At 36.6% G+C, this 72,089-nt stretch overlaps 1 pseudogene; it reads right to left on the bottom strand.

The window, feature by feature from the left end:
• Positions 1–56,216: 56,216 nt before the first annotated feature.
• LOC127183880 (protein SEC13 homolog) lies at positions 56,217–57,174 on the bottom strand (annotated as a pseudogene).
• Between the last annotated feature and the right edge of the window lie 14,915 nt (positions 57,175–72,089).

The following is a 72,089-nucleotide window of genomic DNA, read 5'->3' as shown; positions in this document are numbered from 1 at the left end:
CGGGAAATATTCCAAGGTTTCAAGATGTGAGAATAGTGAGTCATGGCTTTAGGGTCTTCCCTCTATGCCTACAGAACATCTGTCTTCTGCAACTCTAGCCACTGTATCTGCACCAGTTTTATGGCTTTAATCCTATCCAGCTATTATAGGTTTCTGTATGGCTCACATTCGTCCTACTAGGCTAAAAGGTTTCTATTCATAATGACTCTATAATTTGAGTCATTATTTATTTTTCTTTAAATGTGGAATATATTGGTATCCAGGGAGTTCTCTTAGTTCATTTTGCACAACCTCTTAAAAAGTTGTATCTTTCTCTTTTTATCAGGTCTTTGATCATTTTTCTTCAGACTGGTAGTAATTTTGCTGACCTGGGACTCTCAACCCATTTACAGCTCCTGTTTATTTCAGAGATGACACTGCATAAAGTCTCATCACATGGCAACCCTGAATCACTCATCTCTATCTTAGGCTTCTGATGAGATAGTTGAGTGAATCTACAAATCACACAGCATTCATTTCTGCCTTGGAGAGTTTCTAAGAATGTGCTTTTCAGTGGATAACTAAATTGTAGTGTGCTTTGCAAACTGGATAGTCAATACTGCCCAAACTATCTTTTGGAGTATTAGATTATATATATATACATATATATATATATATATATATATATGTATATATATATATGTATATATATATATACATATATATATATATATATATTCTTAATTTAAGTTTTTAAATTTCATCATTTCTTCCACATACTATAAATTAGGCTACATTTCAAATTCCAATACTTTGTATGATGTCTCAGCTGTATGTTTAAATTTACTGTTAGAAGCTCCATTTTACATAAAAGACCAAAAAACACTGGGTGCCTAGCTTTCTTCTGGACTGTAGCAAAGATAGCCTTTGCTATATTTTCCAATTACTTATTCTCCTTTAAAAGCCTCACAAGCAATATCTTTCAGATTTAATTGTGTGTGTGTGTGTGTGTATGTGTGTGGAGACACCTGTTGTTTTACATGAAAATCTCAAACACTCTATTTTACTAGATGCTGGGTTGAAAACTTGCTAGCTCAGAACTCACCCAGCTGACCTTTCTAATCAGCTCATGTCCAGATGGAGGAGTCCGAAGAAGCTCCCCAGCTCAGCTGACAGCCCAGTAGTAAAAGGCCAAAAAAAAAAAAAAAAAACCCAAGGCCAAAGCTTGCTAGCTCGAAAGCCAAAGGCCCAGGAGCTGAAGGAAATCAAGAAGCTCAAGAACCAATGAGACAAAGAGCTAAAAGCTAATGAGCTCCTTCTAGTTCAAGGAGCTGTTTTAAATACCATTCAACTGAAAGATCCCCCTACTCTTTAATCCCTGTCAGCTGGTTTCTTGACCTAGGGTTTACTTTAATAAATCCTAAGTACAGAAAGCTCTTGGATTAAAGGTGTGTGCTAGGGCTGGCTGAACCACACCATAATCACCCTTTTACCATAAACAGAAAGATTATGGATTAAAAGTGTATGTTAGGGCTCAATCATGTAAAACAACAGACAGATTTGTAAAAGTTCACAATCCCAGGGATCACAATGGGATCAAATATTCTACAACTGGTACCTGTAGTGGCCTGAGAAAATGTTGAATCTCCTGGAGCTGAAGTTATTAAGTTACAGGTGGCTTTAAACAACATCAGATGAGTTTTGGAAAGCTAATCTGTCTCTTTGTAAGAAAAACAGGCATTTTTAATTGCTGAGCCATCTCTCCAGCCCCACTAGCAGTTAATTGATTTATTTCTATGCTTATGTTTCTCTCTGTCTCTCTGTGTGTCTGTCTGCCTGTCTGTCTAATGACATGGTTTCTCCATGTAGCCCTGACTGTCTGGAATTTGTTAATATAGACGAGGCTGGTCTTAAACTTGGAGAGATACACCTGCCTCTGGATTCTGTGATTAAAGATGTACACCATCATGCCTTGATTTCTTTGTTGATTTTTAATTTGTTCATGTATGGCTATTCTCTAATTCCATGTTTTGACTAATATAAGCAATTTTCATTATTTCAGGCTTTTACCTTTGTCTTTATGTTTTCAAACTTTTTTTGTGTTTGCAAAAAAGCTTGGGTCACCATGCTCAGTAGCAAAATATTTAAAATGCATATTCCTATCAGTAGTTTAAGATCTCTTTCATTGTATACCTTAAGAATTCACATCACTCTATTCCAAAGTAATTTAAATGTTTGTACACAATTTGTTGCAACAGCATATCACACCCTGGTAATAAAAACCTATACTAGCTGCCAAAGGCTGCATTTGTCCACATTTGGTTACTTAAGACAATAGAAGATTATTCTGTGACCATACTGGAGGCCACGTACTTACTTTAGTTGTTAAAATTACTTAAACTTATCGAGCCAGTTAACCCTAAGCAGTTTTAAGTGTGCAAGAGTTAAGTGATAATGCCAGATTTACATTAGTATTTTTCCTTATTCTTTTACTCTTTACGAGTATTTTCCTCAAACATCACAAAGCTACTTGGAGTTTCCATGAAGCACACTCTGGGCACCTGGTAAGACCACACTGTTGATATTGGAAATGAGCTCTCCATGCCAACCGTATGACAGACTCATTGGTTTCTCTGATGCAGATGACCACAAATGTACCTTGGTTTGAATGGCACAAATATAGTCTCTGCCCACATGTACATGTACCCATGTCCACATATCTTGTATTATAAAAACATGACGAATACCTACCTTCATCCAGGATGGATTCATCTTCAAATGCCTCATTTATAAGTTGTTTTCCTTGAAATAATGTCATAGTCACATATTCCATTAAATAGATATGAGTTTTCCTTGGAGGAGATGACTGGATTCCCTTTTAAAAGTTCCATTTTGGTGATATATGGGCGACAATGGTCAGCTATTCTAAGTGTCATTCTGCATATTCAGTAGAAGCTTAATTATTTTGAAACTCAAAGACGTGTTTGTAATGTGCAATTAAAAATTTTCTGGAAGTTTAAAAATTGGTGCTAATTTTAAAGTTAGCAGATATATCAAGAAGCACCATGGTTTCCCGCGTTGTAACACATGTGTCTACTATTCACAAAGTAGTGGGTTGTTCTTATTTGTAAGGCTCTCTAATTGTGTGAAAAAATGAGTCTGCATATGATGTGAGATATTTGAACATAACAAAGAAATTGTTTCTCACTATTGGTGATCACAGATAAGCACTGCTTTATGAGTCTGGATTAGAATTAGCTCAATTCAACACCACTGTCAATTACATAGCCAAATATATTCTTGATGGGACTCGGGTAATGGGCCATTATTCTTTCAAGAACAAATTTGTTCCCTATTTCTGTGATTTGATAAAGAGTGATAAACATGTAATATATCAATTTACAAAGTCAATTACATAATCAACAAGAGTGCCAACAGCAAGAACCAAAATACTCTGTACTGTATTTACTTTCATATTCTCTACTTTCCCTAAGGCAACCGACTTGGCATTTTTCCTACTTTCTCAATTTTCTTTGCATAATTTTCCACTTGGTGGACTACCATTGTCAACAGCAAATACTCTTCAACTTCTGGAAGCTTGGTGAGAGCAGTTGAAGAGACAAGTACTGTGTTTAATTAAATACTGGTGGCTGAATGTAAATGCAAAAATGCTTAATTAGTCAACATTCCTGGTGATGGAAGTCACTGAAGAGGTTCCAGAAGAACTTGGTATCTCAAGATTTTAAAGAAATGATCCTGAAAAACAACAACAACAACACAACAAAAACAAAACAAAACAAAAATTTCTGCCTGACCTCCTTCAAACAAACAAACAAACAAACAAACAAACCAATGTTTTTAATGTCAGCCTAAGTATGTGCAGCTCATAGGCTACGTTGTGAGTGATTCTAGCTGCTGAAGATAAACACTGATCTTTTTTATGGTGTATTCTTACTAGGTGCCCAGGGAGTGCTTCATGAAAACTAAAGCTAGCTGTGTGATGTTTCAGAAAAATACTGGTAAGGAGTAAAAGACCAAAGAAGAATATTAATTTGAATCTGGTGATAGCACTTAAATACTACATACTTAAAAGTGCTTAGAATTAGTTGGTTCAATAAATTTAGGTGACTTTAACAACTGAACTAAGTGGTGAAGTGCTTTTCGATAAATACGAGTCAAAGCTGAATTCCAAAGATTTGCTATCAAGTTGTTTTCTAAAATTAACTGGTACAAATAAATCATTTTCAATAATATAAACCCTATGCCTTAAATATGTAGGTCAATATAGAAGAGATGGATCTAGACAAATTTCACATTTTACATGGACTTGGATATGAAGTCTTCAATTATTTGTATTGACAATATTTCTGGGAATATTTGGATAAGGTGAAATTTTCAGTTTTACTCTACAACAGCAAAGCAAAAATAAATTAAATTTTATACAGATGTGGCTATCCTCAGATGCAAACATAGGAAAAACTTAAGTTTTGTCTCTGGGTACTTATTTGCCATGTTAATCTACCAACACATTCTTATCTCTTATGTAAATAAGATGTAGAATTCCAGTAGGGTACCCCTGTTCCCCAGCAGATGGTATACTGAGATTCACCACACCATTACATTTAATGGGTTTGAATTCATTTGGATTTCTTGATGTTCTCTCTGTCCTTCTTGCAGCGGCAGTGCTGCCAGCATTCCTGGTTATATATGATTTGAGAGAGCGCTTGAAGAAGAAAAACTCCTTTATTGTAGAAATATGAGTGCTTTCTGTCAAAGTTTAAAGTGTGTATGTATTGCGTGTTGAGGATTTATGTGGTCTCGGAGGGAAGGATGGCTAATGAATATTCAGCAAACTCCTTGCCATCATTACATTCAAAGGTATTTTTATAAAATGTAAAGAGCCGATTAACTATTGCAGTGCTACTGGGAAGAACCCACCTGAAAGGCATTTAGAAAGTTTCCAGCTTAGACCATCGTGAAGGAGGCTAAACACCTACAGCAGCAAAGGGGCTCATGACTGTTTCACAAACTCACGTACTATTTGGCTTATTAATTTAACTCTAGACTCCTAAATCATATTTCTGAGAGTTTTACTGATAAAAGCTGTACCTCATAATAGCAGAGACTGACACTAAGTTACTCAAGTATTTTAAAAATCTAAATTTGTTTTACATAATTACTACTGTAGCTTTCGCATGTCAGTCAGATAGATGTTTGTGAGAAAACCTATGACCATATTTAAACATTTATTTTATTACTAAATATATAGCCTATATAATTTCTCTCAAAGAGTAGCACATATTTGGACTGTACCCCAGACTCATTTAATCTAAAATTCATAGGAATGATAAAGGGCTATCAAACAAATAAACATAAGCAAGCAAACCCAAATTCTATGTATTATTATGCAATGCTGATAATATGTATTTATATGTAGATAGATATGTTTGTGAGGATTTATTATATATGTTGTGTTTTATTCACACAAAATCACACACACATACACACACACACTAACACACTCACTTCATATCAACATTAACAGAAAATCAAAGAAGACTATGTTTAAATCATGTTCCTTTGCTCACTAGTTCTGTGAGCAAATGGTCATTATTTATTTTACCATGCTTCACTTTCTGTGATTGAAAATTAAGCTGACTCACTTACATTACATTTTTATAAGGATTAAACTGTAAATACTTGTAAGGCAACTAGGATCCACCATATATTAAACAGATAAAATAAAAGTTTGTGAGTGCAATTGTTTATTAGACTTGTAAGATTATGCTAGTATTCCTAGGAATCTCCTTAGAAAAGGAAAAACTCTCGAGAAAACACCCCAGCACCGAAGATAACACAAGGGAGTATTGCCATTTGAAAATGACTTCTAAAAGCCTGGTAGTTACCAGATCTTTCTTGCTTTCTTCATAATTGCAACTTTGAAATAAATAAAGTTAATGTCAGAATCAGCTGGGCCTACTTGCAAAGAAACGTCTTTTGTGTTCTCTCCTAGTCCTGCTGTATTCTGCCCCTGATGGCTTACATACTCTCAGGAATGGTAAGCACGTTTTTTCATTAGAATAAGATGAGGCTTAAATACAGTATCTTGGTGCATATATGTGTATGCTATTTCCAGTAAATCATTTCGGTAATGTCTCACAGCAGTCACCTTAGACAGAGACTGCAGGCGCGGTATGGGAAGCACTTTGCTTTCCGTTCATTTGTGGGACATCGGACTCATTTGGCAGCAGCACTGAAGCCACATTTGTTTGTGGGCGTATCAGAAGCATCCACTCAACATGCCTTAATTGCACCACTATGGCCTTCCGTTGCCGTGTGTTTATCAATTTTCAGTTCTTAAAAGCGTTTTCAATTATTATCTGTAAACTTCTAACATTTGTAGACATTTCTGAAATTAGAAAAAAAAAATGTTACATGCTAAGGAGAGCTGGGAGATCATAATTTTATCTGAATTGTCTAATATTTGGGCTTTTCTCAAATGAAATTAGTTCCAGAAATGAACTACCATATATAATGCACCGTGGTTCACCATCATATCACCCTTTGAATATCAAGAAACTTGAGTTTTTCCTTATTCCTCATCAGAATCAATTGACAAGGTCTTCAATATTGAAAACAGTATTTCCAGGCGTTTCATAATTGTGCTTGGAGCATCATTCACACAGGCTTCCAGTCAGTCTAATTACTGCTTCAAATTGGTCTGCAAAGCACTGAGACAGTCAGGCTTTCCATTGGCCCAGAAGTCATTTGATCTCTTTATGACTTCCCTGAGCGAACAGCAGCCATTTCAGATCGTCTCTGACTGTGAAACAGGCTACGGCACATCTGTTTTTTTGGTTTGTTTTCAATGGGAAAACACTTCTAAGAAGGCAAACTTCATATCCTTACTTATGCATGAGTTATGGGTAACCCTTTAAAAGATGCAAATGAATGTACATTGGGGGAAAGTCTATGAGTGTACCTTGAAACATAAGAAAACATTTACAGATAAACACTAATATAATAAGCCTTTTTAGTTTGGATCCACACACATATACATGTGTGTGGTGAAAATATATTTAATTATTAGTATTCAGACTGTCTTAAGCTACACAGAAATTTAATATTAATTTTAAAAGGTTCAATTCTGCTTTAAATAGTGATAAATTAAACTGAAATGTATGCTATTTAATATATGACTGTTACCTTTTCCAAGCTTACCAAGAAAATCCATATTATTTTCTTAATATTTAACTTATCAATACTATCTGTAGACATTCTTTAAAAAATAATTTATTACGTATTTTAATCAAAGACAAAATTAAAGGAACATGGGAATATCCTAATCTTTTTCAAAGTAAAAATAATCTGTGTTCACTCATTTCCAAGCTTTACTATTTTGGAAAAATGAGTATTTATAAAATTCACAGAAAAACTTTAGTAAAGTTATAGTTTTAGTCAGTTATATCTCTTCAGGATTTAGTTTAAAAATTTGGGCACCTTTTCAGTACTACATGCAACCAATGAATAATAACAATTCAATTTATTTATTAACTAAAACTACTCTAGTCTATGAAATTTACTGATAATATCAAAAATAAAAAATGCAGAAGACATTACATTATTTGTACATGGACTTGGAATTGTTTGTACATGTATGCCAAAACATTCACAGTACTAATAAAAACATAATAAATGACTACTCAATAACCATATACATATACACATGTGTGTATGTATGTGAAAGTTTTAAATTCCTTAATGTGCAAAGCTTATTACAATTCTCAAAATTCCTTATGCGAAACTATCACAACTCATTGAACTTATGTAAATTTACCTTAGGAATTATTTATTTAAAACTATGCATGACTAAAAACACCACAAAATATTTAATTTAATTTAATATATGACAGAGAAGCAACATTCACACCATACTCTATGCCTCTACTCACTGTGACATCACCACGGACTACTTATTATGAATCTATTTAAATCCAAATCACTCAATCTAATGGATTTAAACCTAAAACAATTATTTGTTTCACACCATATTGCGTATCCTTTAATAGTCACTTTGACTACAATTATAAAAAACAGTTACATACTTATGTTCAGAGGAATTAAAGAGTACATAGACACCATGGCAAGAAGTTATAAAAGTACTATTGTAATCTTGTAGTGTTCTGTGAAAATAAGTTACAAGCATTTTTTGTTACAAGCATTTATTACAAAGGGCCATTATGTGTTTCAAAATATGTTTTTCTCAAAAGCTTATATTTCAGATCAATTTTGAAAACTATGCTACACAGATCAGGAATGCTGTAAAAGCTAGTTTCAGCCTATAAAATCTCTTAGGGCAAAGATGATGTGATGTTAAGATGGCTTATCTCAGAAAATGAGGGTAAAAATAGCAGAAGATGGGAAGAGTTAACCACAAGTAACCTTAATATGGGACTGTAAAGAGTATCCAAGCAGCTATGTACAGAATCAGTCAAGGGGTGGGAAAAGAATATGCCAGAAGACTAGGTGGCATGCTATTGAAGAGCCTAGGCAGAAGATGAAGATGCTTATGAACGGCAAGGGAAGTGGGGAACTGGATAAAACTGAGATGTCCACTGAAAAATCATCAGAGCTATTCAGCAAGAGTTGCATATGAGGGATATAAACAAACCAGAATCTCAGAGTGATGCCAGCATTTCTGGATGCTTTGTTGAATGATGAGTGCTGCCCATCACTGGGGTATAGATTTCTAAGGTAGGCCCAGAACAGGAAGAGAAAAATCCATATATGTTACCAGCAAAGTGGATAAAAGGTTATTTGAAGTATGCAAGTAGCGGTGTCAAGGTACTAGAAAGGAGTACATTCGTAGCGTTCACAGCTGTATGAGTTTCAGTCCAGAGAAGAAAGAAAGGTCTATTGAAAAGAAGCTTACAGGGAACACGTAGGATGAATTTGCAAGAGTGACTGTTTACAGATAGCAACAGAAACCAAAGAACTCCAGGGGACATGGTCAAATGTGAGGCACCAGAGTATTGAGAAAGTCATATCCCACTCTCCACTCAACTGTGGAGAATGTTCTGACCATTGGCTAGATCTGGGTAGGGGCTTAGAGTTTACCGCCTGTATTGTCCTTGGCTGGTGCCTTAGTTTGAGCGGGACCCCTGGGCCCAAATCTGCCTATCATAATGTTCTACTTGTAGGTTTCTAGGAGGGGGAGACCTGGTGGCACTCAGAGGAAGGACAGCAGGTTGCCAAGAAGAGACTTGATACCCTATGAGCATATACAGGGGGAGGTAATCCCCCTTAGGAACAGTCATAAGGGAGGAGAATAATGGGAAAATGGAGGGAGGGAAGAATGGGAGGATACAAGGGATGGGATAACCATTGAGATGTAACAAGAATAAATTAATTTTAAAAAATTAAAAAAAAAAAAGAAACCAAAGAACTGAGTGGCGTTCCAATGAGTGTATTAGAAAAGGAAAATAATGAGCATTTTTAAAGTAATACATGAATATGAAGAAAAGAAATAAGGTAAATCAGCCATATTACTAAAATTTCTGTAGAATAATAAATACAATCGCTGAAACACTACTTAAGAGCAGTCTTTTTAGGTTATCATTATGTGAGTAATATTCAGTTTCTTCCAGGACATGAGAAGACATTAGAGTCTGCAATAATTCTAAAAACCTATTTTGATGGTTCCCTTACTACATGGAGTCCCTTCTATCATTGTACTATTTGAGTGTGTATAACTATTAAAAAAATCTCAATTTGTAAGCTACAGAGTTGCCTTATATGTAAGCGAATTCTTTGTTGTATTAGTCTGAGGGATGAAAGAAATAGTGGAATATTACAGAAAATAAAGAAATTCTTACTCCTTTTGTACTGAAGAGACATGCAAATAAGTATAAAAAGACACAAACACATGGAAGAATATTGAGGGGGAAAATTATGAACTTCCTTTTAGGGTTAGGACTTAGTGAAGAAAGTATATTTACAGGAAGAAGCTGAAAAATAAAAGAAGGTGAACTCAACGTCAAGTTTAATCTTCAGGGCCATTTCTGATGGGGACATTGTCCTTCTATCCAATTTTTACTTTTCCGGCCCTGACCTTGCAAGACCTTAGGCAGGAATGCCACAGACAGTTAATTGATATGCCAGTGAAGTTATTGGAAAGACGACCAAAAGCATTTTGTCTGTGTGTTATGCATGAAAGTTAGAGGCACTGCAGGCCCCTGAGTATTAAGGCACTCAGTAGAGTCAGAGTCAGGGAGGTCCAAGGGACAGGTGAGGCTGAACAAACCTCATGACCAGGTTTAGTGTGCTGATGTGTCAAGTGGTCACCATACTTGACAAGGTTTGGTGAAGTGTGAGAGAAGCCTGTGGTGCAAGATGTGGCAACATGGGAGGAGCCTGTGAATGCTGAAAGAAGGTGATACCAGACTACACAGTGCAGTGCTAAAGACAAAAATATCAATATTTGGAGAGCTCCCTTGTCAGGTTTACTGGGTAAATAGAGAATGTTATAGGCTTTGATCTTTTCTAAAACTTACTTTATTTGGGGTTCTTTTATGCCTCTACCTCCCTTCCAACCTACCTATTCTAGATAGGAGAGAAAGAAGATTAATAGATCAGGAGAAACAGACCTTTTTCACACTCAGTTCCTTGGGGAGATTCCACTCTTTGTATTCAGGACTCCAGAAGACCCATTAAACAGCAAAGAGTAAAAGTGACTGCAATCTCAGCAGCCAGAACTTGGACACATTCTCTGGAGCATTTCTGTCTAGGAGACACACAAAGTGGTGTGATGTCAAACAATGCAAAAAGCCGAAAGCCCAACCTCTGTTTTTTTTTTTTTGGCTCATATTTATCTCCTCTCTGAGTATCTACCAGGAGGTTTATCAACTGGAAAAGACCATGCCCCTGCAAGAGATAGTTCCCTTTCTAGTGGACAAACATCACACGCCCTCACACAAGTCTGTTTCACACCCTACAATTTTGATCAAAATAAAAACATATTTACATCCACTACAGGATGTAGAAAAGTGAGTAGTCACAGAGTCCATTTGTGAGCAACAGCGAAAGTCTTTCTTAACTGGTAAAAATTATCTCTCATATATTGTATACCATTATGAATAAGGAAACAAGGAGGTAAGTGAAAATTGAGCATTTTATTATGCCTTGATCTTTTTCTCTTTTTCTTTTCCTTTTTCTTTTCCTTTTAACTTCTGCCGTGACTTTGTTTTTTTTTATTTTTACTTTTTAAATACTTTATTCATATTACATGCCAATTGTTGCCCTCTCACTCATATCTTCCTGTTCCAAACCTCTCTCCCTCTTTTGCCCTACTCCCCTTCCCTAGTCCTCTTACAGGTGGGGTCCTCCTCTCCCACCATCTGACCACAGCCTATCAGGTCTCATCAGGATAGCCTGCATCCCCTTGGTCTGTGTGTGCGCCAGCAAGGCCGCCCTGCCAAGGGGGAAGTGATCAAGTTGCGGACACCAGAGTTCATGTCAGCGGCAGTGGATATTAGCCCAACATAGATGTCCTATAAGAGACTCCACTCAGTGTCAGGAAAGATGCTGGGACTCACTCTGGGTGGAGTGCTGAGAGTGGTATGAAAGAGTGGGGAAATGGAAGAACTTAGAGGGGTCAGGAGCTCTATAAGGATGCTATCATGACTGGCAGATCTGGACCCAAGGGGGCCTGACAAACTGATGTGACAGCCAGTAAAAATTCATGCAGAGACCCTAGATTCCCTGTTCAGATGTTGCTGATGGAGAGTTAATTCTCTGTGTGGGAGAGGGGTGGGAGGTGTGGGAATAAGTTGGTTTGCTTATGTGACTCTTCTCTCTTCTGAGTTTCATGTCACTCAAAAAGGTCAAACAACTTTAAGAAAAAATAAAGGTTTTTTTCTTTATACATTTGAGAAATGTCCAGCCTTAATATAAAATTTCTAAAAATTTGTATTTTTATAGAAAGGGTTATTCCATTTATTTCAAATAATAGCAGTCACTTAATCATCATTTTTTGTCATTGTTCATTTTTATTTTAGGGTTTTTGTTACATTATTACATATAATAGTGGGTTTTACCATGATATTTTATACAAGTACATAATGTATTTTGATAGTCCTCTTTATTCTTAATATTAGAGTTTATATATTAATCATGTCCCAAATATACTGATGGCAGAGAATTGTCATCCACTGTGAATGGCTGTGAGATGGTTGACCCTGTAAGGAATGGATCCTAGTGGTCCAGAAGGAATCTGGCAGACATATGCTATGACACTGGTTTTTTCCTCTTTTTCTCTCCTGCCTCTGGCCATGAGGCAAGCAGTTTTTCTTAGCTACATGTTCCTATCAAACTGTGCTGCAAAAAGGCCATTCAGTCATGAACTAAAATCTATAAACCTCTGAGCAGCAATAACCCCTTTGAAAACTTGAACAACTTTTGAGAAGTTGTCATAGTGGTTTTTGATGTAGGTTGGTGTTTCCCTCCCTCAACTATGAGTCCTGTCTAGTTAAAGGATGGCCTCTTCAGTCTCCATTACCCTTGCTATTAGAAGTCTCAGCTAGAGTCACACCCATACCTTCCCATGAGTATACCTTGTCATAGGTCTTCAGCTTGTCACAGAGATATCTCTGCCCATGGTTTCTCTTCTCTCTGCAAGTCCTCTGTCCTGGTGCCACTGCTCTTCACTCTCATTTCTCTCAGTATTCTCTCTCCTACCCAGTTCCCTCTCTTTAACTGCTCTCAGTGTCTATTCTGTTTCACCTTCTGAGTGAGATTTAAGAATCCTTTTTTGAGTCCTCCTTGCTACTTATCTTCTATGGCTAAAATCCACTTGTAAGTGAGTACATACCATATGTGTTTTTCTGGGTCTGGATTATCTCACTCAGGATATTTTCTAGTTCCATCCATTTGTTTGCGATTCCATGATGTCCTTCTTTTTACCAACACTATTTTTCACAGACCTTGAAAGAACACTTCTCAGCTTTATATATAAAAACAAAAAACCCAGAATACCTAAAACAATCTGATACAATAAAAGAACAACTTCTATAGGTATCTCCAATCCTGATTTTAAGCTGTACTATAAAAACTACATGGTACTGGCATAGAAGTAGACTACTGATAAATAGAATTGAGTTGAAGACCCAGAGATACACCCACATAGCAATGGACACTTGAAATTTTCACAAAGGAGACAAAACCATACAGTGGAAAAACGAAAGTTTCTTCAACAAAGGCTGCTGTCTAACTGCTGTCTACCTGTAGAAAAATTCAAGTAGATCCATATTTATCACCTTGTACAAGACTGAAGTCCAAGAGAGTCAAAGACCTCAACATAAATCTGGAATAATAAACCTATTGAAAGAGAAAGTGAGGAAATGGCACAGAAGACAATTTCCTGAATAGAACACCAACAGCTCAGGCTCTAAGATCAACAATAAACTGGGCCTCATGAAACTTAAGAGCTTCTGTAAGGCAAAGGATACTGATAGGTCAAAATGGTAGCCTACCGATTACTGCTATTACTTACCACAATCTTTCTATTAAAGTGACATAGCAGCAAAATGACTCTAATGACAAAGTATTGTTTGAACCCACGTTAGAAAATATTCCTCTCAAAGCAAGTGAGAATTAGCACAGAGACCGTAACTAGTATATATACAGAGAGTGAGAGACTTTGGATGACTCAGCTCTAAGTTTGATACATCGATTTATTTATTTGTTCGTTTGTTTGTTGTTTGATTTTTTTTTTTTTTTTTTTTTTTTTTTTGAGGGCTTCTCTGGGTAGCCTTGGCTTTCCTGGACTTGTTTTGTAGATCAGGCTGGCTAGTGAAAAACCCCTCTCAAGGCATAAGGCTCTATGAGGAAGAGGAGGCAGGATAATCATAAGAGCAAGAAGTAGTGTTTGAGTCCTAGGAAACACTTTATTCAAATACAGTAAGACTGATATGCATGTGAACTCACAGAGACAGTGACAACAGACACAAGACCTGCACAGGTTCAAACGAGATTAAGTGCCAGCAACTGAGAAAAGCAAGTAGGCACAACACTCTACTCCTAACCAAGAAGCTGTTTGCAATTGTTACCTCCTGGAGAAGGGAAAACCACTTTCCTCCAAAGGCTTGTCACTGTATATATGCACAACCACACTCTAAGATAGGCCTTGTGGTTTGAACTAGTTTTCCAACCCAAGGTGAACATCATTTTCTTTTTGTTTATGTGTGTGTGTGTGTGTGTGTGTGTGTGTATGTGTGCTGCTCTGTTTTGTTTTTGTAGTGTATTTTTAGCTTACTTATTTGTGATTGTTTCAGGTTTTTTTTATAGTAAGGGTGAAATCATGAGAGAGAATACAAGAAAGAATGGGACAGAGAGAAACAGAAGCATGAAAGTTAATGGGTGTTGAGCTAGGGAAGTGGGATAAGTTTAGGTAAGGAAAAGATTAAAATATACTGTGTAAAAAATTTTAAAAAGTAAATTAATTTGATTTACTAAAATCATTAATACAAATAAATTGGTGGCTTCTATGATATGTGGTGTCGGCCAATAAGCTTAACAAACATCAAGTTATATCCTTATTAAACTAGTCCTTTTTCAGGATCCTCCAAGTTCTCTGTTTTATTTTTACAAACTTTTTATTTTCAAACTCTTTGTCTATAGAATAAAGCTCTTCTCCATTCTGTTCCATTTTCAGTCAGTTGCCTTTAAATTAACTATGCCCATTTTCACACATAATGCACACTTTCTATCATTAGTGCCTTCTCTATTGAAAAGATATCTATTTCTATGTATATCATTCAAAATCTTCTCAAATCGCTTCTCCCTGTTGTTTATTCTCTAAGAGGTGATTGTCTCCCACACTGTAACTGTTTCCTAAACTCTCAAGTGCCTCACCTCTGCATTACCACACTCACAACTGTCATTCTCTTTCCTCACACAGTGATGTTAATTTTGTACAAATTCCTTGAAGGCAGGAGATACTGCCTAATTTATTTGTCTCTACCCTAAAATGTAATGAAATGATGCACAAACAGTTGGTGCTCAATAAACATTTTAGATGACTTAATTATTTGTTTGAGAAGTAAAGGAATTAAGGAACGGAAATAGCAAATTAATAATGCAAGCAACACACTACTATCTTCTTTCTAAGATAGGTAGAATAATATTAATGGGGTTAGGCGTGGTGTCTTTAAGGACTGTAGTTAGTGCTTTAGCTTAGGAAGTTTAAGAAGATTATAATATGTACCACACTTCTATTTTGGAAAACAGCAACTAAAACGATATTTTAGCAACACATAACATGATTTACTTATTTTGTGGAAATACCATCAAAGTTCTTCATAGACTCTGAAGGGATTCTTTCAGACAGTACAATAAATTTTCAAAACCTTTGTTACACAAGGTTTCTAAAATGCGAGAGAGCCACCTTTCTAGCTTTCTTGCCTGAAACTAGATCAAGCACACCGCATGTATCGATGCAATGAAACCAGCACCTTCGCATCTACTTCTTAGCACTTAGGAGACTCAGTGTCACCTCCTGGAGAACTGGATGCAAATTTTTACTTGATTTCATAGAATTAATATGGGTTCATTCTTGCACCCACTGTGAATACCTTTCCTTTCGGATTCAATTGCTTTTGAAAAGCCAAATCTGCTTAGTAAAGCATGAAAGCATGGAGGCCATTCATCAGTCCTTAGAGTCACATGTAGAAAGAATTTTAAAGATGTCATAGACCTTGTATCATTGCTATGAATAAACATTAATTCTAAGAACTGTGAGGTACTCAAGGAGAAGGCCTATAATGACCCACTGGCTAGATACACTGTCATTAACATGATGAAAATGTCTCCGGGCTTCCATGTCAGTGCACATTGTCTGCTTTGGTAGGTAACACTCAGAAATGAGAATTCAACCTCCATGTCTTTATGGGTGCCAACAGGCACTCAAACACATCAAGAGCATGCCAAGATGTTCTTGGGTTTCAGTGTTGTCTTTGAAAAGGGGTGGACTGAAACCGATGACAATTCAACATAAAGATAAGTGCAGTAGACTTTAAGCAATATCACCTGTCAGTCACTGAGTGAGTCACACTATAGAAATAATTCAGCAGAAATGACCTTCAATAGAAGAACCAAGGCACTCGATTTTATCATCACCACTCTAAACAAATGTTCAGATACAGTTCTTCCCTCTGGTGAGCATCTGATATAAATTCATAGTTCTTCATGGCAGTTAAACAAGTTAGATGAATATTAGATTTTTGCTCAAAATGTGAAAGCTAAAACAAAACCCCACAAGTATTTTTAACACATCCTGAGCTTAATATAAGTTGCGTTGTGAAAAGATCATTTTGTTTCCTGTGAGCTGAAGTTTTCTCAATTTGGAAACAGAAAAACTGAGAAATATACTATGGACTTGTTGAGAGGAATATATTAAATTATATAAATAATCAAGGAAATTTCTGACCTACAGTAAGCAGTAAGGGTTAATGGCTGGAATTACTTTTAGGTTCAATTCATTTTACAAATTAATTTAAAGTTTGAATTATCATCATTTTCATGTAAAATGGTTTCATTCTCTAAAGGAACAGTGGAGGCATTGTTTGAATCACTTAACAGGTTTTATAATTCCGAACAATGAAGTGTTTTAACTAAGAGTGAAAGAAAAAGGTGCAATGCTTGGCCACAAGCATGCTGTTGCAATAAAATGAACAGACACTGTGCCATATACAAAGGAAAAGAAGAGTTCAGTTATAATTGGCAAAGGAGATGCATTAACAGGATAAAAGAAGATAAGTAAAATTTTTAATCCAAGAATCTTTTAGATAAAGAATTTTCTATATAAAATTCTAGATTTTCATAAATACTGAAAGACTTCAATCTTTGGCTACTGGTAGCATCCTTCTATCAAATAAGAGAATGCATCTCAAAGTGTTTTATGAATTATTCAAGACTATTTCAACATACAACAGAGATGATTTTTTATCCCTCATATGGCATCTCATATTTTTAGTGAAATGGATTTTCTGGCTAATCACACAGCTACATAGAGAATACTTCATGCTCCAGTTTTGTTGGAAATCAGGTATAAATCCAGTATAGATGTATGGTCCATATATATGTATGGTAGATATCTGCCAAGTGGAATACATACAAGGAAATCTGTGCAGCTTCTAGATTGTTCCTAGAAAAAGAGGAAGCCATCTTATGTCTCCAATATTTAGCTCGGAAAGAGCTATAGGGTCTTCTTGGACCACTTAATAGATCCACTTTGTGCGGTAGGCAGAAGAATAGTAGTGGAAACTGGTGTGACATCTTTAAGGACTGTACCAAGTGCATCATCCCAGAAAGTCAAAGATAATTATAATTGCATTTTATGTAGAGCACTGCTAATTTGGAAAACAGATACTAAAATGATATTTTAATAATGCATAATACTATTTACTTATTCTGCAATTACTGCTTTCGTATTACAAATAGATTCTATGACAAAATCAGCAAAAGTCATCAACACAGTTATATGAAATCAGTTAGACAAGGTTTTTTTCATCTTACCATGCCAGTGAAGATGCTAAGACCACAAACTATATTATTCTAGGCTTTTATAGTACACCTCTGATCTTGCAATATACTGTAATTTCCTCTAACCATACTTAAATTTCTGGCATTACTTGGCCACACCATTGAATAATTTAAGATTATAAATCACCAATAATATAAATGCAAACCGTGGCATGGCAATAGTAGTGAAGGGACTGAGGCAGTAGGATCATGAGGTCAAATCCAGTTTGGGTTACACAGTGAGACCCTATCTTAATAAAATTGTTATTATTATTATTATTATTATTATTATTATTATTATTGTTAAGTATAATATGAGCGTTGTGTCTATAATACTTGCTTGATATATTCCAATTATTGTGGCAACTTAATTTAAAATAATTTGAAGATATTAATGTCCATAAAAATTATGAATTAAAAATCTATTGAAAAATAATATATATTTTATGTTCCAGTTTTGCTTTAAAATATGCATGCATGCTCATATATATGTATATATATATGAGTGTATGTGTGTGTGTGTTTGTGTGATGTCTGTATCTATTGAAACATTTGGAAAAATACAAAACATCTTCTCAGTTATGCCCTCTGATGGAAAAATCAAAGGAGAGAAAAAGAGATTTGAAATTTTCTTCAATATACTCATGAATTACTTGACCCTTTAATTGAGCAGTTATTTTTTGCAGTATAACAACTGCATAAACTGTTCAAAATTTGAAGCCAGAAATACATCTAAATAAGTTTCAATTACTTAAAACATTTAAACATAACTAATATTAGCATTTGAAATAAATACAGTCAATAGTCTGTAGTGAAACAACAACAACAACAACAACAAAAGATTAGAGACAGGATTAGAGTGAAGCTTCAGTAGACCCTCATACCTAGAATGTGAATACTACAGTAAGATGTACATTTGTTTATGGTATAAAAGGTGACATCTTCATTAGATTGACATTGGGAAGTTTTGACTATATTGGCATTTGATATTTATTCATCAAATACGTTTATTTACATTTTTTTTCTTTTTTACATTTATTTTTTTTAATTAATTTATTCTTGTTACATCTCAATGTTTATCCCATCCCTTGTATCCTCCCATTCCTCCCCCCCCCATTTTCCCATTATTCCCCTCCCCTATGACTGTTCCTGAGGGGGATTACCTCCCCCTGTATATGCTCATAGGGTATCAAGTCTCTTCTTGGCTACCTGCTGTCCTTCCTCTGAGTGCCACCAGGTCTCCCCCTCCAGGGGACCTGGTCAAATGTGAGGCACCAGAGTACGTGAACATGTACAAATAGGAATTTTATTTTGAAAAGTATGCAATTAAGGAGAAAGTAAAATTTAAATGGCCAGTGGTATTTATTTTTGAAACTTTGCTATACATGCATTATTTAAAATCAGATTCTAGGATGTGAATGAGGACTTGAGGGCACATCATCCACAGAGCTGCCTTCAAACTTCAGGCCGTGCCATGAAAGTAACTGGAAGGAAATACTTCGATTTCTGAGTAATTGAATTCATAATGGGATGTCTGTGTTGGTATGGGTCAACTTTCACACACACACACACACACACACGCACACACATGCACACACAAAGGACCCATGGCAGGGTTAGGCAGAGAGAGAGACGGGCGGGGGTGGGGTGGGGACTAAGACAAAGTACAGCATTGCCCAACATGGTGCTCTGGAATGGAACTCACACTTGCCTCCGGGTACCAAAAAGGATCCGATCTCAGAGCCAGAGGCCTGCTGAGGGCTTTCCTGGTGCAGGGCAGATGTTGGTGGTACAGAAACTGCTGCAAAAATATCCTATTCCAACACCACATGGATGATGATATTTTATAAACAATTATACAGGACAACTATGTCTTAAAGTGTACAAAAAAAAAAAACCCTAATCACAAATTCAAATACAATTCAGAATAGATGGTGAGAACTCCAAAAATAAAACCCATCACTCTATAGCCACGGCCTAGGATTATCCAAGGGCAAAGAGGATGATGAGCTGCCATTTTCCCTTCAGTTTCTGCCAAGGCGAGGTGCCATTCATGTGAGCATCATTCTGCAAAACAAAACACTTTGCAGGAAAACAAAGCCAAAAAAAAAAAAAAAAAAAAAAAAAAAAAAAAAAAAAAAAAAAAAAATTAACACAGAGTGTGAGACACTGCTAATTAGCCAGTTAAAGTCTCCACCAGGAGGCCTGCCCCTGTTTGGTAGGGTTGCGGCCTGTGAGGAAGGTTGGATTTGTTAGATGAGTGAGAACCCTCAATTACTTTGTACATCAGAGTTAGGCTAAGTGTGAATTTGCAGCGCCCCCATAATCCTTAGCCTTAACCATCATTCTATCCATCTCAGTTCACTGACTGTCCATATGTAATTAGTCCACATTTACAGATGCTTGTTTATGAGGCTACGGGTACTGCTATTAATAACATACTCTAAAATGAAAAGTATTTTGAACCTGAGCAAAAAAGAAAACCACATGTTCTATGGCTGAGGCTGTCATTGCCACCAACTGACTCTGTAACCTCAGGCAAGTCATTTAATTTCTCTGGGCATTAATTTTCTGTGGAAAAAAAAAAACCAAGGAGACTGGACTAAATCATTGCTAAGGTCAATTTTGATTTTGATGTCTGTCATGTGAGTGCTAAAACGAGGCCTGCTGAGATGATGGTGGTTAGATTTGCATTAATCAAGAAAAGATGATAATGAGTAAAGGACCATTTAGTGAACAGAGGCCATTTGCCTGACACGAAGTAATTCATTTCATGGAGACTATTTCTAGTCATCTAAACACACACATGAAGATAGAGTTTCAGAGTCTGCTATATTTTTCTCTGTGTTACACAGCTGGTGTATGAGGATAGGCAGGGTTACCAGCCATACTTTCTTTGGAGTTTATAAGCCAGATATAGATGGCTTATGGTTTATACAATTTTGTTTGAAGATTATACTTTCTAGGAATTATCAAAAATCATTCATGTTTTTCAAGTTCTCCACTGTCTATGAAGATATCTTTATAGCATTGAGGCAAAGCAAACTTCTTCAGATGTCCTTTAGAATTTATTTAGACTGTGTAATAAGAATATATTTTCTTGGTAGCCTGCTATCCTTCCATTGAGTGCCACCAAGTACAGGGGGAGGAAGTCCCCCTCAGTCATAGTCATAGAGGAGGGGAGTAAGGGAAAGATGGAGGGAGGGAGGAATGGGAGGATACAAGGGAAGGGATAACCATTGAGATGTAATATGAATAAATTAATAAAATATGTTATTACGTGGTATCATAACACAAAAGAATATATTTTAAGTCTGTTTTCTGATATGTAGATATCTCCTTTGCACACACTCACGTGCTCTCTCTCTCTCAAACACACACACATGCACACACACACACACACACACACACACACACACACACACACACACACACACTCCTGGCAATACGTGGGAAGGGTTTCACAACATCAAGGAGGGAACTTGACAAAAAAGTGCGAAGTTCTTAATGTTAAAAATCTCAGTTCTCGCTCTGAAGGGCCTCCAGGACAAGGCCACCACATCTCAGTCTTGGCTCCTGACAGCACGAAGCAGGTGGCTTGTCAGCTCACTGGGATAAGTTTAGCAGCATTACTTCTCAACTGCGATGCCTACTGAAGTCTGACCACTTTGGGTGTCTCTGAATAGTACCCAGTACTTGATAAGAACAAAATTGGAGTCTAGAAAATCAGAACAGAGGAGATAAGGACAGAACATAGTCCAGGTAGTATATGTCCTCACTGTAAGGTGTAGATGGCTGAAGAAAAACAAACGAGGCTGTAAGGTGTAGGTGGCTGAAGAAAAACACACGAGGTTGCTGAACAAGTGTTAGCCAATATGGTGGTCTCAAGCTAAGTCTGGCTGAACTGAGCCCTCATAGTAAATACAAGTTCTCTGAAACAACCCCTGTAAGTTCTTTCAGCTCAGCACCCATCTCTGATAGTTTGGTATGGCACCAGACGATTTCCACAGAGGCTCCTCTTCTTGCCTAATAGGTGGCCGTTGTCCATGTGTTCTCACATAGACTTGTGCTATGCTCACACATGTCAGGAATTCTTGTGTGTGTGCAAATTCATCTTCCTAAAAAGTCATCAATCAGGACTGGATTACGGGGATCTGAATCTTTCCTTAAAGTTCCTCTCACCAAATAGAACAGCATTCCGAAGAAATGGGTGTTGAGGTTTTGACAAAGGAACTGGAGGGGGAACATTACTGCAAATCTAAGTTAGTGTAAGCTCTCACAGCTAGGTATATACATCTCACCAATTATCACACTGTAATGCACATGAAAATGTATTTTCTCATATGTCAGTATTCAGTGCCAGCAGTGCCTATGCAATAAACTTGTAGAGTTGATATACTTGATTTAATGAAAAATAGTCACTAATTTAATTTTCACTGATTCGTGCTTAGCTAGCTTTCTTAGATAACCCAGAACCACCTGTGTAGATATTGTGCCACCCACAGTGGACTGGAACCACCCACATCAATCACAAATCAAGGAACTATTTCAAGATATGACCACAGAAATCTGATCTGATCTATTTCCCGCTTGAGGTTTCACCTCACCAGGTGTCTCTAGGTTGTATCAAGTTGACAATATAAACTAGCCAGTATAGTTATCATCGCACTATCACAGTAATTATGAAGAAGAAAAATCTTAAAAATTTAGCCTGAGATGTGGCAGTGATTGAAAGTGATGAAGTAGCAAATCTGCAGTATTTAAAAATTAAAACTAATTAAATAGCTTATCTCAAGCAATCTCATTAAAACAGATAGTTTATATTTAGCAATGTATGTCTTTTTGGCAAATTTGTAACCACCAAAATATTTCCCCCTATCAGTGATAATTCATAATTTAAACATAAAATGAAAATTTGTTATCACAATAGACTATACCTCTGGCTTCAGATTATTATAAAGTAAGACTATTTCAAAACTTTCACTCACTCCAAAAGTTTATAAATTATGCATTCATGCATTAGCATATAATAAATCCATTGTATGGACAGTAACTTGCTTTAATGAGCTCACTGTATTTGACGCATTCTGCATCATTCTGTCCCCCAAAATAGTGGGAGGGGCTCTCCCTTACTGTGTCTACTTTAAGAAGCTTTGATTCCTTTTCTGCACAGAATAATAATGATAAAAAGAAATATGAATTGTGTAATTTGCTACTTTTATCCCTTACACAATACCACCAACATCCTTGTCTAGAATTTGCTTAACCAGATACTACTGCTGAGTCTAAAACTGTAAAAAATGTATTAATTTGAAATAAAATTTAATAGTTAACCTTTTGGAATGAGCCAGCAACAGCTAAGTTCACAGGGTGTTAGCGAAGGGCTGAAAGACAATACTTTTAGAAAAAATAATTTTACAGATTAATTTTATTTTTACATTTATGTTACTTCAAAAATTGGCCAGATTCTAAATTACACAAGAACATCTTTTTTAATGGCAACTTTAACATTTTATTACCTTTTCATAAGACTGACAGAGTAGCATTTAACAAATAGAACTTGTGTCAAGTTTCAGAGCCACAAAAGATTCAAGCTAATGGACATCTGTAATTATTGCAGCTTTTGATTTCAGAGATTAAAAAAAAAAATACTGAGGACCACATAGTGACTGCAGAGTAGTTAGGAAGTGCCTTTTATTTTTAGGGTCAGCTAATGTTTCAGAAATATCTCCCAGACAATGCCATTAATTAATAAGTAGGTGCTATTCCTAGCTAAATGCGTGTGACTCAAAAATAATGTAAATATGTGTTCACTGGTGCCAGGCATGGTGACTTAATCTATAAAATTAGAGAAACTTCACTATTGATGTATTGGTTCATATACTAAGTTATTCATGAGTTGAAGACCAGTTTGGGCTACAATGTGAGTAACTCTTTGTGTGTGTGTGCATGTGTGTGTGTCCCCTAATCTCCACTGTTCCCTGTTGACTCTTTCTTAAAACAACAACAACAACAACAAACAAGTATTTTCCCTAGGGGTGAGTGTTAAGGTACATGGTGCAAGTTTGGAGTTGGTGAAAGTTTGTATTTTGTTTACTAGAAGAAGGGAAGCCGGTTAAAAACTGTCAGCAACTCAGTGTGTTTGTTACTCTTTTTGCACTCTATATTTGAATATTCCCAAAGAAGCATGTTCTGAAGGTTGGATGTGCAATCTTGAGAGGTGATAAAACCTTTAGAATGTAGATCCTGAAAAGGCAGCCAGGAGGTGGGGACGATGAAGCAGTACTCTGGCCTCTTTCGTATTTCTTTGCTTCCTGGCTGTATGGCATGAACAGGTCATTCTAAGTTAAATAATAATACTATCCATGACATACTTTGACATCACAGGTCAAAACAACAACAAAGCAAAACAACTGTAGATGGATTCCCCTGAAGCATAGTCAGAGTAAACCTTTCCTCCCACCTGGGTTTAGTAGTTTGGGCTGGCGTCTGGTCTGTGGTCTCTTAGAAATTTTAGAACACTGTTCCAAGTTCTTCTGATTTTCTTCTTTGTTCCTAAATATTTTATTTGAAATTTCCCTTATATACATTTATATCATTACACATAAATAAAAAACAGTACTTACATCAGGAAGAACCATGGAACAATTAGGAATTATATAAATGTTACATTCATGGTGTTTTGGCTAATTGTATTTGGCAGCCTTGAATAAAACATCTTTCCTATCTTGGTGAGTCTAAAATTCTGAATGAAAATCAACATCTACCATACCTCATCTTTGCCAATATAAAACATATATCTAGACCTAAAAATATCGTAACCCCTAAACAACTAAGCTTAATTGTAAGACTAAACTATCTGGTCTTCAACTCCATCAGGGACTTGAGAAGGAATAAAACGTAGTTATCTGAATGAACCAGAAGTGCAGGTTAGCAGGTTCAAAAAAAAAAAAAAAAAAAATGACAGAGACAGAGAGACAGTCTCCTGCCTCAACAGTCACCCAAAACTCTATAACGTTGGAGCATCATCTTCTTCTTGAGGGTGTTGCCAGGAGTTAACCTGTCTTGTTTTTTTTTTTTTTTCAATTTTTAAAAATTTTTTAAATTTTTTTCATTTTTTAACCTGTTTTGTTGTCAAAGAATCTTTAAAATAATTAAAACATCTTTAAATGCAATATTCTGTCGATCTCTGAGGCTTTTGAAGACCTTATCTAACTATTTTACCTTATCTATGCATAGGATCATATCTATTTGCTAAACCTAAGATGTATATTCTTGTAATAAAAATAGACTAATAATTGACATGACCATGATTTGATCAACAAATAATTAGCTTGTATTACTTAATTATCCTAAACTGCCTGCAATAGCACTTTCAAGGTACTGGAAGTAAATTTTGTACTATAAGTGAGTTGTATGGGTTCAATGCTTCATATTGGAGTAGAAATACCTATAATGTGTGTGGAGAATAATCTTAAATTTGATTTCTATACCAATGCATCAAAATTAAACTTATTTTGTATCAATATACAAAATTCTATACGAATGAATTAAAAATAGCCTTATTTGTTAATAATAGTTAAGTCCTTAAGTTAAGGAATATATACTGAAAAATCTGTTGTTCTAATGAGCCTGGCTTTACATGTGACTTGATAGTTCTTTCTTGTACCTTTAAGTGGCTTTTGTTCTGTACATTTCTTGTTTTGATTATTATATGGTGTGAAGAGTTTGTATTCTGGTTCTGTTTGGTATTCTATTGGACCATGCTAGGCATTTGTTTCTTTAGATTAGGGAAGTTTTCTTTTCTGATTTTATTGAAAGACATTTTCTGTACTTTAACTAGCACTTCGTCTCCTTCTACATCAATTATGTTTGCTCTTTTATGATGTCCCATATTTCATGTTCGTCAGACTTTTTGTCTTAGATTTTACTTCTCGGGGTTTGGGTGAGTGATACAATTCTTGTGATCCTGTTTTTAAGTCTTGATAATACCTTTTCATTTGATTTATTTATGAGATATCTTCTCAGTTCTTTATTTGAGTTTCCTTATCTTTATTTCAAGTTTTGTTTTACTTTCGGTTTTTCTCAGAGATTTTATGCCTTCATTAATTTCTGTTTTTCTGTTTTACATTCCTTTATTCATTTCATTCAACAGTGCTTTTAATAACTCCATCCAAGTAGTTTGTTTATATCCTCTTTTGTCCCTTGAACACAGTTATAATGGTTGTCAGAAATCACTGTCTTATGTATTTCTTAGGACACATTATATGAAGGGGCTAATTCCTGGTGAAGATGTATCTTTTCAGTTATTCATATTGTTTGTGCTTTTGGAATAAGACCTAAGCATCTGGACTGAGGTCAATGGAAATATCTGTTCTTCTTGTTGAGTGGTTTGATCCTTTTTTGCTGTTACAAATTTTCTGTTTGTGAACCAGATGAATGGTACTTGGTGGTCAGTCTCAGGACCACTCTGTGTTGGAGAAACAGAGATAGTTTTCGCTCGGGTATAGTCTAGGTGATATTTCTAAGCATATGAACAGACTTGTAGAGTTAGAAAATACCCACCTTCTGTGGTGGTTTGAATAGGTTTGGCCCCCATAGATTCCCATGTTTGAATGCTTGGCCCATAAGGAGGCAAACTATAAGGAGATGTGGCCTTGAGGTCTCATGTCCATGCTCAAGCTCTGTTTGGTGTAAGCCAGTCTCCTCCTAGCTGCCTTTGGATCAAGATGTACAGCTCTCAGCTCTTCCAGCATCATGCCGGTCTACATGGTACCATGCTTTCTGCCATGATGATAATGGGCTGAGCCTCTGAAACTGTAGGTCATCCCCATTCAAATGCTGTTCATTTAATTGTTGCTCAGGATTCCTTCTTAGGTAACAATAGTTGATGGAGTCTATAATTCCTATCTAGGAAGGAGAGCCCAGTCAGAAATTAAAGGACATGTGGCCATTAGGCAGACAACAGAGGTAGCTGGGGTTGGCAGCATGAGTCTTAGGTTGACGTCAGGCATTATAAAACATTAATTCTTAAGATAGGCCATGGGTCAAGGTAGAACTTGTGGCATGAGTCTGGATCCCTACCCAGAAGTGAGGCACAGGAAGAATGCAGAACACAAGAGCCTCAGGAAAGTAGTAGAGGTAAGCAATCACAGATTGAGTTATAGGTGTAATCAAATATCTTCTGGCTAGATTAAAGGTTCACTCCACAGGATGGAATTTATACTTAGCACTGTTATTGGAGCTGACACCTTGTGGGTAGACCAATCACAGGCTCTAAGAGATAAATTAGTACTTTTACTCTACTGAAGACACATAGTATTAAACTAAGCCCTAATGGCTTGCTTTATATATCCATAGCAAGTCTCAAACATTGTCAGAGAAGCTTCTTTTTTTTTTTTTTTTCAATAGATGTTGATTAAAACAGAGACCTACATCTGGTCTAAATACAGAGATAAGAGACTATAGAATTTTCCATCCACATCCCCTCTATCCAAGGGTCAGAGATCATTGTGGAAGATGGGGTGGAAAGATTATAAGAGCCATAGAAATAAACGTCTACAAGGATACTTTTCTATGTGCAGAAAAGTAGTTGCAAATGTGAACTCAACGGTGGTTATGACGGCATTCACATGATATATGGAACCCAAGACAGAAAAAGACTTAGCATGGATCAAGAAGATGGACACAAAGTCAGTTACTTTCTGGGGAGGTATTAATACTCAGTGCCTTTCAGGAGAAGAATAGTTATTTTTCTTTAAGAGTGTGGTAGGTTGACCATGTGACAATGGATGTCTAACCACCAAAGTATGTATGGGTAGTGCAATGTGGACTTAATGGATTAAAAAAAAACTACAAACACAAAATTAGCTCAATATGGAATAGAGGGTAAAGCAGGACAAGAGTTGGAGGTGGGTATTAAAAAAATAAATAGAATCCTCAAAGAATTAACAAAAATATTTACAGAAAACTTTTCCTAATTAGCAATATTAGGTATGGATTTTATCTTATGGAACGCCAACAAAAAAGTGGTTGTCTACTCCCCTGAAATTCATTCACTATGGCGCCAGGGGGTGATTAGCTCTGTAAATGTATTTATCACACCCATCCCTTCAAGGCTCATGGTTCTATGTAGAAGGTGAGTTTTAAAGATGTTAAGAACCACATATGGCAGATGACTTTAAGAAAATAGCTTTTCCAGACACAGCAAAGCAAGTGTCCATATCAACTCACAGAGACTGTGAGCGCACAACATGTGCACGACCTTGTACAAGCTCAATCCAAATTCACAGAATAAGGGAAAGTAGTGAGCACAAAAGTCCCACTCCTACTCTAGAAGCTATTCAAATAATAGCTGCTTCAAAAGACAAAATAATTTTCCTTAAATGAGGTAACACTGGGTCTATCAATGATATTCCAGGACAGGCCTTATGGATATTTACCCTTTGGGTAAGTTGGCTAATATAAACTGGACTCATTTTTTAGTTGCTTTTTAATTTTCTTTTTCTTTTTATTTGTTTGGTTTCATTGGAAGTAGATTATTTCCTCAAATAATATATCCTGATTAGAGTTTCTCTTTGCTCTACTTGTTTTTAAGAGAGAGAATGGAGATGAAGTTTGGTGGATAAGGAAGAAAGAGATCTAAGTGAAGTTTGAGGTGGGAAAGAATATGATAAACATATACTGTTTGAAATTCTCAATAAACAAAAATAAAACAGAAAAAAATCTTTTTTTATAAGCTCATTTGTCTCAGATATTTTGTTATAGTCAAGACAAGCTAACACAGTGACTTAACTACATCGTTTCTAACAACGCTGATCAACAAAATGAACCAACAGCAGGAAAGTAGACCTGTTAGAAAATGATGGCCTTTGATTTTATGCATATTAATTTGTAGCTGAGGTAAGAGTAAGATACAGATAATGATAAGAAGATAGTTGATCTACGTAAAAATGTGATGAAGACAAACATGCACTACATGCATTACATGGTTACATGCTAAGTTCTAAAAATATCCTCGTGCCACAAGTAGTGTCCATTCCAAATTTTCAACAAACACTTAAATCATTAGTAAAACAGGAAAACATTTGCAATCAAAGAGAAAATCAAAACCTGAAAATTTTGGTTTCTATTATTATGAGTAGATTAAATAGACTAAGCTTGTATTTTTCCTATGAATTATACAGAATTCTTTTTAACTATTTTTTATGAGCTTTTAATAAAAAACCATTTAAATAATCTACATTCAACCACATTAGATTGTTCTATCCTTTTGTGTTTCCTGTGTGTGGCAAATCTTCCTAGGACCTTATGGTCTAAAGGCACTCTATATGACAACATATATTTGCAGGGGAAATATTTCTTGGCTTTCCTACATTCTTTGTACCTAGATGTTTGCCAATCTAGGGACATTTTCCCTCCCAGCCTTCTTCATGACAAGGAAAAATGTCTTGTTTCTTATTTCTTAAGATGTGTCTGTATACTGTCCATCCAGAAGAACTTTAGACAGCCAGAAACTGCAACTTTTAGTCACTTGAAGATGGAAACCAGCCCAGATGCTTTGCCCCTCTCTTTTCTTTTTTTGATTGCTCAGCACTTCAATCCCAGCAGCATGGATGGCAGAGTGCAACCAAGACAGCACCAGAGATAAAATCAGCTTGACTCAAAACCTTTCCACTTGTTTACATGATTGATTGTCCATTTTCTGAAAAGCAGAGGCTATCCCAATTAAAATAGAAAAACAATGCCTTACTGGTGGTTAAGAAAAGAAAGTTTTGTATTGTTATTTGTTTGTTTTGGCACAGGTACTCTCTATACAGTCCTGGCTCTCCTGAAACTCACAAGGTAGACTGGCTGGCTTTGAACTTAGAGATCTGTCTGGCTCTGCCTCCTAAGTGCTGGAACTGAAGGTGTTAGTAACCATGCCTATCTATGGCTTTTTTTTTTTTTAATTTTTAAGTGACTGTTCAATGATCTGAGTCTGTCATTCACCTGAACAAAACATATTTATTTGCTCTCTCATTTCTCTAGTTGCTCTATTAGTTCTACAAATAGACATTTGTAGTAGGTTTTTGTGGTAAAAATAATGTAGTCATTGCAATAATTACTTGAAAACATTCAGTATATAGTTGAATTATGTTTCATAAAAAGTCTATGTAAGTGTGCAGTGATATGGCTGAGTGGTTAAAGGCATTTGCTGCCAAGTGTGGTGACCTGAGTTCAATCTCTAGGACATACCTAAAGAGAACTCATCCTGGAAGGTGGTCTTCTGATCTCTACCCTCATGTTATGATGCACAATATGCAAACAAGGATGAACGCATACACACACACACACACGCACACAAATGCAATATATGAAAACTGTCATTACCCATACTTGGGAAGGCATTTCCTGATTTATAAATGGGTTCATTAGGAGACATGAAAATTAAATAAACATCATGAGAAATTGTAAACAGGAACACAGAAGAGATGTCCAGATGATGATGAGAGACAAAGGAGTATGCAACTAAGAACCAACAAACGCCATTGCTCTCTGCTAACCACTCAGAAGGCTCAGTGTCTTCACGTAAGACACCGACTTCAGACCTCTAACTTCCAAGCTGTGGGAAATCATTTCTTGTTCGATTTATGAGAATTCATTGTAGGCTCCCTAGGAAACTAATGCATACAATCATTTATAATTTTCTTCCAAAGTAAGTTACCTGCTCATTGTTTTATTTATTTTTTTAATAATATTTCTCATCACTAAAAAGTTACTTCTTAATTACATAGATGATGTGATAACTTTAAATCTTTGTCTTTGCTTGAGTGCTCCAGAACAGACCTAGCATTGAAAAGAATGTGTATATACTGTACAGGACACGAGACTTGGGAGAAATACGGCACAAAAACAACAAGGCTTATTATGATCTTTCTTTGCTTTTACTGTTTGCCATTGCTTTGGACCTTTCTGGAAGTGAACAATTAAAATAAAGAAACATCTGTGCCTACAGATTCCCATCCCTGTGAGACAACAACAGAAAATCAACCTAAAAGATCGTTAAACTTTGGTTCAAGACGTCGATTGTTTTAGCCATGGCGGCATGATCTCACAACTGTGGAACAGGGTCAAGGTAAACATCATGGCAAGGAGAATGTGGCATGGTAAAGGTGGTCACATCACAGATTTTATAAATTAAGCATGGGGAGATATGACGGGGACAGGGACTCAATGTACTCTTGACACACTAACAGTGATTTCCTTCCTCAAACTATAAAGTCTACAGCATCGACCATTCTAAGCTACTATAGTTTCCAAAATATCCCTGCCAGTAGGGGGCCCACTCCTTCAACATTCCAGACCTATACTAAAAGTATCGCCTTCTTACATGAAATAAACTGTCTTTCTAAAGGTCATGGAAAGTAGATGCATCTTAAACCCTTGTGCGTCTCATATTATACATGCAGAGTAATGTCTCAGATCCTGCTTTCTTCCCCAATATCATGGTCAGATGCACTTTCTAAAATGTATATCTCTCATTTGCTCCTCACTGACTTTATCAACTCCAAGCCCTATCAACACTCACCAAAAGGATTTGCAAAACCCACAGACTTCCAGCTTTAAACATCAAACTAACCAGCAAAGAACCAAGGCTCTAAGTTGAACAGATAATGACAATGTGGGGGAGCCAGTGTGAGAATAAACACTGCATGTCTTAGCACTTTCAGAGGGGGCAGGGAAGAAGGAAGGAGGGATGGAGGGAAAGAGAGAGAGAGGGAGAGAGAGAGAGAGGAGTGAGAGGGGAGAGAGGGGAGAGAGAGAGGGGAGAGAAAGGAGAGAGGGGAGAGAAAAGAGGGGAGAGAGAGGAGAGAGAGAGAGAGAGGGAGAGAGGGAGAGAGAGGGGGAGAGAGAGGGAGAGAGAGAGAGAGAGGGAGGGAGAGAGAGAGAGAGAGAGAGAGAGAGAGAGAGAGAGAGAGAGAGAGAGAGAGGAGAGGGGGGGGGAGAGAGGGAGAGAGAGGGGAGAGAAAGGAGAGAGGGGAGAGAAGAGAGGGGAGAGGGAGGGAGAGAGGGAGGGAGGGAGGGAGGGGGGGAGGGAGGGAGGGAGAAAGAATACAGTGACAGGCTTGGGACATGTAACAGCTACCTGAACCCACATACCCAACCCAGAGCAACTGGGATATATTCAGTGTTTTGTTCGGTGTGTTTGTTTTGGCACCAGATTGAATCTTAATGATAAGAGTGTTCTCAACTGAGGTATGTGAGTGGACCCAGGTGGTTTTAAAACATGACACTTTGGTGCAGTTTCTTATTTAGGAACAGATAACCGACACTATATCTATATAGAAAAGAGAGAAATTTCACTGACAACTGAGGCGTTATTTCTTATGATGGAAAATTGGTAGGTTCTGACAATATAGTGGGGGAATATAAGAAAATGTAGTTGGACAGTCATGATGTGGCTTGATGTTTTATCCACTGCTTTCTTAGGGCAACCCTTGGGGTGTTGGTGATGTAACCAAATATCTTGTAAGTAGAATGATGGGAATTCATGTCTTGATCACCCTGGGTCATGTGACCAATTTAAAAGCACTTTTTTTCTTGCCCATTCCCAGGCTTTTCCTGCATTACTTAACTCAGTTGCTTTACCTCCTAATTTTAACTGCAGGGCACATCGATCTTAAGTTCTTCTGTGCCATTTTTCCTTTTCAGTGTTCTGATCTGAGCTATAATGATGACATTGACGAAAGGACGTCTGCAGAGTCCTTCCTTGTGTAGTGGGAGGTGTTCAGGGGTTGGACCCTTTGTCTAAACTGTGTCACCACACACATAAGAATACACACATAATAACTCATTATCATTTGCACAAGGAAGACTATGCTTCCTATATATTAACTTCATTGTGGCATTGGCCTGAAATATATCTTGAAGAGTTATAAATAGATATTTCTTCATAATTTTATAACTGAAAACATACCAATATATTTACCATTTAGCATAAAAATGAATGAACTAATTAGGGAATGGTGCAGGAGCCAACAGCGCAGATAGGTCACCAGGACTGCCAGTGCTTCTGTTGTTGAAAGTGGGTAAGAGAAGAAGATGGTCATGTCCATGTCATAATATGGTTGGGAGGATTGGATGACTTAAAAACGCAAGTCTCTTCTAACAGTCACTGATATGTAGGATGCAATGCAACAGCCGTATATATAAAATAGAGACTTTTCAAAATAGGAAAAATCTTTTTCTTTAAAAGATTTTATTATTTTGGCATATACATTTATATTATTACACATAAGTAAAAAAAAACTACATACAACAAGAAGAATCACAAATAATCACGAAAAAAAAATCTTACTTCTAGAATGGATTTATTTCCATAATTTCACATACAGAATTCACCAAATTGTGACAAAAAGAAAAATATAGGGAGATGAAATGCAGAGCAGCTGAACCCTTTTATTTTATTTTTATTTTTTTAAATTTTATTTTATTAATTTATTCTTATTACATCTCAAAGATTATCCTATCCCTTGTATCCTCCCATTCCTTCCTCCCTCCCATTTTTCCCTTACTCCCTTCCCCTATGACTGTGACTGAGGGGGACTTCCTCCCCCTGTATATGCTCATAGGGTATCAAGTCTCTTCTTGGTAACCTGCTGTCCTTCCTCTGAGTGCCACCAGGTCTCCCCCTCCAGGGGACGTGGTCAAATAGGAGGCACCAGAGTACCTGTGAAAGTCATACCCCACTCTCCACTCAACTGTGGAGAATGTCCTGTCCATTGGCTAGACCTGGGTAGGGGTTTGAAGTTTATGGCCTGTATTGTCCTTGGCTGGAGCCATAGTTTGAGCGGGACCCCTGGGCCCAAATCTGCCTATCATAATATTCTTTCTGTAGGTTGCTGAACCTTTTTATACATCAAGAAATAATGGGGTAATATTTATAAGTAACTGCCATTAAGAACCTAAGTCTCAGAACTCAGATAAAAATAGATATTTGTTCTGAACATTTTTAGAAATATCTTCTGCTTTAAAGATGTCAACACATTTTGTTCTTTTGTTGAATGTGGAGCTAATAGCTTGCGATTTTCCTGACCTTCACCACCAGCAGACAGTGGCTCTGTTTTTCATGCCAAATTCTGGGTAAGGATGAGGTGGGTGGGTGGGGAGCAGGGAGGTGGAAGAGATGAAGAAGAAAATTGGGACGATGGGGGAATTTCAGATTACTGGACTAACTATGAAGAATGGGGAAAGAACTTCCAAGGAAGTTGAAGCACTTGGAATAGTCATCACAGTTGGCCACCAACCCTGTACTTCCGCTGTCTCTGGCTTTCTGTTGAGTATCAAAGTTAATACAACGCTGTGTGGGACATTGCTTCCCAGTCTGTCTTGGGACTAGAGATTTGTCTTGCTGTTAAGGCTTAGTGTTGCCAGGCATGATGGTGCACACCTTTAGTCCTAGCACTCAGGGAGGCAGAGGCAAGTGGATCTCTGTGAGTTCAAGGCAAGTTTGGTTTACAAGGTGAGTTTAGGACAGCCAAGGCTATGCAGAAAATCCTTGTCTTGAAAACAAATGAAAATGGCTTACCATGTGGTAGCATAAAAAAATAAGATAAAATGAACACCTATTTTTATGTTCCTTGAATGGTATTATTTTTCTTTCAGCTTTGATAAAGCAAAATATATTAGTTTTAGCTGCACAAAAATGCAATAAGAGGAAATAATATGCTCATAGCAATGGGACCATTTGAGCCACAACAGTGAATACTTCTGGCAATGAAATCTCTGAAATTTTTTTTTATTCCACTTAGGGCCCTATTGCTAGGAGTCATAGATGTCATACTTATACAAAATTTCAGAATATAACAACAAAAACAACAACAATAGCCAAATCCCATCTTACTGTTGGATTTAGCATATGTTTCCATGTACCTTTAATTTTATGAGAACTCGCTGGCCACTGATAGCTATCAGTCTCAGTGTTTCACCCACAGGACAAGTGAAAGCTATGCCTTCTCTTTCTGGCTTCTAAGAGTTTCTTTCCTTTGGGGTGAAGGCTGGTGCCAGAATGAGAGGAAACGCCATGCCCTGTGAGAGCCAAGTGCAGCTGGTGCCGTTGCCCTGGCGTTTATGGGATATTACAGCATAAAGGCACATTTGGAACCGGTTGGGGAAAGAACTTAATGCTTCTTTCTTTTATCTTTATAATCCACTTTCCTAGCAAGGATTATCCTGCCATTCATACTAAATTTAGCAAATGCAATTTTACATGTTTAAAAAAAAAAAGAAAGAAAGAAAGAAAGAAAGCTGTGCTGCCACAAGGTGCTCTGAGAGTGCAGTGTGTGTGCTGGATAGATAAACTGCCTCTCATCAAGAGAAACAATAAACACAAAGGCACAAAACTTGTTCCAATTGTTTTGCTTTTGAACAATGAAATCCATTTTTGTAGGAATTAACCAGAGGGAGTTGTACATCTGGAGAGTGGTGAACACATCATTTCTGTTTTAGAGAAAACTGCAATTATTGCCAAAAAAAAAAAAAAAAATCATCTGTACTATGAGCCAAATTTGTCAAGCTGGGAGCATCATTGAGAGGAATTTGCCACTAGAAACTTGTGTGGCATATTATTTTCTTTATTTATTTCCACTGGTGTCTTCCTTTGTTTGATAGAATTTTTATGGCTTGTGTTTAATAATACAGAATCCTGATAAACTAAAACTAGGGTCTTAGTGTCATAGGGATGACATTGAAAATATTTCTCTGGGTTCTGGAGATATGGCTCAGTTGTTTTGAGCAAGGACTGTTCCTCCAGAGGACAGCATTTGATTCCTAGATCTCCAGTCAGGCAGTTTACAAGTGCCTGCAACTTCGGCTCCAAGGGACCATCTTCTGGCCTCCTTGGTTGCTGTATTCACACACTCAAACACACACTGACATATGCATATATATCATTTATAAAAAAAATAAAAAATAAAAAACCTTAAAAAATAGTGAATTAGAGTGAAAATAAAACTTCCTAAGTATCACAATGTGCTTCCAGGCAGTTTAATAAGCTATAATCTTTATTCCTTGGTAGTCTCTTTGTTTTTTTAATACTCTCTTTTTCATTTTCCTCTTTCCTTTGCTTGTCTGGAGTACAGTGTGTAATGCATAGTGACTATTACAGGGTTTTACACGTCTAAAATGACTAACTCACCAGACACTTGAGAAACATCAATGGCCCACATACCTGGGAGGGAGAAGAAAGTGGAAAGAGACTTAGCACTCAGTTAATCTAGCAGAATTAACTTTGACTAGATTCATAGGATGGTGCACACATGCAAACTATCAAACATTACATATCTGAACTCAAAGGGAAGAATGAAAATAAAGCTGTAACACCCTGCAAATAAAGAAAAATGACAATCCAACACAGAAAGCCAGAGGAAAAATTTAAGGTAGGCTGAGGATTTTCCAATGTGAATTTAAAATTTTACAGGATTGAATCGGGCTTTTTCACCTAGAGAAAGGGGTAAGGTAGCTTTCATGTCCTGAACACAAAACCCACTATATAATTAAGGGAACTACAACCAAGCTCTGATTATTCTCCAGGATTCCATGTGAAAGCTTTCCCTCCTCTCGGTATGATACTCAGAGAGAGCAACCTGTCAGATGTTGAACCAAGGCCTTGTCACATACAGCCTAGAATATGACATTTGTGCAATCTCATGAAAAATTAGTGAAACTATACATAAACAAGAGCTCAGAAAATATAATACAAATTTGTTCAGTGAAAAATCAATTACATCTCCACAGTTTAGTGGAGAGTGGGGTCTGACTCTCACACGAACTCTGGTGCCCCATATTTGACCATGTTCCCTGGATGGGGAGGCCTGGTGGCACTCAGAGGAAGGATAGCAGGTTACCAAGAAGAGACTTGATACCCTATGAGCCTATACGCGGAGAGGAAATCTCCCTCAGTCACAGCCATAGTGGGGGAGTAGGGGGAAAATGGGAAGGAGGGAGGAATGGGAGGATACAAAGGATGGGCTAACAATTGAGATGTAATATGAATAAATTAATAAAACATATTTTAAAAAAGAAAATTCAGTTACTGATTTTAAAAAAGCAAACTACAGTCGTATCAGAGACAAATCAAAATACAGAATGAAAAGTTTGGGGTATAGAAGGTTTTACTTTAAAAACTAAAAATAATTCTTAAGGTGCAGGTTGAAAATTAAATTTTGGGCAGAAAAATAACTTCAAAATAAATTTAGTGAACATAGTAGGGGACTGTGACTATTAGGTTGGTACCATGTTGCTTAGTAAAACAAGACAGCTGGTAACGATGGCAGAAAGAAATCAAATAAGAATGCTGTTTGTGTCAAGTAAGACATGTTATACGAAGCATGCTGTTTAACCCTGAATATGCTGTGGCAACAACAGCCATGGCTCATCAAACTAAAATACCATGAAATGGCTTCAAGTTCGCACCTTTGAAACGTGTTCCTTGCTCATTTTCAGAATAATAATGTTGCCTCTACACAACTCAGATGGTTTCACTCACTGAATTTGTGTCTAATTAACTTTCTGGAAATTGAGCTTGTCCATGATGACATTTTTAAAAATCTATTTTAAAAAGTAAAGTTGTAACTTCTTGTCGAATCAAAAGTATCAATGGCTATTTATTTCTTTTGAAAATCTCTTGTTTAAAATGCCAAAAGCAAATCATAAGTACTTTTGTGCAGTGCCAACAAACTAATCAAGTCTCGTAAGTAGGAATCAGCCCAAGATGAAGGGAGAACGATGAACCCTAAAATAGGCACAAATGATTCTATTCTCCCTCCATTTGACTACTTTTTGCCTATTTTTGAGATTGTATTTTAATTACATCTCTCCCTTCCCTTTCCTCCTTACAAAGCCTCCTAAATAACCTTCCTCACTCTCCTTCAAATTCATTTCCTCTTTTTTCATGTATATTTGTGTTTGTGTATACTTATATATTTGCAAATATAACCTGTTAAGCTCATATAATGCTACTTTTGGTATTTTTTTCATGTCAGAGTGTTTGGCACTGACAACCATTGGGTAAGCTCTTCCCTGAGTTACACAATTTCATTGCATATTTTAAACATTGGGAGTTTACCAAAACAGCAACTGTAAATATTTCCTGGTTTGTAATTTCACAGTTTTTTTAAGAGTATAATTTGATTTGTTTTACGCTTTAAATTTATTTTATTGTGAATTTTATATGAGTACTATATTTATATCATTTTTACCCCTCCCTCTCCTCCCACCACCTTCTCCTGTGTCTCCCAAACCATTGGTCCTCTACAAATTGATGGTTTATTTTGTTTTAATTACTATTATCTCAAACATACACACTATTTTATACACACACACAGACACACACACACACATATCCTCCTGAGTCAACTAAAAGTTGTTTATATGTACATGGTTTTAGGACTATTTGATACTGTATGGCCACTTAGGGGGTTCATCCCTTAAAAGAGTAATACTCCCTCTATCCATAGTCATTAACTACCTGTAGCTCTTCATATAGGCATGAGACCTTGTAAGATTTTCCTTTATCCATTTTCTTACATGGCAATGATATTATAGAATTTTCATGCATGTAGGTTCCTTCTCATATCTAGGAGACACCATTCCACAACACACAATATCATGATCGTTAGGAGAAGCAATTGCGTTGTAGATGTATCATTTGGAGGCAGAAATTACACTGTCATTTTTTTCCTGCATTTTGACCAGTTGTAGATTTTTAAGGGTCCCATCTGCTTCATTGATGAAGGATGAGAGCTACATTTGTATCTGGATACAAGGATATGTCTAGAATTCAGTTGAAGATTATACTGGTTTAGGAAAATGTCAGTGGAAGGCTCTTCTCTAGGTTCCATACAGTAATTAACTACATTTATAATGCCAGGCCTAAATCCCCTCCTATTCAATGGGCCTTAATTCTAAGTAGATAGCTGTTGGCTTCACCCATGATAGTGCTGCTCTTGGTTATATGTTGCCATAATGGACCTTTTGTGGTTCATAGGAATTATAGGTGGATAGGACTATTGATGGCTTTTCTCTCTGGGTCCTTGCACAGTACCTTTTCCTGCTCTGAGAGGCTTCCAGGTCAGATCCAGCTTGATTCCTGCCAATCCTATGTTCAAAGTATGTGATGTCTTCAACAACAGAGAGTTATCTTCAAGTTCTATGAAGCAACCAAAGTCAATACAAATGCCTATATTGTTTGACTCTTTTAACCAGTAACTCACAAGGATGTTTCTCTTACCTGTTATATAGTCTATGGCTGTTGAGGGGAGCACCATTATCCCAAGTAGTGTAATCTTTATACATAATGAATCCCTATGACTTTTTCAAACTTTATTAATGTTATTTCTACCTACTTTTTCTGTTCCTTCTGTTCCTTCCCCAGTTAAAGCCCCACCCAGTTATCCATAAGAACTACACTCGGCCACATTCCTCTCCAGACCTCTTTCTCCCCACACCTTACCACTGTTCTTTTTCACTCCTCTGGTTTCTCCAATTACTCCACGTTACAAACTCACATCTAAGTATCTAGAGCTAAGATTCACAATAAGATACAAAGGACGGTATCTATTTTATTGGCCTCTGTGGCTTTACTCAGTACAATATATTTTAGTTCTGTCCTTTTACCTACAAATTTATTTCAATTTTCCATATGGCCAAATAAAATTCTACTGAAGACACAGAATGTTCTAAACAAGTGAAGGAGGGGTTCTGGGACATATCTGTCAGTCTATTCATTGTCTTTTTATCAAAGTCAGGTGGTGTTTGTCATGAGAATGCTCAAGGAACGCCACAGTAAAGTGTTTCTGGAAAATATTGGTAAAGTGGAAAAATAAACTGCATTACAACACCAGGTATCATAACCGAAAATTCAAGTTAGTTTCCTCATCTTACTGAAAGAAGAAATCAACTGCTTTAATAACTTACAGTAGAATAACTGGAGAGTGAGCCATGGTGTTTAGTTGCAAATGTCAAGTCTAGAATAATTTCATAAAGCTATATAATTTAAAAAATCACCAGGAAGTAGAAAATTAAAGGGAGAACATAAGATGAAAATAATATCAAAGATCAATTGCTCTAAATATGAGAATAAAAAATAGAGCTACACTTTTAAAAATTGGAATATATCACATTAAAGTAGTCCTTCTAGGGGCACTAATGAGCACTTACTGGGGTTTATGTGGATCTTAGTTTGGTTCCCAGCACCTATGTTGGACGGTTCACAACTAAGTCTAATTCCAGGGAATCTGATGCTCTCATTTGCTTCTATGAGCTACAGCATGCACACAGCGCACATAAACTTAACATATAAATCATAAATAAATTTTATTTTTAATATTTTTTAATTTAATTGTATACATTCAAATGTGGTGGTTTGTACTATTTTTGTACATTATAAATACTATGATTTTTTTTTAAAAATAGAGAAAAATGGGAACACCTAATGGGAAATGAATTCAAATTCAAATGCAATCATTCCTTTATGGTAATCACTCAATTTTCTTATTTTGTAGTTAGATTTGTTATATTCATGTTTTTAATTTTATAACATCTATAATTATACAGTTGCATTGAATATATTCTCCTGCACAGATGTTTAAAATAACAGACAAATTTGGTACACACGAAACACTTTCTTACCATTGACTCTATAAAACCTTCATTTAGTGAGAACCACAAATAAGATGGGTGCCACGTGATATTAGCTTTTAAACCACGATTAGACTTCAGAAGCCCAGATACATTTCTAGTATGTGTGAAAGAATAACTTACTTTCAGCTCTCAGATAGCCTAAGATAGAAGATATATCCAAATCACATAGAGCCATGTACCCCTTCCTCGTCTCAGTCGTCTGTGGGTCTCTCTATATTTTGTTCCCTGTATCTAAAAGGCATCCCCACCACTCCATCATCTGAAATGATTCCATATCTCTATATCTCCCTCGGGAGACAAATTTTGACTACTTTGGAGAGTTTGGTTGAACTACACAAAAGTCAAGTGTCCATTTATGTTCTTATGACACTATATTATTTGTTTACTGCTTATAACCCTACTTTACCAGAACTAAGTCACTGTTGCTAAGCCATGATTTGGGTACTCCCACTAGGAAATAAAATTTGGGTTCTATAGAACCATAGAACCATGTTTCATACAATTTTGAATTTTTATTTTACTCTCTTGGTGGATGTTATTCAGAGATATTCAAACTTTTCTATGTTATATAGGATAGTAGTGGTATGTAAAACAGTGCTTTTTTTTAAAGTATTCATAACACAGTGCTTTTTAACTCTGTTTCAGGTACTAAGTTAGCTTCTGAAATGTGTCCGTCCTCAGCTTCTTTTTTTTTTTTTTTTTTCCTGATAAGATAGCATCAGCCCTTCACTGGTTATGCTAGAAAAAGTGAAATAAAATTTATGATACAACTATGACTTAAATTTTTTCTTCAATAGACTTTGAAAATTTCTTTCTGTAGCACCAAATCTGCATGATTATCTTAAACATAGGCAGAAGATGACAGCTCCCTAATGAATATATAACACACTGATACAGAAATCATCCACCACCCAAAAATTACACTATTGAGTATAGATATACTGCAGGGTACTAAACATATTTTAGCACTTTTGTATAATAATTTACTTAGTATTCATAACCAAAATCACAGCATACAATTATTACTTATATTTATACCTGAAGAAACAAAAGCATATATGTTACTAAATAACTAGCAAATTTATATACCAGAAGTGGAAGAATTATGGAAATTCATAAATATCCTATAAGTAAGTAAGCTTGAGCTTTTCTTTCTTTCATAACTTAAAATTACTCTTTCCCACTTAAGAAATGCTCAATGTCCCTGGTCTTCAGGGAAATGCAAATCAAAACAACTCAGGAGTTCTATGTCACACCGATCAGAATGGCTAATGGCAAGGATGTGGGAAAGGGGGAATGCTCCTCCATTGTTGGTGAGAGTGCAAATTTGTACAACCACTTTGGAAATCAATCTGGTGCTTTATCAGAATATTTGGAATAGTTCTACTTCAAGACCCAGAAACACCACTCCTTGGCCATATACATGAAAGATGCTCCACCATACAACAGGACCATTTGTTCAACTATGTTCATAGTAGCTTTATTTGTAATAGCCAGAATCTGGAAACAACTAGATGCCCCTCAAGCAAAGGATGTATAAAGACACTGTGGTGCATTTACATAATGGAATACTACTCAGCTATTAAAAACAAGGAAATCAAATAATTTACAGGCAAATGGATGGAACTAGAAATGACCATCCTGAGTGAGGAAACCGAGACTCAGAAAGACACACATGGTGTGTACTCACTTCTAAGCGGATGTTAGCACATAATATGTGAAAAGCACACTACAATAGACAGATCTAAAGAAACCAAATAACAAGGAAGACCATAGGGGGAATGCTTAATTCTCCTTCTGAAGAACAAATAGAATAGACACCAGAAGTAGTTGAAGAGAAGAAGCAGGAATGGAGCCTACCCCAGAAGACCTCTGAAAGATTCCACCCAGCAGGGGATACAAGCAGACACTGAGACACACTGCCAAGTTCCTGAGACAGTGTGTGTGTGTGTGTGTGTGTCTGTGTGTGTGTGTGTCTCAAGCATTATCAAAAGTACCTGATCACTGAAGTTATAAAGCTGTTGAGAACAATGAGAACCTTTCATTCAGCAATGCAACGACTGATAGGGCCACAGAAAAGTGTCTTAGTGAATGAACAAGAGAGCTCATTATAGGGATCTCACATGCTTTGCCTTAAGAGTTTCTACTATTTTCACGCTAACTTGGAATCATCAACTTCGTGATGTATACTGTAAACCACTTATAGAATTTTAAAAGCTATTTGGAGGGCAAAGTGGTGTCACATGCTAAAGAGCACTGGAGGAGATCAAGGGAGAACTTTCAGAGTTGATTCTCTCCCTCTGACGTGTGAGTCCCAGGGATGAATTCAGGCTTTCAGTCTTCGCAGGAAGCACCCTTACCCACTAAGCCATCTTGCCTATCCCTAAGTCATTTGCTTTTTTTTTTTTTAATTTTAAATTTTTTAAAATTTTATTTCATTAATTTATTCATAGTACATCTCAATTGTTATCCCATCCCTTGTATCCTCCCATTCCTCCCTCCCTCCCACTTCCTCCTTCCTCCCCTCCCCTATGTCTGTGACTGAGGGGGACTTTCTTCCCCTGTATATGCTCATAGGTTATTGAGTCTCTTCTTGATGACCTGTTATCCTTCCTCTGAGTGCCACCAGGCCTCTCCATCAAGGGGAGGGTGCTGGAAACTTAAGTCATTTTCTTAAGTGTACATTTTCCATTGTCATTTTGCAACAACAAAGGATCATAAAAGAGAGACCAATTCTGCACCATGGTAAAAGTGTTTTTACCATGTGTTTAATCTTTCACATGTATAGCCACCCATGAGCCAGAGCTGGAAGCTGGTCTCTTTTTCCTACCATGTTGTACTGAAGCAAGGCTGAATTTTGTTAGAATGATTTGGTGTGTGTGTGTGTGTGGGGGGGGGGGGGGATGGTTGATTTGGCATTGAAAAAAATTTGGTCCAAGAATAAAGCAGAAGTAGAGCCCTGTGGGCTGTATTATTCTTGTTTGTACCCTTTCCTCCAGGCTATTTGCAGTACCCAGCACCATGTGCAGAGCTGACAGAAACAGCCCATCTCAGCCAGGAAAACATGCTCCTGATTCCCTCTCTACCACAAGCCTAGTGGGTATCCTGAATATTTTTTTTTAGGTATTACCAATCTGCAGTGTGTGTGCTTGTTGCCTCTCTCCGCCATTTGAATAGTAGAGAGTAGGTAAACTGTTCACTATTTATATCAACTTCATGTTACCCCACAAAGGAATTAACAGAGCAGTCAACAAACATATAAAGGGACCAGGAACATCTTTGGGAACACAATATAACATTAATTGCCAATGTGTGCTTCCTGTTCCCTGTGCATTAACGATGTCTCACACTTGATAAACACCTCTACGAGGGTCCTGGAGGAGCCCTTGTCAGTCTATAGCCAGAAATTCAGCTTAAGCTACCATCTCCAGAGTAAGAAATGCCTTTGAGTAGGAGAGGAGCTGTGCTCAGTCTCCTATACACAGGCTATGGGTATCAGCCAGAAAATCATACACCATGAGGCAACTCAGGTCCCCATGCCCTTCTATAGATGAATGTAGTTACAGATTTGAGACACAGGGATTTTAAACTATGCATCAATGAAGACAAGAGTCTCTTGCAGATAACTCGGCCCTCTTTATGCAGCTCAAACCTACAGTGCAATTTATGTTTATTTTATTTTGTTTTATTTTGTAGTTTATACACAGTACTGGCAGGATCTAAGAATAAAAATGCTGGCAAAACAGAGAAGTCTCTGTGTGAAGCTTCAGAACAACTGCCTATTTCTCTCTCCAACAGTTATTTGGAGCTTTAAGCACTGGAGAGCTTGCCTTTTCCCATTTTTGTTTGTTTACTGTTTAGTTTTGGTCAAAATATCAATAGCAACCAATGAAGTGTGATTGGAGAAACAGGCCAGCTCTTGTCAGCTGTTCCTATGCTGTCATGGCCCTGCAGAGGCCTCTGTGTGTGTTCTGAAAATGGCAAGAGATACGCATTGTATATTCAAATAATACAGCAATGAAACCAAGATTCAAGGGTTGTTAATCTCAAACATATTATGGGATTGCAGTGCAACTAAGGTACTGAGTGTCTCCATTTTAATTACCGGGGTTGGCAGAGGAATCCAATTATGCTGCTGTGTCCCCAACATAACCCTGTCTCTTTGTTTGCTGCTGGCAGATTCTCAGCATGTTCCGATCACCTTTGTTTATTTGTTTATTGACTGTTTAGATTTCTCCTCTCAGGCCTCCTACTCTAATTTGAGACACAGTTTTTGGAGGTTTATTTTCACTGAAGGAGTAACTCATCATCTTGCAAGCGTGAAGTATTCCATGCTAACAATGATTTTTCGGTACCGTTCCCCAGTGGAATTCTAAAGACGGGTATGACTGGCTCCCTATAAGTACTGCACCGTTGTTTCAATTTGGATGTCACAGGCATTGGTATAGCACATGTTATTCTCACTTTAAGATTCCAACATGACAGGGAAATTTTAAACAGGGAGTAGATTCTCATTGTGCAGGAATTCTCAGTACCATGCCAAACGACTCATGAGATCCATTTGCTTCTATATATGTTTCTTTACTCCAGTAACCATAAGATGTAGGTTGTGAGGAAAAAATGTTCTGCTAAATTATCGTACTTAGTAATAACTAAACAGAGATACTATCTCCATAGTCAAAGAGTGGAGTGTTTATTATCGCATTAGTGCCGTCCATCTTTCTCTCCATCCTGCTCGTCACTGTCTCTGCGGTCCTCTCTTCTGTTCTGTATCAGTACTGCTCACCCCTGTCTGCTTGTTCTTCCTTAACTGCTCTAATAATTTGATAACTAGTCACCTCTATTCTCTCCTTAATAACTGTCCATTTCAATTTCCTTCTAGAAAACAAAATAAACTCTTCATATAAGCTACCAGTCACTCTTCTCTGGTTCAGGTTATCCCGAATGTGCCTCTACTTGAAGTTTTTTCTCCCAGCCTTGCTTTGTCAAACTCTACACTGATGTGGTGAAGATAGCAAATTGTATAATGCATTTTTCTACCATGAATTTTTATTGCAATTGATACCTACTGGGAAAAGTCAGTTTTCCTCCATAAGTGTCACTGGGCATATGAACTGCAACCCAGGGCATACCACATGCCCAGATGTAGTTGGCCTACACAAAAAGGACTCCATAGTTTTTTTATTATTGTTTTGGCTTGTTTTTTTGTGGGCACTTCTCATTTTATTTTATTTTGATTCGGTATGCTTATATTATTATGTTTTTGTTTTGGTGGTTTTGTTTTAATTTTTTGCACTTGTTTTGATTTTTGAGAGAGAGAAAACACATGAAGTTATGTCAGTGTAGAGCTGGAGAGGATCTGGGAGGAGGTGGGAGAAGGAAAAACATGGTCACTAAATACTGTATGACAAAATTAAATTAAAAACATATATACACACAACACATCTATGTTAAAAATTACATTAGTGTCTCTCACTAGCAGATCTTGTAAAGAAACAACCTATGTAAAAGTCTACACTGAATTTTCTGCTTGGGGATTTTTTAAAATGAAAATGAGAAATGAGAAAAATAATTATCTGTAACATATGAAAAAATATTTGAAATATGTACACATTATTAAGTAGCCAAGACAAACCAAATAATATACTTTGTCTCATTTTTGTGTGCTTCCCAAATATAAAATATATTCTCTCAGAAGCTGTCAATCACATAATTCACTGTTATTAATAATTGTCATCTTGTTTTGTTACAGCTATCTAGAACTTATCCTTTTTTTCTGCCTAAAATTTTGTAAGGCTTGACCCTTATGGTATATGCAGTCTTTGATGACCACCATTGTATTGCATAATTCCATGAGTTTGACTTTATAAGGGTAAAGACTTTTATAAAAATTGGCCAGGAAATCACATGGACAACAGACTTGAGGACACAAAAATATTTACAAAGAAGCAAAACACAAACAATTTCAAAACATCAGTATGTCTATATGAGTCCTATCAATAATATGCCTATACTTATTTTCACATTTCACTAATGGGGTATTCTACTCCACTGTAAACACAAATGTCAAAATCCTGGACAAATATATAAACAATAAATTATGTCACACAGAAAATAAAATAGTCTGAGTCTGGCAATTTTGAGTAATAATCATAAATTCAGCCGGTCATAGTGGCACATGCCTTTAATCCCAGCACTCAGGGAGGCACAGGCAGGTGGATCAATATGAGTTCTACGCCAATCTTGTCTACAAAGCAAGTCCAGGACAGCAAAGGCTACACAGAGAAACTCTGTTTCCAAAAACTAATCCATCTATCAATCAGTCAATCAATCAATCAATAATTATCCAAATTCTGGGCTCACTTTTACAGAATATTTTGTTGAAAACTGGTTTGAGATTATATAGAAGAAAACGGGCAATAATTCATTGTATAAGCAATATGTAAATATATTTTTGGTGCAAGATTTAGTCAATAGATAATCTAGGTGCAGTTGAGTAGATTGAATTACAATCCAAATAAAATTGTACAAAGAGCATTAAACTTTTCTGGTCATGGCTCACACATCTGACATTTCAATTTTGCTAAACGGTTACTCTGTAATTTTCAATCTAGCAAGGAAAATTAGCACAATGACATTAAGAATTGGCCTCCTGAGTATGCCAGGAGTGTAGGTTAGTAGATTTCCAAATGAGAAGATGAAAGAGACAGTTTGCTACCTGAATAGTCACCCAAAGCTCTCTATAATGTTGGAGCATTTTCTTCAGCCTTCTGCCCCAACATTTCTGAGAGACATATTTGTGAGGCAGGAACTACTGAGGGTTTGCTTACCCTGTCTAGGTAGAGTTGGGTCATCAACTCTATTTGTATTCAAGCTTGCCCTTTTTCAGGCAGAATTCTGTCTGTGGTAGAAACAAGGACATTTTGGCCAGTGGCTTGTTTGCCACATTTGAAACCATCTCTATAAGGAAGTTCTTTGATGCTCATCATCCTCTTTGAGTTAGATTGTGTGTTGCCAGGAGTTAACCTGTCTCATTGTCAGTGAATCATTAAAATAATAAAAACATTTTAACTGCCACATTCTGCATGTCTCTGAGGTTTTTGAAAACCATATCTAAGTATCCTGCTTTATCTTTCTATAGAATCATATCTATCTTGTGGTAAAAGTAGGCTAGTAACCGAGATGACCATAAGTCTCTGATGGAATTGAAGACCAGGTAGCTGAGTTTTACAATGAAGCTTAGTTGTTTAGGGGATAAGAGGTTTTTTTTTTTTTTTTTTTTTTTTTTTTTTTTTTTTTTTTTTTGGTATAGATAGATATTTTAAGTTGATAATGACAAGATGTGATGGAGATTGGTTTATATTCAGAATTTTAGATGCACCAAGATAGGAAAGATGTTTTCATCAAGACTGTGAAATAGAAATAGCCAGAACACTAAGAATGTAACATTTATATAATTCCTGATTGTGTCATGGTTCTTCTTGCTATAGGTAGTCTATTTTATATATGTGTAATAATATAAATGTATATGTAAAAACGAAAAAAAAAAAAAAAAAGAAAAACTCACTCTAAAAATGAATCAGCATCCCTGTTTGGCTCCCGAGAGCACTGTATCCCTAATCATTATCAGTTTTGGGGGATACATTAATTAGACCGTCCATATATGAAAAAAAATGTTTAATAATTAAAAAAATAATTACTCACTGAATCAATTAACAAGGCTATTAAGGCTCACGGAGACTGAAGTGGCAAACATGGGGCCTGTATGCATCTGCACCAGTGTTTTGTTTATGTCTCATGGCTGTTAGGCTTGTCACTTTTGTAGAACTCCTAACAGTCGGGGCAAGTGTTTCTCTGACTCTTTTGCTGCTCCTGGGACACTTTTTTTTTGTCCAGATAGATATGAGGGCTTTTGCTGTATTTTATTTTGTCCTGTTTGGTAGTTGTCTCTTTGAGGCCTACTTTTTTCAGAAGAGGAAACAGAGGATCCGTGGACCTGAGGAACAGCGGAAGTGAGAAAAACTGAGTTGAGTGAAGGGAGGGAAACTTTGGTTGGGACACATTATATGAGAGAAGAATCTATTTTCAATAAAAGAAAAAAAAAGAATGGGGCTCTGGCTATTTCATATCTCATCTAGAGTATCAGAGCTTATGCCATAAGTGCTAATGATTAATGATCCCACATTTTAGACAGGATATTCATACACCATGATGAAACAGGTTAAGGGAAAGCAAAACCAGCCCACATGTCATATCCAAATGAATCTGTGCAGATGAAACTGAAGGTCTGCTGGTGAAGAGAAGGTTTTCTCAAATGATTTGGAAAAAGCACAGCATGAGTGCCTCTGTCAGGTTTTCTTATCTCCCTGTAGATGACCTCCAGATAAACTTAATGTCTCAAATTCACCCTAATTTAGAGTCAGAGAATTAGGTTGAAGGACAAATTGGCTTCTTACTCCCTCACTGCAGGAATACCTAGATGAGCTTGAGGTTGACATCAGTATGTGGAATCTTTTGAGAGCTTGGCCTATTGACATCAAGAGTTTCAGAAGTAAAAGAAAATGGCCTCTAGGGTCCTTATTGTAGATGCAGGACAACTAGATGTCATAGCATTGGTGGGGTAAATAAACCCCAATGTAAAACTTGATGAATTTTTGAGATTTAAAGCACAAAGAAAGTTTTGTTCATTTGAACCAAGTGGATGTTGTAGTCATATTAACAGCACTGGCCCACTCCAGGAAAAAAACTTTTAGGATTCAACGTCACCCTCCTGTGAGTAACCAAGCCTAATATATGTCATAAAATTTACAGTGCTTAATGTCAGCAATGGCAGAAGACAATGAATGACCAAGGCTAGCAAAAAAAAAAAAAAAAAAAAAAAAATGACACTAGTTCCAAATAAAATAACTATCTTATTTTCCATTTTAACTTTCAAATACTTTTGATTATGTTTTAGTTAATGTGAAAAGCAAGAAGACAAGAGAGAGTGTCAAAAAGAAGGTAAGGATGAATGTATTTACACCAAACCTCATGAGGCTTGAATTCCAGAGCTCCTTCCTCCTAGAGGGGCCCTGAACCAAATATGGCCTCCACAGTTGATTTGTGAAAAAGAAAGGTGTTTGGTCTCCATCTTAGGTAGGCTGCAGGATTTATAAAGAAAGCCATGAGAATGGCATTTAAACAAACAACAGAAGAACTTGCTGTTTTGTATGAATTTTTATAAACTTACTGAAAGTTAATCCAAATCTGTGGAATAGACTTTTGTTGCATGGAGACTGGAATGTTAAAGGCTAGAGGACATGTGATCCAGTAGGTTTAACCAGTTCAATATTTGTGGTCTGGTAGAAAAGGAAAGCAAAACATTTCAGTTTTGTACAGAGTTTTATGTACAAATTTTATAAGGAAGCAAATTAACCTATTTTATTTTCATGTTTAATATCAAAGGTGGATTTTTAAGCAACTTTTAATGACAGCATTTTGAGAGGAAGGAGGAAAGGATATGAATACACAACCACAGAAACATTTCTTATTGGATGGTGTCATGTCTAACTAAGGTTTGAAGAAGGTAAGATGTTCAAAGAATACATTATGGCTGAAAAGCAAGCCCTGAATAAGACATTAACGTCACACCCCTCTAGGACTCAGATAACCTCACGGTAGAGGTGGAAAGTGTTGTCAGACAGGGAGAGAGACCATCTTTCATCATGACACTGGTCTTTCACTCAGAATTTCACAGCTGCTCTGGGACTCCACAAGATTGGATCTGTCAGCAGCCAGTCATGGATAGGGGAAGGACTCTTGAGGCCCAACCCCTCCCACCTGAACTGTTGTCTACAGATAGATTCTGGGAGAGAGAGGACTCTTCAGTTGTGTGCCACTGGTGAGCCCACGAGGGTCCAATGGATAGTTCCAGACCCACAGTTATACAGATGGTCTTGGTTAAGCTCAGTGGGCCAGAAAACAAACTTCAATAACATGACTGTGGGAAATGGATTTGTAAGGGAGAGATTCACAGGGGTGATAGGACATAAGAGAGAATACGAGGAGATAATAATAGCAACGAATATATGAAACTGTCAGACAAATTTAATAATTAAAATTTCTTGTAATATTCAATTAAAAATAGCTTCCCCCTTAAAATGAAATCTTGTTGGAAAAAAAATGTTTAAAGTAAAAGTATGTGTAATGTTTAATCCTGATTAAGGTATTGTAAATGAAAAGTTTTGAGCTAGATAAATGTCATAGAGAAAATAGCCAAGTTGCAAATAAAAGAATTCAGCACAGATGGATATTATTGGTATTTATCAAGTGTTAATAAATACATTGCTTAAATTTATTATAAATGGAAAGGGCAGAGGAGCCTTACAAAGAAGAAAATTATAAAATAACAAGCTGTGATGTTTGCAGTAGTAAAAATTGAACATAATAAAGAATAAAACAATTTTAGCTGAAATTAAAACACAATGAACCATCAAGCTGAGAATGTAAATAGAGTCCTATTTTATTCAACCATAAAATTTTTGTTTTCTTATTTATCAGGCTATCCATGCTGTAACCTGCCCCCACTAGTTAAAACCAACTCCTCTTTTATGAGAACTATGTTGCTTTTCCTCTCAGAACATTGTGCCCTCAGGTGACATTTGTGACACTTACAGTTGCATCACAACCTCCTTGGAATACACAATCCGTTGAATTGGATTTCCATTTGGACATCTTCCAAAGCCATTGCTTTGAGAGTGGTTCACAAACCATCAAATGGTGCAGGCTGGCTTAGCATAGTTAGTTTCCTGTTGATGGTAAGCATGTGGAAGCATCAAGATTATAAGTGTAATGTTTCTCTGTGCAGACAGATTAAACTGCATATGATGCAGCATTTATCTTCAGCTATACTCAAATCTCCCTACATTGGAGTAGATATATCCATTATAGTTCATTTATGACAGACAACTGATAACAGCAGAGAACTGAGATGAAAAGGCAGATATGGCCACATATTTCCTCAAGCTGGCCACAGTGGCCAGTCTTCTCTTTTATTGAAGTTTTCCTCCAGTGAGTAATATGATTTAGGGTTTGATATTCTTTTTACAGAAGGATGATATCAGATAAAGGTAACTATCTTTGAAACTAGTATATCTCCAAGAAAAGCCAAGGAACAGTAGGCAATATAAAGATAGTATGGAGACAATATGTCAGAAGACTATGGAGCTTGCTCTGATCCAGTTTACTAAGGCAACATTCAAATGTTATGCTTCTAAAGAAATATCTGACCTTGATACCAAAAATCCCTGTGAAGTTTCATGTACAAAAAGTTTGCAGATTATATTCATTCATACATAACCACTCAGCATGGCTTTATGTACCTGAATTTTGGTGAAACTGCCTACCCATTTCATATTATTTTTCTTGAGATCCAGAACCTCAAGTTCTAACAGCTACATGCAGTCTCCATGGTCTCTGAAGAACAGTGCTCACAGTTATGTAGTTTCTACTTGCTGCTTCCTATAGCTGTAGAATGGGATTCCCAGGTAGGTCATCTGGCGGCTTGTTTGTGCTGCTTTGCATTTTGTATTCATTTACGTCACAGGAAACAAAGCTGTTTTGATTTCCCACCAAGATTCATGAAAAGAAAGAGCTTAAATGTAAGAATAAGTAAGCTTTTGAGTCATAGATGAAAGTTATTTTGTGATATTTTATAGGATTAAACAAAAACTAAACGGCTAGCACCATAGCCCTTGTGTTTTAGATTTTCCCATCTTACGTATACACTTCCTCCTTCACTGCAAGCTGCTCAGCATTTCCCACCTATCTTCAATTTATTAGACACAATAACTAACCCCTTACAGCACACTAATTCTCCTGATTGATCTTTTCATAAAACGTATTTGTAACTTTTTCTCAGAAGTATCCATCCATCTACTCCGTTTTGTCTAAACTGTTCATCACACCACAACCTTGGCCAGCTGAACCAAGCTGCACAGGGAACCGTTTCTCACTGAGATCAGAGCCTTCGTGAGAGGGAAGGCTTGCTGTTTTATTTTGGTTTTTAATAACATAATATTTTTCTGTTACACTAACATGAATTTTCATATCATCCTACAGAACGGAACACATGCATACATTTTTGAGTGATTTGCATTGGTTAGCGGCATGTGGCAAAGCTCTCTTGCAATTTTCGGGTCTGATCTGAAGCAACCTGACAATCTTTAATTAACAATAATAGTTTAAATCATCCATTCGATGAAGTAATTTCAAGACATTGTACTAAGCATATATTACATTTGTGGGGGAAGTTGCAGGAGATGCAGGAGACATGGAATGTGCTTTTATGGGAGTTTTTGGTTGCAAAATCATAATGAAAAATACATTATATAATTCCAGAGTGTCAAGCTTTGAAAAAGGTGTGGGATATTGGGGATAATGATAGTCTGATACGTGAGCAAGAGACCACAATTTGCACGAAATCTATTTAGAACAAATATAGACATGATCTGGAATAGAGGGAGGTAAAGTATGGATGGAATATGGCAATTATGGGTGGCCATTTTTTGGAGATTGGGAAGAGGTAAGGCCGAAGAAAGTAAAACCAAAATGAAAGTTGGCTTAATAGCGTTTGAGCTGTGTATATCTTATATTTGCTTTTAGCTGTGACTTTAAATGTTTAGACAATTCTGGGCAAAGATAATGCAAAATAATTTACATATTTTTAAACAAAATACATCTATGAATAATAAACTATAATGGGGGAAACTGGGAGCATTTAAATACCTATTAATATACCAGTTAAGTATATATTAGACTAGTTTGATTTGAAACAATGAAACAAAAAATAGTATTCAGAAGCATAATCAGTAAAGACCACAATTTCAAGTGTGTTGTTGTCTGTGAGAGTAACTCATATTTCTGATGTGATATCTTTAGGTTTCCTACACATGAGTTAATATGTATGCTTAGAAAGACATTTTCAAAACAGATAAGCTCAATACAGGTAAATTATATGTTTTAACTATCACAGTTCTTTAAACTAATACAATATTTACAATAAAAAGCAGTGATTTAGGATTAACTGTGAATCATACTATTTGCATCTTTTATAGCTTTTTAGCAAGCATTTTGTTAGTCTTCATTAAATTTCACAAGGTGATTCATTAAAATTCTGAACTAGGTATTAAGTTCATGGTTTTTCTGGTGGACACCTTTATTCTCAGTATTCATGAGACAGAGGTAAGTGGATCTCTATGAGTTTGAGGCCAGCCTGATTTACAAAGAGGGTTCCAGGATAGCCACTGCTGTTATGCAGAGAAACCCTGTTTCACCCTGTCTCCCCAACCCAGAACAAGAAAAGGAGGAGGAGGAGGAGGAGGAGGAGGAGGAGGAGGAGGAGGAGGAGGAGGAGGAAGGGGTTTAATCATGGAGCTATGATTAAATGTGTGATTTGAAGAATCAAGTGTAGGCACTAGTTTTTAAACTACTTTTTATTTGGGGTTCCTTAAGCCTCTGCCTCCCTTCCAAGCACCCAACTCTACATAGGAGAGAAGCAAAGTTAGGAGGGACTTAGACCTCTTTAGACCTGCTTGTGGCTGGTTGTGGTTATAAGGTTCTTTGGGAAAATACCAATTTCAGTCATCAGGATGTCCAGCAGTCCATCAGAACCAGCAACCTTCTTTTTCCATCCATCTCCTCAAAGCCTCCTTTGTCTCTCAGAGCATCCCTCAAAGCATCCTCCTCCTTTCTCTGGGCTCTGGTATTCATGTCTCTGAGTCCTTGGAATTAAACTATGAGTGGCTGGTAAAGACCACGCCCTACTTTGACCCACATGAGTTAATTGTCAGTAGTGTATAAACTAAAAGCAGTTCTATATCCCACCCCTGGGATTAAAACAAAAGATGTTTACATAACATAACTGAGTTTTTAAAATTTTATTTTATTAATTTATTCTTGTTACATCTCAATTGTTATCCCATCCCTTGTATCCTCCCATTCCTCCCTCCCTCCCATTTTCCCCTTACTCCCCTCCCCTATGACTGTGACTGAGGGGGACTTCCTCCTCCTGTATATGCTCATAGGGTATCAAGTCTTCTTGGTAGCCTGGTAGCCTGCTGTCCTTCCTCTGAGTGCCACCAGGTTTCCCCCTCCAGGGGACGTGGTCAAATATGAGGCACCAGAGTACGTGTGAATGTCATACCCCACTCTCCACTCAACTGTGGAGAATGTCCAGCACACAACAAGAAAATTTGCTCAACCATGTTCATAGCAGCCTTATTCATAATAGCCAGATCATAACTGAGTTTTTAATGAAACCAAACTTCCACTATATTCAAATGACCAATGATAATATTTCACTTGAATAGTCTATGTTATATTTCTGTATTCTTGAAATGATGCACAGAGAACTAAAGAATGTAATAAGCTGCTCCTCCCTGTTATTTTAAAGAACTGAAGTTATTAATGAAAATTTAGTAAAAAGTATATTTTAAAAGTTGGGACACTGTTACACTTCTGGAAAGATGAAATAGTTACACCACATATTAAATATAATAAAAAAACTCCAGATTTTACATTAAAAAAAATAAGAAGATTCAGGAAGATTGTGTTAAAGATAACAAACTGTGAGTGTGAGGATCTAAGAGAGAGGTTGGAGAATAGCTTGAGTTCTTTGCAATTCATGTAATCCTAGATGAAGAAGCTGGTAACCTACTAATGTCAGTGGGTACTTTTCCTTAACCAAAAAGAAAATCTGATGAAAGGCATAATGTTAAAATATGTCCCAGCTCACAGGACAAGTCAAAGAAGGTTCCCTGGAAGAGGGAGTGGGGATTGAAAGAGGGAGACAGAGACATGAGAAATATGAAACCAAGTCTAGAGAGTCGTGATCAAGGCTTACTTTATTACAAGTGAGTATGGTTTATATAGCAAGGACATCACAAATTCTATTACAACCTCACTGCCCCTGCCCCCAGGCCAGAATACAATCCTCTGAGTAGCTTCCTGTAAGAACTTCCTTATTTCTTGGTTGGTGCCATAGTTTGAGCAGAACCCCTGGGCCCAGATCCTCCCATCATAATGTTCTTCATGCAGGTTTCTAGGACCCTCTGGATCCTTCTATTTCCCCATTCTCCCATACTTCTCTCACCTAGAGTCCCAATAGGATGTCCTCACATCTATCCCAATTTCCTGGTAAGTGAAGACTTTCATGACCCTTGGGCTAGTGTCCAATTATAAGTGAGTATATACCATTTGAGTCTCTCTGCTTCTGGGTGAACTCACTCATTATGATCACTTCTAGTTCAATCCATCTTTCTATAAATTTCGGGAATTCCTTGTTTTAAATAGGTGAGTAGTATTCCCTAGTGTAAATGTACCACAGTTTCTTTATCCATTCTTCTACTGAGTGACACTTAGGCTGTTTCTTTCAAAGGTAAACAATCTGAAGATGGCCTAAACACAAGTCCTGCTTCAGCAAAGGTCAGCAACTCGAAGGTCACAGCATACAGCCTAAGCACAGGATTTCTAGTATGGCTGAATTTAGCATGGCTCCCCATAGGTGACACAATACTGTGATGCTCATATAAAATTATTTTTGTGGATAAATTGTCATTTCAATTGCCTGTAAATTATTTTGCATTCAGACATATAAAAATATAGTAATGTATAGTTTTTCATATTTATTCAGTGGTTTTCTTTTTTTTTATGCAATATGATTTTATTAGCTTTGAGACACCCTGAACCAAAAGATAGCTTTAAAATGGTCCTAAATTTTTAAAAACAATACTCCTTTGTTCTAATATGAATATTTGCATCTGGCAATTAAATTACTACACACATGGAATCCCAGTAAGGCAGGTGAGCATCCAGCGTTGTGCCTGTGGGCACTTTTGGGTGTGGAATCCCACGAGCATTTGAACACTTCTTCCCAGCTGTTTGGATATTGTTCCAGAATAAGCAGTTGTGAAAACAGGAAGACCTGGATGCCTGTGTTGTCACAGCTTGTTCTGTTGTCCCTCTGTGATGGAGGCTGACACAGAACCCTGGCTCTTATTGACATCACTGATATACACCGCTGCTCATCCACTGACTCCTTCCCCAGGGTCACCTTGTTGTCATCACCCTCCACGGTCAGCATATTTGCTGTGATAAATCACCTCATGTGCCACACAACATCCTTGAACTTGTGTAGGAATTTGGGTGACCATATGCTGCTTGAGGCACCATCACAGGCCCAAATAAACCATCTTGAGAACAGCTAACAATGGTGCTGGTGGACAGGACAATGGAGGCGGGGCCCAGGCAACATCTTTAACCCAGTCACTGTGTGCCTCTAGATTTTCCTCCTCCTTCCACTGGCCATCCCTTCCTTCTTCCAGAGAGTTCGATGAGGTTGTCACAGCCACTTGATGCAAACGTCTTGGTGTAATTGGGTTTCTGCCCTGATGATTGAACTATAAGGCCTCAAGAGACAACATCAGGGGCCCAACTGACAGCATTACAGCTGATTGTGTGAGCGATATTAATTTTCCTCACTTCATTGGCCTTCCCCTATATTAGCTCAGCAAGGAGATGGCCCCATCTGAGCTCCCACAGGCTGGGATCAGGCTGCAGTCGTGAGGAGCCCAGAATACAGAGTCCACTGAGGAATCATGTCCTGAGTGATCATGGGTCTTCTCCCATGTCTTATTTCCCTCTTTCCAGATAATGACTTTCTAGTTGTAGGAACTGGAAGCCAGGATATTATTGCTCACATTGGGTGGGACCAGGCCATTTGCCAGACTGGCCCTTCATGTCCTCTGCAATGAGGATAAGCCCTCTATTTAACACACCAAAATTTTTGAAGGACCTGTCATAAGAGTAGGTTACTAGGCAGGTGCCATAATAGTCCATCTGTGCATCAAGAATCATGACTTCATGAGAGGTGTCCACGGTGTTCATTACTGGCACCATAACGGCAGGTGGGGTGACTCACAGCCTCAGACCTGGCAGATCAGAAGCTTCAGTTGCTTTCTTAATTCAAAATTTGTGTAGTTATATATAGGTTGCAAGTATTTCAAAAATATACCTTTAAAGCTTCAACATTGCCTTACCGCCCCCCAAATTACATTGTTAGTTTTTCCCTTACTGTGTGTGACATATACTTAGAACTAATTGTGTCGACCTAATATTCTTCTCTGAAATGTTTGCAATTATGTCAAGAGTTTGTTCCTTAGGACTTTTGAATGTGGTAACATCTTAATCTGGAACCATTCCTCTTAACACAGGTAGATTATTCTAGAAGGCTTTAACTAATTATATAGATTTTTAAAGGCAATTTCTTCAAGGGTGGCACAGGAGGAGTTAATTGAGAGTCAAAATGTACACAGAACTCCATCTTTGGTTCTTCATTTGAAGATGAAAGGGGCTTTTTGAGACGAATGGTATGTGGTCCAATCTTAGACTACAAGTGGCTTCCAGAGAAGGAGCCGGAGACGTATAACTGCAGGGACCTAGATCCTGCCAATACTCTATCTCTCACAAAATTAAAAAGCAGCCTAACAAATAGCCTTAATTGTAGTCTCATGTGACACTGATCTCAGTCTGGCTGAACCCACTCAGATTTCTGCTATGTAGAGCTGTGAGATAATAAAAAGGTATTTTAAGATGCTAAATTTTGAGAAATCTGTCATGATAACTTTTAAAAATAAATATTTTATCTTCCCTTTTCTTAATCACCCTAAATTTTTCTCAGTTGCTGCTGCAGCCTCATGAATTTGAAGATTTGTAGTATTTTGTTGTTGGATTTGACACAGTGTCTGTCACTATCATATCCATAATTTATAACTGCTTCTGCTGATGAAATGTATTTATATTTAGATGCTTCTATGGCTCTAGCTTGATGGCATCAAACCTAATTATTATTTAGGCATTACAGTATATTAAAATCATAATATGTTATCTTCCTGTAATTCAGATTTTGACAAGAGCACACCTTAGGATTGTATTACAAGCCAATAGGTACTAGTATCAAATGGCTGAAGAACTTAAAATACTCTATATTTCAGTTTAAACTCTATTCCTATTTGTATTCTCTTTCACAGTCACATATATGAACTAATTAGGACATATACTACAGTTAATGAAAGGAACAATAAACAAGTAAGGAAGATGACTTCTAGTAAAGTTTTATAATAGCTGGGAAAAGACAAGACCATATAGTCTTGATGAGTAAAATCCAAAAGGAAGGAAAACAATTGTTAATATAATTGTGAAAAATTACCCAGCTTTTTTTCACAAATGGAAAAGAAAAACACAGACATTTATGAATATATGCATAAGTGTGTATATGCTTCCAGACCAAAACAAGCATAGTCCTTACCTTTTTCAAAGGATGATATTTCTTACAGTAATAATTCTAGTTTATGGTTTGCCACTTATTGAATTTGAAAGACTACTACACAATCAAGTAAGACAGCAAATTAAATCCTATCATTCTTTTAAATATTCCTGTTGGTATAATTTCTAATTCAGATCCAATTATGGTAGTAGTTGATTTGAATATGGATCAAATAGTCAGTTTCCTATTTCAAGAAATTTTCATACAGTAATGGTAGTCTCTCAAAAACTTTTAAAAATACAGATGAGGTCATTTCAAACAAATAAAATTCAGATTATAGCCATTAACTGAAAGAGTTGCATATTTTCAACTACTACATTAAATAAGAGGAAATATTTTAAATAAAAGCCTTAATTACAAAAAATTAAAGGCTACTAGTAGATATTTATTTAAAAATTTTTAAACAGTTTAGCATTAATGGGATAATGGCATAAAATCTTTTTTGGCAACATAATTTCTTCCCCAAAATGAGCCTCCTGAAAATGTAGTTTCCTTTAATTATTTAATTGAACGATATGACACATCTCTTAATTAAATCTTAGAATTACTCTGAAAATGTGTGTTCACTTGCTAAAACTATGCTTTCAAAGAGCCTCTGCTCTTCGCAGTGTTCAATTCTTCTATCTCTGTATGATAGTCTTACAAGAGAGAGAATTGATAGAGTCTAAAATCTAAAGAAGTATTGACTGAAATAACTGTAAAATCAGAAGAGTTTTCTAACTCCATTTTTCTTGGCATTCCCTCAAAGTGCTTTGTCCCTTCACCACAAGTGTTCTAGAACAATGTTTAATTTCCTTTATGTAACTTGTGTCTCAGGTGAAGTAACTCCTCAGTGTTATACCAGGCTGACTAACTGATGCCTCTGTTTTGAATTTTTATGAGGCATAGGAAGAGCAAGAAAGAAAATGAGTTAGAAGCAATCGGAAAATCATACTCAGAATAATACACCTATTAATCCTTAAATTACAATTGTTTTGCTTTATTTAGTTTATTTATTTGTATAATCTTCTTTTCTGCATGTACGTCTGCACACCACACACATGCCTTGTGCTCTCAGAGTTCAGAAGGAACATGTCAGATGCCTTAGAGTTACAGATTGTTGGGAGCCCTCGCGTGGGGGCTGGGAATTGAACTTGAGTCCTCTGTAAGACCAGCAAATGGTCTTAACTTATGAACCGTTTCTCCAGCCCCATGAATCTTCAATTTAAACTTAATAAATCATTCTGTGTAGACTCTACCTTCATTAAGAGAAATTTGAGGCAACAGGAGTATATTATAATACAGTAGCATAAATATTATATGAGGGCTAAAGAAATGTCTCAGCAGCTGTATGCCTGTTGCTCTTACAGAAGAACAGAGTTTAATTCTCAGCAACCATGTCAGACAGCTCACAACTACTTGCTACTTCATCTCCCAGGGGACCAGATGCCTCTTATATCTCAGGCACCAGCACTCAGGTATAAATACCCACACAGGGACAGAGACACAAAATAAAATAAACAAATCTTTAACTAGTAATACTCCATGGCACATAAGAAATGAAGAAATAATAGCTGAATGGATGTTTGGATGGCTACCAGTATTAAATATTAAAATAAAGAACATAGTTGTCTCTCTATTAATGCTTAAACTTTCACTAAATTTGCACTGGTTGTCTTAAATATAAACAATTTGTAGTCATTACATACTACTTATGTTGAAGGACTGACATTTCTTAAATTTGTAATTTTTTCTTTCACTAAACTGTGAAGTGTTTATTGAACAATCAAGGAGAAGATTCTTAAATCTGAGGGAACCAGGAAACCATTTACTTAAGCCACTGTATTTATTGACTAAAACATACAATATTTAATTCAGACTTGTCCTTGAAATATTGTATTTGTATTCTTCCAGAAATAATGCATGCCACAAAGCAACATGAGATGTTTTATATTTCTATAGCTTGACATATTCATTTACATATTCTTCTTAGTTTAAAATCATGTTAGTCTTATAAAACTTTCTTTTCATTGGTTAATACATACATACATTTTGCACTCAGGTACAGGTGTCAACTCTGACATCTGGAGCATTCATCAGAAAAGAATGTCCCTGAGGCACTTAACACAGAGGATATCAATATACACATACACAGTGACATTCCAGGCAGATATGTGCTCTTATATCAGGGCATGAATAAGAAAAATAGAAAGCATGTGCAAAGAGCACATGACACCAAATGAAATACATATGTAGGGAGTGACCATCATGTCCAGGGTTAGTGCCTGATTCTATGGTGAAATCCAAGTCTGCTTGACAATGGAAGGTTTAACATTTAACAGCTAAGCACATGAAAAGGAATTCATAACAGAAAACCCTACATCAATCAGAGTGACCTTTCTCAGAAAGCTCTTTTACAGATTTTTCTCTGGCTGTCTCTTTTCTTCTTGCCTCTACCCTAGACCTTTCTTTCAGTAGGGACTCTTTTCATTCTATCCTCGTAGATAACCCTCATTTTACCCTTTTTATTGTTAGGAATCAGCCTCCAATGTAGAAAAACCTTGAGGTATTTGTCCCTGGTGTGTGAAGATTTGGGAACTCTTGAATCCACTCTCGTAGGGGACCCTTCATTGGAAGTTTCGAAGTTGGCTCCAATTATAATGGTGGGGGAATGAAATGTGAAATCCTAAGCACAGTAACAAAAGAAGCAAGTGATAAGCGGACCATCTCAAGACTCTGAATGATGGACACGCTCTAATTACTGTAAGACATTTGGATAATACTCTTACCTGAAGTAATATAAAAATAAGCTGCTTGGGATCAAAGTATTTATTTTCATGGAAGTAATTCCCTATAGGAAACATTTTCCGAGTTTATAGTGTTCATCATTCCTACACCTAAAATTTTAATCAACTAGCAGCTCTACTGACAGCCATGAATACTATAGCTCTTCAGAAAAGGAGGGAAATCAACGCTTAGGAAGTTTAATGACCACAGCGTCTGTGACCTTCCCTGGTTTTCTCATCTACTTATGCTCTCAGATGGGAGCAGACTTATATCCATTAAGAATGGGAACCAAATCCTAGACAGGACTCAGAGAACACTGGAGAAGTTATTTCTAAAACAAATTCATGTTTTATTCACACCAGCCAGTACTGGAAAACATGGAAACAACATTTAAAAATCTCTGCCGTTTCTTAGCCTACATTATGCCTTCCTACAAAGCATCAATCTACGTGTATATTTTATGCACAAAACATGGAAATGACAAGGCATCATCCCTACTGTTCTGAAAAGATGTGACATCCAAGGTCAGGTTCAATCATTTAACTATTACACATAGGCTCAAGGTAACGGCTAAATTCCTGATAAAGGCCTGCTATGGCAAAACTGCAAATTTGAGAGAAATCCATACTTGAGATGTTTATAATGAATAAAAATAAGGCACCTGGTTCTTTGGTCTCCCCAAAGTACATGAGAATGGGCACTATAGTTAGTCTTTTTAGAGTAATTTATCAATTCTCTCTCTTATCCTAATTACTCCCAGATCTACCCCCACCTCCATGCCCAACTAACATCAGCCTAATTTTATGTTCTCTCCTCTCCTCTCTCTCTCTCTCTCTCTCTCTCTCTCTCTCTCTCTCTCTCTCTCTCTCCAAAAGGAAGCAAAAAGGGGGAGAAAATCTAAAACTAAAAAGTAAGAAAACAAAAACAATTTTAAAAAAAAGCAAACAAAATAAAAAAAAAAAAAAAGACATGAAGTCCACTTAATGTTGCCCTTCTATTCTTGGACTATAGGGCCTTAATAAAGTATGGGTGAGACTCTATTGGTTAATTTTTTTTTTCTATTTCATCAGGTATCAATTGCAAACAGCTTCTTGGTTAGTATTGGGCCTGTGTGTTCGTGCCCTTCTCCATGCTGTGATTTTGTTTGGTTAGAATCTGTATGGCCCTTGTGCATGCTGTCATCGCCTCTGTGCATTCGTAAGTGTGCCATTCCTAAATACAATGTCTGTTTTGAGCTCCTTTCCTCCAGGTTCAGAGATCTCTGCAGAAGAGGAAGGGAAGGGACTGTAAGAGGGAAAGATGGCAGGGACTTCTAAAGAAACAGCTTCTCCCTGTAGAACAGGACCAGTACACTGCAATTACATTGGAGAATAGCACTGGTTCACCTGAGGACACTTTGTCTGTTTACACAGGTACCCTGCTCTGCAGTTATATTAAGTAATCATGCTTTTTCTTGTTTCTCTATTGGGAAGGTATCTCTCTCAAACATAAACTATGAATAAGCCAGGATTACTCCAATAAAATAATTCATGCAGATACTGTCCACTTTGTACTTAATGCTTATGAATTATATTATATTTAAAATAACAGTGAGGATAGAATGCCTTACATGTAATACTACAACTCGACAGGAACAACGTACAACATTGTACAGGAACAATGAGGAAAGATTAGTTTTAGACATCAGCTGAATTCATACCGTGGATCAGATTGTCCAATAAACTCTACTGATTTTGCTTAAACACCTGCCAGGATATGTTCGCACAAAGGCATAACAACCCTTAAAAACAATAAGCCTTTTAAAAAATTAAGTCATTTTCAAGAAAGTGTTGGAAATTTTTATATGGGCCAGATATTACTTTTTCCATTTCTTTATTCTAATAAATGTGTCAGAGACATATTCGAATGAATATAAATTTTCAAAAATTTCTGTAAAACATTTTTAAAAAGTGGAAGGAGATAGTTTACATAGCAGCCTGTAATATGTTTTATAAACACCGTAGACTACTAAAGCAAGAAATCATTTCGGTATCATGACATAGTCTTGGATATAATGTAAATAAATGTCCGAGGAGATAAAAATACACTATATTGAACAAAAGGTTTGAATAAGTATATATTGGAAAATATGGCTAGAAATATGTGTACTATAAATATCCATAAAGCCTTTTTTCTCTTTTTGATAGATGAGTTAATAATGTTAGTCTTACTTGTATCATGGATTATGAACAAAACAAATAAACAGTTCCTACAGCTTTGAAAGGCATACTCAAATGAGCAGTATAGTCCTGGTCCTGTCCTAGTCTCACCTTCTGCTTGACACAGTGAGCTATAAAACAGAATAAAAAGGCCTGCATTCTCTTGTTCAGCCCTTGATGCCATGGTCGCAGAGCTGTACCTCCACGTCAAGGCTATTGATTTGATTCTTTGTGTGCTTAGTTGTCTATATTTTCGTTCATTTGTTTGGTTGATTTTGTATGTGTTCTCCTTTAAAAAAAAAATCATAGTTCCCAAGTATGCAGTGAAGTAAGCGTATTAATGTTTTAGGGGGAGTAAAAAACTGGTTTATAATTTTCTGAGTGGATTGAAATATATGCAATTTTCTGTCTCCCTCTTACCCATGCTTTTCTATCAAATTAAAACGAGTTAACATGAAGGACAGCCACTTTTACTCATAGTTTTTGTTTTCTAGCACTTTCTTTTCTTGTAATATTTTAAAAGGATATTAATATGAATGACAATTACTGAACCTGGAATCAAAGAAAAAGTTCCTGTTCTTGTTTTACTGAAAAAGACTGCTCATCTCATGGGATGAATCCACAGTCTGGTGTTGTTTCTTAGCACTTATATTTATTGTACAAGATATGATGCTTCCAGTAGAGCTATCCACAGAAAATAAAAACAAACACAAACATAAGACCTTGAGATTTTATTCTTTGTGATAGAATGTTCACCAAATGTCTAGTTCATGCAGAATGCAGTAAACGTTAAACACAAGGCATTGAATATGAGAGACTATTATGAAGAAGAGGAAACTTTCAGACATGTTCAAGCAGTTATCCCCCTATGATGCTGCTAACCAAACTTTCAATGAGTCATTGTTACTTATGACAATTGCAGATACTTCACTAGCAAAATTATTTCTCTTCATCCATGATATTATTTGACTACCTAAGTGATAATCAGAGGACAACCAGGACCTTTTTTCTTATAAATCTAATTACTGTGTTGCAACCCTGTTTCATCTAATGCTCAATTACTTTTAATTAGTTTTTCTCTCAAATCCCTGACTTCCCTTAAGAAATGACAGAAAATTAAAAATGTAGGAGCTTTACAGAAAAGTATGAACATTTATAAACAGTTGTATTTCAAAATGAAAATGGTTTTAGTGAATTAACTCAAAGGAATGGGTCACATCTTTTATGTGTGTTCTGAGAGCCAGATGTTTCCATACTTATTTAGGAGTGAGGTGAGAGATAATTGAGTTGGTGGATGTGCTGTGCTGAGTGAATATACTGCAGACTACCCCTGAGATCTGAGAAATCTTGCACAGTAACAGTGTCATGGGAAATATAGGAGGGCATAATTCACTCAGTTTTGTTCCCAGTGAGAAAGAACTTCTGTTAATTATAGTTTTAGTATCTCTTAATAAAGTTTCAACTTTTCTAGCTGCCCATGGGTTTAAAAGACAATTTGAAGGAAAATTTTTCCCTTGTAAAAGGATGAGTTCAACTTTTGAGGAAAATGATTTTATTTACTAACCATGCGAGAATTTCCATCATCTCCAGAGCAGGAACAACAACCATTAGGTTTTTTTTTTTTCTTTCCAACTTTGGTTATAGTCCCATGATGTTTGAGCTTAAAATTAACTTATGTTTTCATTTTGTTAAAATAATAATATTTTATAGATCTACCACAAGGATGAGACTGGGGATGTGTAAAAGTTATCCATGATAATGCTTTGACAATTGTTTATCACCATGGCACTCTTTATATCACAACAATTGACAGAGTAAATACTACAGAGAAACACAGGACATAAATCTGAACTGCCAACTTTTTAAGAGATAGAAACTGGATTTTTCGTTCAGCATTTTTACTTCTTTATTTTCAGAAATACATATATATGTGTGTGTGTGTATCTGTGTATGTGTATATATATTTATATATGAATAAGCATAATTTTTATAATGAAAATAACCTCTGTTGAGTTGGACATAGAGGCACACACATTTAATTTCCATATTCAGGAGGATTGAATTAAAGATGACTTCATGGCCAGCTTGCTAAACACAATCATTTTCCAGGCCAGTCAGAGTTACATAGTGAAAGAAAAGAGAAGAAAAAGGAAAAGAGAAAAAGAGAAGAGAAGGGAGAGGGGGAAAGGAGAGGAGAGGAGAGGAGAAGAGAGGAGAGGAGAGGAGAGGAGAGGAGAGGAGAGGAGAAGAGAGGAGAGGAGAGGAGAGAAACCTCTCTGTATCACTTGGTGAAATCCTAACATTTTTATGCAGGAGTAAGTTCAGAGAGGTTTTTTAATGAGGAAATGCTTTCAGTTTGTTTATATGGTGGATTACATTGATGGATTTCTGTATATTAAACCATCCCTGCATGCCTGGAATGAAGCCTAAACTGGTCATGATGAATAATAACTTTGATGTGTTCTTGTGTTCATTTTGCAAGTGTTTATTGTTAATTTTGTATCAATGTTCATAAGAGAAATTGGTCTGATATTCTTTCTTTGTTGGGTCTTTGTGAAATTTAGGTATCAATGTGGCTATGGCTTCATAGAATAATTTTGGTAATGTTCCATCCATTTCTATCTTTTGGAGTAGCTTGAAGAGTATCGGTGTTAGCTCATCCTTGAAGGTCTGGTAGAATTCTGCATTGAACCCATTTGGCCCTGGGCTTTTTTTGTTTTTGTTTTTGTTTTTGTTTTTGTTTTTGTTTTTGTTTTTTTTGGTTGGGAGACTATCAATGATCGCTTCTATTTTTGTAGGGGAAATGGGGCTATTTAGCTTGTTTTTCTGTTTTTGAATTAATTTTGGTAAGTGGAATTGATCAAGAAAATGACCCATTTCCTTTAGATTTTCAAATTTTGTGGCATATATGCCTTTGAAGTAGGATCTTATGATTGTTTGTATTTCTTCAGTGTCTCTTGTTACGTCTCCCTCTCCTTAGATGCAGAGAAAGCATTTGATAAAATCCGACACCCATTCATGTTTAAAGTTTTGGGGAGATAAGGGATACAAGGTGCATATCTCAACATAATAAAGGCTATATACAGCAAGCCAATAGCCAAAATCAAATTAAATGGAGAGATACTCAAGGAAATTGCTTTAAAATCTAGGACCAGGCAAGGCTGCCCATTCTCTCCATATCTCTTCAATATAGTATTGGAAGTTCTAGCCAGAGCAATAAGACAACAACAGGAGATCTAGGGGATACACATCATAAAGGAGGACGTCAAGTTATCCCTACTTGCAGATGATATGATAGTGTATATAAGTGACCCTCAAAACTCCACCAGAGAACTCCTAGAGCTAATAAACACATTCAGCAAATTGGCTGGATACAAACTTAACTCAAAAAAGTCAGTAACCTTCTTATATATGAAGGACATCTGTGCAGAGGAAGAAATTAGAGAAACTACACCCTTCATGATAGCCTCAAGCAATATAAAATATCTGAGAGTAACTCTATCCAAGCAGGTGAAGGACTTGTTTGAAAAAATTTTTAAACCTCTGAAGAAAGAGATTGAAGATGACACCAAAGATGGAAAGATCTCCCTTGTCCATGGATCAGGAGAATTAACATAGTAAAAATGGCCTTCTTAGCAAAAGCAATTTACAGATTCAATGCAATCCCTATCAAAATACCTACACAATTTTTCAAAGACATTGAAATGTCAATTCTCAACTTCATATGGAAAAACAACAAACAAACAAACAAACAAACAGAATAGCTGAAACAATCCTGTGTAATAAAAAATCCTCTGGTGGAATCTCCATACCTGATTTCAAGCTGTACTATAGAGCAACAGTAATTAAAAGAGCATGGTACTGGCACAGCAATAGGCTGGTTGATCAATGGAATTGAAACGAAGACCAATTTGATTTTTGACAAAGAAGCCAAATCTATTCAATGGAAAAACGATAGCATCTTCAACAAATGATGCTGGTCTAAGTGGATGTCTCCATGTAAAAAATTTCAATTACACCCATATTTGTCACCATGCACAAAACTCAAGTCCAAGTGGATCAAAGACCTCAACATAAAACCAGATACACTAAATCAGTTAGAAAAAAAAGTGAGGAAGAGCCTGGAACATATTGGCACAGGAGACAATTTCTTGAACAGAACACCAACAGCCCAGGCCTTAAGGTCAGTAATTAATAAATGGGACCTCATGAGGCTGAGAAGCTTCTGTAAGGCAGGAGACACTGTCAACAGAACATAGCGACAACCTAAAGTCTGGGGAAAGATATTCACCAACCCTACATCTGACAAAGGTCTAATATCCAAAAATATATAAAGAACCCAAGAAATTAAACACCACCAAACCAAATAACCCAATAGAGAAATGGAGCTCAGAACTCAACAGAGAAATATTGAATGGCTGAGAAACACTTAAAGAAATGCTCAACGTCTTTAGTCATCAGGGAAATGCAAATCAAAATGACTCTGAGATTCTATCTCATACCCATCAGAATGGCTAAGATGAAAAATTCAAGTGACACCACATGCTGGCGAGGATGTGGAGAAATAGGAACCCTTCTTCATTGTTGGTGAGAATGCAAATTTGTACAACCACTTTGGAAATCTATCTGGAGCTATCTCAGAAAATTAGGAATAGGGCTTCCTCAAGACCCAGCTATTCCACTCCTTGGAATATACCCAGAAGATGCTCCACCACACAACAAGGACATATGCTCAACCATGTTCATAGTGGCCTATTCATAATAGCCTAAGTGTCTTCAGTAGAAGACTGGATAAAGAAACTGGTACATTTACACTAGGGACTACTACTTAGCTATAAAAAACAAGAAAATCCTAAAATTTGTGGACAAATGGATGGAACTAGAAGTGATCATAATGAGTGAGTTAACCCAGAAGCAGAAAGACTCAAACGGTATATACTCACTTATACTTGGACACTAGCCCAAGGGACATGTCCCATGAAAGTCTTCATTTACCAGGAAATTGGGATAAATGTTAGGACATCCTATTGTGACTCTAGGTGAGAGAAGTATGGGAGAATGGGGAAATAGAAGGATCCAGAGGGTCCTGGAAACCTACAAGAAGAGCATTATGATGGGCAGATCTGGGCCCAGGGGTTCTGCTCAAACTTTGGCACCAACAAAGGACAATACATACAGTAAGCATAGAACCCCTACCCAGATCTAAATAATGGACAGGAGAAGAGCAGGGACTGACTTTCACATGAACTCTGGTGCCCCATATTTGACCATGTTCCCTGGATGGGGAAGCTCAGTGGCACTCAGAGGAAGGAAGCAGGCTAACAAGAAGAGACTGGACACCCTCTGATCATATAGAGGTGAAGCAGGTCCCCCTCAGTCACAGACATAGGGGAGGGGAATAGGGTAAAAGCAGGAGTGAGGAAGGAATGGGAGGATACAAGGGATGGGATAACAATTGAGATGTAATATGAATAAATTAATTAAAAACAATAAAATGAGGAACTACATGTAGGTGAAATGAAGGGACTAATTATTGTCAAAAAAAAAAAACCTCCCCCCAAACAAAAAAAAAACATGTATCATATTATCATTGAGTTGTATGGGTTAAGTGTATCATATTAGAGTAGAAATATATATAATATGTGTGGAGAATAGTCTTAAATTTGAATTCTACATCGGTGTATCAAAGTTAATCTTATTTTGTATCAATAAACAAAATTCTATACCAATGAATCAAAAAGTAACATTTTTTGTTAGTAACAAATAAGGCCTTATGTTGAGGAGTAGATTTAATAACCTACTTTTTATCCTATCATCCCTATATATTTCTATACCCCCCTTCTTTCTTCCCAACCTCTATCTCCATATCTACGAAAGAAAGATAGAGGAAGAGAGATATCCCTGAATCCAACATTGTTTTCTGTCTGAATAAGACCAATCATAACTTATAAGCAATTCCCACTGAAAATAATTATCTGTAGCCCACAGGAGCAAATATAAACCTACCCAACCCGCACCCTCCATTAGGGGAAATGAGTCATTGTTCTCTTAAGGATTCTTCTGGGTGACTTGGTGTGAACAGTGCCCTTGTAGGGGCCCAAATGACATTGGGGAACATGGTTAATCAAGCCAGGAATAGCATTTTTGGTCCAGTTTCCTAATGTTACTTCCAATACCCGGAAAGCGCTATTGCAACCTGATTAGGATAAGTAAATAATACTAGCCAATTGTTCGTTGATCAAATTATGGTCATTTCAAGTACCAGCCTATTTTTAATCACAAGAATATACACCCTAGGTTTAACAAATAGATAATGATCGTCTAGAAAGACAGGGTAAGATAGTTAGATAAGGTCTTCAGGGCCTCAGAGAACTACAGAATATGGCATTTAGAAGCTTTTAATATCTTACACATTCTTTGACATTAAGACAGGTTAACTCCTGGCAACCTCAAGCCTACCTCAAGAAGATGATGAGCATCAAAGATCCTCTTTATGTAGACTGGCAAAAACGTCCTCATTTCTGCCACAGACAGAATTGTGCCTAAAAATGAGCAAGCTTGCATACAGGAAGAGTTGGTGGACAAACTCTGCCAAGACAGGGTAAGCAAGTCCTCAATATTTCCTTTCTCACAAATAATGTCTTTCAGCTATATTGAGTTAGAAGGCTCAAGATAATGTCCAACGTTATAGAGAGTTTTGGGTGACTGTTCAGGCAGCAAACTGTCTTTTCTTTTTTCTTTTCTTCTTTTCTTACTCATTCTGGAACCTGCTAATCTGCACTTCCGGTTTACTCAAGTAATTAAGTTTCATTCCTTCTCAAGTCTCTGATGGGGTTGAAGACCAGATAGTTTTGTCTTGCAATTATCCTTTGCTGTTTAGGGCTTATAATGTTTTTAGGTCTAGATAGAGGTTTTAAGTTGACAGAGATGAGATATGATAGATATTGATTCTCATTCAGAATTACAGACTCATTAAGATAGGAAGGATGTTTTCTACAAGGTTGCCATTTGCAATTAGCCAAAACACCATGAATGTAACATTCCTATGATAGCTGATTGTTTCATGGTTCTTCTTGTTGTATGTAATTTTCTTCTTATGTGTAATAATATAGTGTATACCCCAATAAAATAAAATAATATCTAAAGAAAAACATGTACTGGAAACTGGGCTCTATGCCTCATTATAAAAGTCTTAAGAGGAAGCTGTAATGCCTGGAGAAGGAAGAGCAAGAGGATGCAAAACTGGCTCATCAGAAAAAGTACAGGGATTGAACTGGGCTTATTCCAAGCAGATAAGGAAAGAAACTGCCTCGTTAACAGTGAAGATGAGGTGGGGAGATGATTGTTCAGATTATAGAATGTCTTAAACTGACAATTGTCAGGCACTTGGCCTTGCCACCTCTGCATGAGTTTCTAAGAGTTTCTTTCTATTTTGACATGTTTTCTCAAGAAATCTTCTTAATTATTTAGAGTGCTTCTGCTACATACAACCAGAAACCCATTCACACGGTGCTCACTGGGTGAATAGAATGTTTAGAACAGACATGGATAAACCGGAGACTTAATTAAGGTATGCCTTTGAAACTAGCACCATCCAATGATTTATTTAAGATTACCTATATGCATACATTTGATAGAAGCTTAATTTGAAACTTGAAACTTTTGTGTTTGAATATTTTTGGCATCCACTAGTAGTTTCATGTTTCAACCTATTTAGAATTTATCAGTGAACTTAAAAAAATCCTTCTGTGACATATTTCCTTCTTAGACATTAAAGGAGTCTTTTTTCTCTATTCTAACACATTTTAGTCTTTCAAAAATGTAGTTTTTGTGGTTGTCTGAGCTCCAAATGGAGGCTTTCATACTTAGAAGAGAAATAAAGCTTGGCTATGATTTATTTAGAAAGAACTGGGAGATGATTTATTTTGAGGGAAACAAAAGATATATGCAACAGCTAATCACAATTTTCTTAATATGGTCACCTGTTTCTGAACATACTCTTGATGGGAATAAATACCTTTAAAGAAATGATTGTAAATGTCTGGCAAAAAGTAGACACGACAACATTTTCAAGTAACTCATAGGAAATTCCTAGAATATAAATACAATTAAGATTCTGCACTTAGGGAGGCAGAGGCAGGTGGATCACTGTGAGTTCAAGCCCAGCCTGATCTGTAAAGTGAGTGTAGGATAGCCAAAGCCACAGAGAGAAACCCCAAAACAAACTAAACAAACAAATAAAACACACACACACACACACACACACACACACAAAAAAAAAAAAAAAAAGAAAGAAAAAAAGATTCATAGTATAAAGAGCTAAGATTTACTAGATCCTTGCTGCTTGGAAGTAGTCTGCTAAGCTTTGATATGCATTATCTCAGGGAACTCACCTTGAGTCAATAAAAACACGTGCTCATCAGGCCAACTTATCAGATGGAACCCTAAATCTTAGAAAAGGAGCACCGTTAGAGTGCTATTCTAATTTCTTTGCCAAGTTTTCGACAGAAAACATCATTTTATTA

Source organism: Acomys russatus, chromosome 32, assembly GCF_903995435.1.
Source record: "Acomys russatus chromosome 32, mAcoRus1.1, whole genome shotgun sequence".
Taxonomy (NCBI): Eukaryota; Metazoa; Chordata; class Mammalia; order Rodentia; family Muridae; genus Acomys; species Acomys russatus.
This window is presented reverse-complemented; position numbering and strand designations above follow the sequence as displayed.